This window comes from Grampus griseus (genome assembly GCF_964374135.1).
Source record: "Grampus griseus genome assembly, chromosome: 19".
In the NCBI taxonomy this organism is placed as follows: domain Eukaryota; kingdom Metazoa; phylum Chordata; class Mammalia; order Artiodactyla; family Delphinidae; genus Grampus; species Grampus griseus.
In genome coordinates, this window is record NC_139013.1 from 5,243,393 (window position 1) to 5,315,481 (window position 72,089).

General features: G+C 42.2%; 1 protein-coding gene and 1 pseudogene across 7 annotated transcripts in view; both read right to left on the reverse strand.

Moving 5' to 3' along the window:
- Nucleotides 1–421: 421 nt before the first annotated feature.
- On the reverse strand, nucleotides 422–21,422 carry LOC309836521 (uncharacterized protein). Of its 6 annotated transcripts, none has more exons than XM_082676605.1 (5): nucleotides 21,381–21,402; nucleotides 20,708–20,769; nucleotides 13,458–13,482; nucleotides 9,495–9,585; nucleotides 422–2,484 (listed from the first exon to the last, which is right to left on the reverse strand). In XM_082676605.1, exons 3-5 carry the CDS (start codon nucleotides 13,467–13,469, stop codon nucleotides 1,055–1,057), a joined length of 1,533 nt encoding a protein of 510 aa, XP_082532731.1. In that variant the 5' UTR covers nucleotides 13,470–13,482; nucleotides 20,708–20,769; nucleotides 21,381–21,402; the 3' UTR covers nucleotides 422–1,054. The 6 variants fall into 6 exon arrangements, with proteins under 6 accessions (XP_082532731.1, XP_082532730.1, XP_082532726.1 ...); XM_082676604.1 differs by having other exon boundaries at nucleotides 20,708–20,773; nucleotides 21,381–21,397; XM_082676600.1 differs by lacking the exons at nucleotides 13,458–13,482; nucleotides 20,708–20,769 and adding an exon at nucleotides 6,250–6,376 and having other exon boundaries at nucleotides 21,381–21,422.
- A 45,218-nt stretch (nucleotides 21,423–66,640) lies between these two features.
- LOC309836658 (vomeronasal type-1 receptor 4-like) overlaps nucleotides 66,641–72,089 on the reverse strand; it is a 14,516-nt pseudogene continuing 9,067 nt past the window's right edge. Inside the window, exon 2 of the transcript in view lies at nucleotides 66,641–66,894. The product of the transcript in view is annotated as a vomeronasal type-1 receptor 4-like (transcript). The remainder of the gene's footprint in view (nucleotides 66,895–72,089) is intronic.

The following is a 72,089-nucleotide window of genomic DNA, read 5'->3' on the forward strand; positions in this document are numbered from 1 at the left end:
CAATTACTTGCAACTGAGTTTTGACAAAGGTACCAAGAAACCTGAATGAAGCAAGAATCTGAAAAAAATTACACCATATCAACTGATCTTCCACACTAGGAAAAAAAATGAAAGAATCTCCACCAAAACCTCACACCTGTACAAATATTAGCTCAAAATCGGTCATAGCTTTAAACGTGAAATGTAAAACCATACTACTTTAAACTGTAAGAGATTCAGAAAAGAAACCATAGGATAACATCCGCAGGATCTAGCTATATATCTACCTAAGTTTTAACATATTTTGACTTTTAATTTTATTCTGCAGTATGCAATATTTCAGACTAAACTTGAGACTTAGTTATTCCTCATGTGAATGCTCTGATGTGGATTCTGTTGCAAAAAGTCTTGAAGAAATTTTAAATATTCATTACTTTTGTAAGGCTTCTTTCCATTATGAATTCTTTGGTGAATCCTGAGGGGACACTGTTGCTTAAAGGCCTTTCCACATTCAGTAAATTTCCCTGGGCCTCCCTGGTGGCGCAGTGGTTGAGAGTCCGCCTGCCGACGCAGGGGACATGGGTTCATGCCCCGGTCCGGGAAGATCCCACATGCTGCGGAGTGGCTGGGCCCGTGAGCCATGGCCGCTGGGCCTGCGCGTCCGGAGCCTGTGCTCCGCAACGGGAGAGGCCACAGCAGTGAGAGGCCCGCGTACCTAAAAAAAAAAAAAAAAAATTTCCCTGGTTTCTCTCAGGTATAAATCCTCTCATGACATCAAAGCCATGAATGTTTAATAAAAAGCCTTCCCACGTTCATTACATTTGTAAAGCTGCTCTCCAGTAGGAATCTTGCGATGTTCTGTAGTTTTGATCTACAGATAAGAGCCTTTATACACACATTACATTCTTGTGGCTTCATCAAAGATGTATATTCTGATGTCTAGTGAGTTGCGAAGTCTGTATAAGTCCTCTGTCCTATATGTTACACTGATGTAATTTCTCTTTAGTGTGGACTCTCTGGTGTCAATCCATGCTTGAACTTGTGTTATTCTGCCACACTCGTTACATCGGTCAGGTTACTCTCTAGCATGAATTCTCCGATGACTTATGAGGCTTGAGTTTTGAGTGAAGACCTTGCCACACTCACTGCATTGGTAAGGTTTCTCTCCAGTGTGGATTTTCTTATGTCTGTTGAAGTTTGAGCAATGAATAAAGGATTTGCCGCACTGATTACATTTGTAAGGTTTCTCTCCGGTATGAATCCGGCGATGACTAGGAAGGCTTGAACTCTGACTGAAGACCTTGCCACACTCATTACATTTGTAAGGTTTCTCTCTAGTATGGGTGACCTGATGATAAGTAAGACTTGAATACACACCAAATGCTTTGCCACACTCGTTGCATTTGTATGGCTTCTCCCCAGTATGAATTCTCCGATGACTTACGAGGCTTGAATTCTGAGTGAAGACCTTCCCACACTCACTACATTTGTAGGGCTTCTCTCCAGTGTGCATGACCCGATGTCGAGTGAGGTGGGAGCTCTGATTAAAGGCCTTGCCACATTTATTACATTTGTAAGGTTTCTCTCCAGTATGAATCCTGCGATGGTTAGTAAGGCTTGAACTCTGACTGAAGACCTTGCCACACTCATTACATTTGTACGGTTTCTCTCTAGTATGGACGACCTGATGATAAATAAGACTTGAATACACACTAAAGGCTTTGTCACACTCGCTACACTGGTAGGGTTTCTCTCCGGTATGAATTCTGCGATGACGTAGAAGGTGTGAACTGTAACTGAAGCCCTTACCACATTCCTCACACTTGTGATGTTTCCCTCTTGTGTGGATTCTTTGATGTCTAGTGAGATGTGAGCTCTGGTTAAAGGCTTTGCCACATACATTACATTTGTAAGGTTTCACACCTGTGTGGATTACCTGATGGTTAGTGAGTTGTGAGCCATGATTAACTGCTTTGTCATACTCATCACATTTGTAAGGTTTTTCCCTAATGTATGCTTTCTGGTCTTCTGTGAGTAATGAAGAATGCCAGAAATCATTCCCGTATTCATTAAAAATGTTGGTTTGGACACTCGGAAGAATTCTCTGAAGTACCGACAGTGAGGAACCACTGTTGTTAGACTTCTCAACTTGATGATACTCATACAATGGCCCTTCAGTTGGAAATATCTGCAGTTCGGCCAGATGTGACTGAAAGCTTAGTCCGAGCCTGTTTTCAATAGGCTTCTCTCCTTCATCTCTTCTACCATGTTGATCTCTTCTACCAGTGAGATTTCTTTTATGGGTGACAGGCACTCCTCTGTGATTTCTTTTGTCACTTCTCCACTGGTACTCAAAGTCACGCTCATTTTTCTGGATTTCCCTATAGCCATAGTCCTCAGTCTCACAGCTTTCATGTCTTTCCAACAACACTGTTTGCAACACTTCCCCTGTATGACTGTTCTCTTTTGGTGCGGATTCCTTGATCACACATTTAAGAGAGGCATCTACAAGACATAAAGAATCGTATGTCTCCTATTAATTACAGTTTGAAAGAAATATTTCATATTGAAGAACATAATATTGTATCAGAGGTACTACATATCTTGAACAGTTAAGAAATGTTGCAACCATGATCTTCAGTTTTTAGGAACACAAAGGGAATGAGATTCTTTCATAAAGAAAGGGTGGGATTTCCCTGGTGGCGCAGTGGTTACGAAGCCGCCTGCCAATGCAGGGGACACGGTTCGATCCCTGGTCCAGGAAGATCCCACATGCCACAGAGCAACTGAGCCCATGCACCACAACTACTGAGCCTGCATTCTAGAGCCCGCGAGCCACAACTACTGAGCCCACGTGCCACAACTACTGAAGCCCACGTGCCTAGAGCCCATGCTCCACAACAAGAGAAGCCACCACAATGAGAAGCCTGCGCACCGCAACGAATAGCCCCTGCTCACCGCAACTAGAGAAAGCCCACGTGCAGCAATGAAGACCCAATGCAGCCAAAAATGAATAAATTAGGAAAAAAAAAAGAGAGAGAAAGGGTGATTACATGTATTTCAAATTAATTTTAGGGAAGCCTACTTTAAACAATCAATGGCTGAAACACCCATAGTGTACCCATGTTAGCCCTGAAAGAAGGGGTATTTTTGTACCATGACCCCAAAGCACACACCACTTCACAAAAAACATATGGCGGTTTCAGATTTGAAGAGATAAAGATATTACACATATTTACTGCATATCGATTGTGCACCAATAAATGCTAAAGCACAGTACTCTAATGGTAAATAAGCCATAATTTTAACTAATGAGTAATATAAATAAATCGCAATTTAGAAGTGGAAATGAAGTTTAATAAAACAATGTTATAAAAATACAGTAATTCTCTGAATACCAGTTATAAAAGTCGTAGAACTATATTCACTCAGAATGGCCATTCTGCAACACTAACCAGTGATGTGAGTCAGTTATACTGCATAATACCCACTGAAAAGCCATCATCTATAAATCATAATGAAAATTAGCAAACAGTGATAAAACACGATGGAAAAGAATATGGAGAAGAATGTATGTATGTGTAGGTATAACTCAGTCACTCTGCTGGACAGCAGTAATTAAGACAACATTGTAAATCAACTACACTTCAATTAAAAAAAAGAAAATTAGTAAATAAAATATTCTAGTAAGCTATGATAAAACCAGGGTATAAGTAATAAGCAACCGCAATTATATGAAACTATTGTTTGTGACATTCTCAACAAATCCTTCTGAAGACAAAAAAAAGCAAGGCTTCTGTTCCAGAACCAACACAAAACGGGAACTGAAATTTACGTTAAGACTACTGACTTTTTGAAAGAGAGAGACAAATACCATGTGATATCACTCATATGTGGAATCTAAAATTCGGCACATGGGACTTCCCTGGCGGTCCAGTGGTTAGGACTCTGTGCTTTCACTGCTGAGGGTGAGGGTTCAATCGCTGGTGGGGGAACTAAGATCCTGCAAGCCACATGGCAAAAAAAAAAAAAAAAGGCACAAATGAAACAAAAACAGACTCACAGACATAGAGAACAGACATGTGGTTGCCAAGAGGAAGGGTGAGCAGGGGAGATATGGATTGGGAGTTTGGGATTAGCAGATGCAAACTACTATATACAGAATGAACAGACAACAAAGTCCTACTGTACAGCACAGGGAACTATATTCAATATTGTGTGATAAATCATAATGGAAAAGAATATAAAAAAGGATGTATATATAGGTATAACTGAATCACTTTGCTGTACAGCAGAAATTAACACAACACTGTAAATCAACTATACTTCAATTTTTTTTTTTTTTTTGGCCAAGCGGCTTGCGAGATCTTAGTTCCCAGACCAGGGATTGAACCTGGGCCCTCAGCATTGAGAGTGCAGAGTCCTAACCACTGGGCCTTCAGGGAATTCCCAACTATACTTCAATTTTTTAAAAGTTCTTTAAAAAAGACACTGTTAAGAAAATGAAAACACCAGCTACAGACTAGGGGAAAATATGTGCACAACAGATATCTCACCATGGACTTGTGTCCAGGTTATACAAAGAACACTCAAAACTAAGAAAACAAACAATGTGTTTTGAAAAATAAGCAAGAGAACTATATTCAATAACCTGGGGTAAACCATAATGGAAAATGTAGTGGAATAACTGAGGACATGGAAAGGAGATGTGACCCATGAGCCCCACCTCGGCAAACCGAGGGCGGGCGAATAAGCCAGGACTGCAGGCAGTCCTGGATACTCTGGGCACTGATCCATGAAATGACCTCGGTATAATCAGAACACAAGGAAACGTCCTTGTGCTACTTCAGTATAATCAGAATGATGGGAACACGAGGAGATGTCCTTGTGCTGCTTGTGAGCTCAAGGACGAAGCACGGCATGTCTTCAAGAAAGCCCATTGTTGCTTGTATAATAAATAAAAGCATATGTTGCTGCTTTGGCATTTCTGGAATGTTAAGAAAACAAGTCTTAAGATGTAAACATAGACAATGCTTAAATAAAAGTCACCACAGCAGGACAGACGGCGCTGTATTGCCTGAGCGAGCAGCAGCCCTCTACTGCTGTGCTTCTGCACAATTCATCTCGTGTGATGAGCTTACTTTCGGCCCTGTCATAAGAAAACTACAACAGAAAACAATGTGAAAAAGAATGTACTGAACTCCGCTGAACAGCAGACATTAACACATTGTAAATCAAGTACACTTCAATTAAAAAAAAGAGAATAAAAAAATGTTAATAAGCGTAGAGACTAGGAAGTAATGGGCATGTGGGCAGTGTGTGTACTTGCCAATCTGTGGGAAGATAAATGCATTCGGACACTTAAAATGTTGACTTAGGAAAAAAGAGAAACTGACTTAGCAAGTAGCATAATATTGTCCCATTCTTAACTATAGGACATGAGGCAAAAAGGAAGAGATCTAAAAGGGAGGGAGTGCAGGGACTTCCCTGGCGGTCCAGCGGGTAAGAGTCTGCGCTCCCAATGCAGGGGGCCTGGGTTTGATCCCTGGTCAGGGAACTAGATCCCGCATGCATGCCACAACTAAGGAGCCCACATGCCGCAACTGAGACCCGGCGCAGCCATCAGTCAGTCAATCAGTGGGAGAGAGTACAATGATGAGGGAAGAAACCAGGTCTAGAAACACAGAGTAGAATAACTGATGCCCGGGTGGGGGTTATGGAAATGGAGAAAGGTTGATAAAAGGGCACACAATTTCCGTCATAAGATGAATAAGGTCTGAACATTTCATGTAAAACGTGATGACTATAATGGATAATACTATAAAACTGAAATGTGCTACGAGAGTAGAACTTAAGTGTTCTCCCCAAGAAAAAAAAAAGTATGTGAGGTAACGTATGTTAATTAACTTGATGGGAATCCTTTCACAATGTATATGTATATCAAATCATCGCGCTGTACACTTTAAATATATTACAATTTTATTTGACAACTACACCTCAATAAAGCTAAACAAACAATTTCAAAAATTCACCCACTGATTGTCTCCTTCTGAATGCACAGAGCGTAGTAAAATATGCAGACATCTCGCTCTCTTCCAAGAAGAAAGGACAAATTCAAAGTCCTCATGCTACATTATGAAGCTTTTCATTTCTGAGTCAACAGGGCTTTGATCTCAGGCAGGCAATGTAGGGGTTCCCAAGAGGCACACAAGGGAAAATGCAAAGATACCCAAGGACAGGTCCCGAATTCTGGAGGGAAGTTATCCTCACCCAGGGAGAGCAGGTTCCCGTAGGTCTCCAACATCACGTCCCTGTACAAGGCCCTCTGAGCAGGGTCCAGGCATTCCCACTCCTCCTGAGAGAATTCTATGGCCACATCCTTGAATGTCAACTGTGTCTGAAATGAAAACACATTTCACCAACGGGCCATGAGGAGAGTCCTTATTTTCACACAAAATGAGAAGAGGAGAGAGAGGGGAAAGGATCGATTGAACTGAAGTGAGTATTGTTGCAGATCCACTTACGGTATTTTTGAGCAAGTTATGTGTCCCTAATTTTGGTTTATTACACTTTTCCATAAGAGGTTATGATAGCCTCTAAATCGGTGTGGACTTCCCATTTTTGTGGACAATACAAGAAACACACACACACAATCAACACAGGATTATCTGTATAGAAATGTGAGATATGCTCCACACACCAAGTTATATTCAATGTCTAGAGGAACAAGAGCAGGAATGACATCTTCAAAGATGACAACGTCTATAGGGGCTTTAAAGAAACGGTGATGACAGCAACGGTAATCTCAAAAAGTGTTTGAACACTCCTCATGTGTTACGCATTCCTCTAAATACTTTGCATGTACCAACTCGTATAATAACGTAATACCAAATTTAAAAATATCTGACCCAGCGATCCCACTACTGGGCATATATCCTGAGAAAACCGTAATTCAAAAGGACACATGCACCCCAGTGTTCACAGCAGCACTATTTACAATGGCCAGGACATGGAAGCAACCTAGATGTCCATCAACAGAGGAATGGATAAAGAAGACGTGGTACATATATACAATGGGATATTACTCAGCCATAAAAAGAAACGAAATTGGGTCACTTGTAGAGACATGGATGGACCTAGAGACTGTCATACAGCGTGAAGTAAGTCAGAAAGAGAAAAATAAGTATCATATATTACTGTATATATCTGGAATCTAGAAAAATGGTATAGATGATCTTATTTGCAAAGCAGAAATACGGACACAGATGTAGAAAATAAAATGTATGGATACCAAGGGGGAAAATGGGGGGAGTGGGAAGAATTGGGAGATTGGGATTAACACATATACACTATTGATACTACTTATAAAATAGATAACTAATGAGAACATACTGTATAGCACAGGAAACTCTACTTAATGCTCTGTGGTGACCTAAATGGGAAGGAAATCCAAGAAAGAGGGGATATATGTATACGTATAGCTGATTCATTTGCTGTACAGTAGAAACTAACACAACATTGTAAACCAACTCTACTCCAAAAAAAATTAATTTAAAAAATTTAAAAAAAATTTGAAAAGAATCTAAAAAAGAGTGGATACATGTATAACCGATTCACTTTTCTGCACACCTGAAAGTAACACAACATTGTAAATCAACTATATTCCAATAAAATTAAAATATTAAAATCAATAAACAAAACAGAAACAGACTCACAGACATAGAAAACAAACTTATGGTTACCAAAGGGGAAAGGGGGTGTGGGGGTGTGGATAAATTAGGAGTTTGGGATTAACATACACACACTACTGCATATAAAATAGATAGCCAACAAGGACCTACTGTATAGCACAGGGAACTTTACTCAACAGTCTGTAATAACCTATATGGGAAAAGAATCTGAAAAAGAATGGATATATGTATATGTATAACTGATTCACTTTGCTGCACACCTGAAACTAACACAACATTGTAAATCAACTATACGCCAATAAAAATTACTTTTAAAATATATAAATAAGTAAAATTAAAAAAAACATAATAAAAAGATCTGGTCAGGCGTGGGGAGGGATAAATTGGGAGCTTGGGATTGACAATACACACAGTGCTATGTTTAAAATAGATAACCAGGGACTGCCCTAGTGGCGCAGTGGTTGAGAATCCGCCTGCCAATGCAGGGGACATGGGTTCAAGCCCTGGTCCAGGAAGATCCCACATGTCGCGGAGCAACTAAGCCTGTGCGCCACAACTGCTGAGCCTGTGCTCTAGAGCCCACGAGCCACAACTACTGAGCCCGCACGCCTAGAGCCCGTGCTCTGCAACAAGAGAGGCCACCACAATGAGAAGCCCGTGCACCGCAACAAAGAGTAGCCCCCACTCGCCGCAACTAGAGAAAAGCCCATGCGCAGCAACAAAGACCCAATGCAGCCAAAAATAAATAAATAAACACATAAATTTTTAAAAATAAAATAAAATAGATAACCAACAAGAACCTACTGTATAGCACAAGCGACCCTGCCCAATACTCTGTAATCACCTAAATGGGAAAAGAATTTGAAAAAGAACAGATACCTGTGTATGTATAACTGAATCACTTTGTTGTACAACTGAAACTAACACAACATTGTTAATCAACTATACTCCAATATCAAATTTAAAACAATTAAAAAAAAAAGGTCTGGTCCCTTCCATCTTAAGGCAGAGACAGCTGTGTCACGGACATTCTAAGAAATTTGCCTCAGGTCAAATTGCTAAAGATGGTAGAACAAACATATAAACCCAGGTGTTTAGATTCTGAATTTAAACGTTAAAGAATTTAAGTCATATAAAAGCATCAAAGGTACATTGACAGAGGGTTCCCTGAGGAAACTTGAAACAAGTTCAAGGCTAACAACCTAGAACTACATAAAATGTCATCATGAAGACATGCACACACATGCACATACATGTTACTCTTTTCATAACTATTTAACTCATTAATGTCATAGTGTAGAAAAAAGTTAATGCAATGAAAAATACTTATAATTTCAACAACTAAATAATATATAACTTATTTATTTATTTATAATTTTTTTGGCCGCGCCACGCAGCTTGTGGGATCTTAGTTCCCCGACCAGGGACTGAACCTGTGCCCCCTGCAGTGGAAGCGTGGCGTCTTCACCACTGGACCGCCAGGGAATTCCCATACCTAACCTACTTAGAGATAATGATATGTATTTTATAAAAACCATGGGCTTGAGCATCCATGCACTCATGCACACACATATACACACTTAAATTTACTGAAATAAGAGTTGTCTCTTGATGACCACAATGGAGCTTCTTCAAGTTCCACGTCACTGGGTCATTATGAGACAGAATCTAAGTGGAGATGACAGGCCCTGAGGGAAGGCCCCGGGTGGCTATGACTGTACAGGTGTCAGGCAGGAAACTTCAGAGTCAGACAAGATCAGTGAGTCCAAAGAAGGGCATTTCAGGAAGGACAGACAGAAGAAACAACTGAGAATATGACTTTACCTGAGAAAGAGCCATTCCAGACTCCTCTTTCTTTCCTCTTCCTCCTCTTCAGGGCTTCTTCCTCAGGCAATATGAGTCTTTCAAGTCGACCCTGAAAGTGGAAAAGATGCTGTTTAATGCTCAGAATCAACACACCCCCTTCCTGAGTCACCACCACACACACAGGGAAGCCCTCAGCATGTGGAATAGACGGTCCTCTGCTACCCACTGTCCCAGGAGGGGCTCAGGACAGTAAACTCGTAAAAGACCAACAGGTGAGTTTTCCCACACTTTCTTCAGATCTCGCTCCCCTCCTGGTGAGGCCCTCACGTACCCAGCAGCAGCGGGCACCTCAGCTGGACCCGATGATCCCCTGCAGGTCACAGACCAGCCCTGATCCATCCCCACGTGGAGCAGAATCCCCTTGCCTCTCCCAGGGGCTAATCTCAGCCTCAGAAAGGGAAGATACAGAGCCCTGGTGCTCAGTGCAGCACACAGATCAGAATCATTGGAGGCACTTTAAAACATTTCTGGGGCTATGCCCCACCCAACTAAATTTGACGAAGACTCTTTGATGGGGGAGGGGTACAAAACATGTATCTGCAAAATGCCTCATCCGTCTAACGTGAAGCCGGGAGGCAAGCCGGGCCCGTCTCCCACCTTCTTTCTGTCTCTTTTCGACCCGTGGTGAATTGCTGTCACCAGGACCCAGCAGTGGAAGGGGAAGGGGCAGAAGAAAACACGTCAAGCAAGTGTCATGGACCAGAGGTGGGGGTGAGGGTGTGGCTGGCATGTTAAATGGGAGGGGGTTGGTCAGAGAAGGCTCCACTCAGACGCTGACATCAGACCACAGACCTGGCGGAGGAAGCGTGGTTGCCACCTGCGTCTCCTGAGTCCGATAGTTCTAGGCAGAGAGACACCCCTGTGAGGGCCCTGAGAGTACAAACTTCATCCCTGGAGAGGGAAAGAGGGCTGGGTGGCTGCAGCAGGGTGAGGAGGTGCGCGGGAGGGGAGGTCAGAGAGGCACCGGAGGAAGCTGATGACGAAGGGCCTTGGTCTCCAAGCGTTTTTCGCCCATCTCTCAAAAGAATTTTAGAAACTATGTATTGTTTCTCTCACTTTAAGTAAACATCTAATATTTCTTTTATCTTATACATTAAAACACTTACAAATAATGTAATGCATTTACAATGCCGAGATATTCACAGGGTTGCCCTTAACTGAGATGTGGAGGACGGCAGGCGGAACAGGGTTGGGGGAGGTCAAGACCAGTTTTGGACAAATTAAGGTGGAGATTCCTGTTAGATGTCCCCAGCAGAGATGTCGAGGAGACAGCTGGACACAGGATTGAGAGTTTAAGGCAGAAGTCTGGATGGAGAGGATAAACTGTGAGACACGTAGGTGGTGTTGAAAGCCATATGATGAGATGATGAGGAAAGGCAGCGGGTATAGACAGAGAAGAGGTTCCAGGACTCAGCCTTGGGATGCACCCACATTCAGAGACCAGGGAGATCAGGAATTCAGCAGAGGGAGCTAAGAAGTGAACAGGGAGGGGAGAAGAAAATAAAACAAATAGGTAGATAGGTTTATAAAGGTTACTGGGACGTCCTCAAAACCATGGAAATAAAGTGTTTCAAGGAAGAGGGAGTGAGGACCTGTGCCACCTGCTGCTGACAGGAAAAGCAAATGTGCACAGGAAGTTAAATACTGGATTTAGAAACGAGGTCATACACTGTTGGTGGGAATGTAAATTGGTGCAGCTACTACAGAAAACAGTACCGAGGTTTCTCAAAAACTAAAAATAGAGTTGTCATATGATCCAGCAATCCCACTTCTGGGCATATATCCAGACAAAACTACAAGTCAAAAAGATACATGCACCCCTATGTTTATAGCAGTATTATTCACAGTAACCAAGACATGAAAACAACCTAAGTGTTCATTGACAGATGAATGGATAAAGAAGATGTGGTGTGTACGTACACACACACACACACACACACACACACACACACAAAATGGAATACTACTCAGCCATAAAAAAGAATGAAATAATGCCATTTGCAGTAACAGGAATGGACCTAGAGATTGTCATGCTGAGTGAAGTAAGTCAGAGAAAGACAACATATGATATCACTTATATGTGGAATCTAAAATATGACACAAGGGGCTTCCCTGGTGGGGCAGTGATTAAGAATCCAACTGCCAATGCAGGGGACATGGGTTCGATCCCTGGTCTGAGAAGCTCCCACATGCCGTGGAGCAAATAAGCCCGTGCACCACAGCTCCCGAGCCTGTGCTCTAGAGCCCGCAAGCCACAACAACTGAGCCCGCGCGCCTAAAGCCCGTGCCCTGCAACAAGAGAAGCCACTGCAATGAGAAGCCCATGCACTGCGACAAAGAGTAGCCCCCGCTCACCGCAACCAGAGAAAGCCCGCGCGCAGCAACAAACACCCAATGCAGCCAAAAATAAATAAAATAAATAAATAAATTATAAATAAATAAATAAATAAAATATGACACAAACTTATCTACAAAACAGAAACAGAATCATGGACATGGAGAACAGACTGGTGATTGCCAAGGGGAACTATACTCAATATCCTGTATTAAACCATAACAGAAAAGAACATGAAAAACTATATATATATATATATATACACACACACACACACACATATATATATATAAATGAATCACTTTGCTCTACAGCAGAAATTAACACAACATTGTAAATCAATTACACTTCAATAAAATAAATTTTAAAAAAAAAGAAATGAGGAGGTCATCAGTGACTCTGAAAAAGAAAGTGTCAGTGACATGGAGGATGTGAAAGCTTAATTGGATAAGGTTCAAGTGAAGAACTGAAGAATATAAACAAGTTTTTAGGGCCTTGTGCTCTGAAATGGGGCACAGAAAAGGGGTACTTACTAGAGAGGGAAATGTAGTTAATAGAGAATGTCTTGTTTTAAAGATGGAAGAAAGGAGTGAATAAAAAATTTGGGAAGCGTGTTTAAGATGGACAATACCACCATTACAAATGACCAAAACATTGGGGTTAACATATACACTAACATATACACTATACTATGTCTAAAATAGATAACCAACAAGAACGTACTGTATAGTACAGGGAACTCTATTCACTATCTTGTACAAGATAGTGAATGGAGTTATTCTTTTCTATAACAGAAAAGAATCTGAAAGAGAATATATATATATATATATGAATAACTGAATCACTTTGCTGTACACCTGAAACTAACACAACATTGTAAATCAACTATACATCAATTAAAAACCACAAACAAAAACAATACAAAAACGACAACAACAAACGACCAAAGCAACTGCTGAGACAGGCAAATTGAATATGCAGTGGAGGAAGGATGCCATACTGTCTGGAGACTGCGTGGGGCTGGCAACTGGGGCACGACTGCCAGGTCAGACACACACCAAGCGCTACTTGTATGCCCTCTGGCGTGGCCTTCATTCTGGGGGACTGATTAGCCTTCATCACAAGTGAGGGGGGAGCTAAGCAGGAGCAGAGGAGGAGGGTGGTCAAGCTGAGAGTCCTTCACTCAAATCACTCTCCGCCCTCTCAAAAGGTGGCAAGGGCAAGTGCAAGTTCCACCAGGATCGCAGTGAGCTGATCCACAGGTGGCTGCCACAGGAGGAGAGGAGAGATGCATGTTAGCAAAGAAAGAGGCTGTCCTCGGCAGAAAGGGAAGAGGCCTCCTGGCTGCCCAGACTCCTCAATGGAGGAAGGGTCCTGGTGTGTAAATTCTCACTTTGCTATGACATTGGCTTAAATGGTCACAGCCCCCAATCCAAGCGTCTTGGGATTGTGCAAACTGAGGGTTGAACAGCAGGAAGTGGGTGTGTCTGAACAGAACATTAGAGAGGAAGGTGGAAGGCCTGAAGGGAGGGGACACAGGAGAGGCACAAACAGACAAACCATGTTTCCAATCTCAGGTCATTCACCTGCGGAAGCATCACCTTCGCTGTTCTAGAGAAGAGAGCAGAGAGAGAGGGAGAAGGGTGTGCTGGGGGCAAGTGTGTTGGTCGGAAAGAAGACACCCTTTCTCTGAATATGAACCCACCAGCTCACCCTGTTCTATACTAGTCACTGCTGAAGAGAGGGTCCCCCAGTGAGGATGAACAGAGCTTCCCCTTCTCCAATTCCCGAGTCTCCCTGCCACTATCAGGGCTGTCGCCCCCGAAAGCCAACATTCCCCATCCTCTCCCCAGCTGCCTACCCAGGACCTCATGCTCCTCCTTGCTGAAGATATATCCCTGTTGCAAAGTGAGTTTGGAACATCTGGCCTCTCTGCTCCCCCAGGTGCACTGTGACTCTGCGTGGGTGGGTGGGTGGCGCTATGTGTGACCAGTAGAGAGTAATCCCCACTGGCCTAGCAGCAAGGAAGCTAGGCTGTATCTTTTCAAGGAGAGTGTGACCTAGACCTAGAGATTCTCATACTAAGTGAAGTAAAGCCAGACAGAGAAAGACAAATATATCGGTTATATGTGGAATCTAAAAAAAAAAGAAAAATATACAAATGAACTGATTTATCAAACAAATAGACCCACAAAGAAAACAAACTTATGGTTACTGAAAGGGAGAGGAGGGGGAGGGATAAATTAGGAGTTCGGGATTAAAATATTCACTACTGCATATAAAACAGATGACCAATAAGGACCCACTATATAGTACAGGGAACTATATATTTTGTAGTAACCTATAAGGGAAAAGAATCTGAAAAAGTATATATATATATATTTTTTTTTCTATGTATATATGTATAAAACTGAATCACTGTGCTGTATACCTGAAACTAACACAACTATAAATCAACTATAGTTCAAAAAAAAAACAAAACAAAAAGAGTCCCAAGGATGAGCCTTTCTGCTGCAGGTGTTTCGCTGGGGTGTCGTTGCCCTCTGATTTTTCACAGATCTTTCCCTACATCATGGCCCCCTTGTAAGCTCTCTTACAGTGTTTTGCCTACGGACTCTCAGTAAGTTCTCCCTAATGAAAACCGTCTGCCAGCTGAGCTGTTCCCCTTCTGGAATCAGACGCTCTTACAAACTCCCATGGGGTCTCACAGCCTCCCCAGATACTCCGTGACGAACCCCGCTCCTGCTATGAAATCCCACAAGCCCCAATAACTCATGAATTCACAACGGAATAACACATAGAGAGACACCCAAGGACCTACTGAAACAAGACATCATGTTTTCATTCATGATGACTCCACCCCAAACACTGGCACGACCAAAATCTACCAAAGAAAAAGAGATGTCTACAGGGATGCACATGCCCCACTGAGACGCCAGCATCTTTCAGAAACACTCCGAATTCTCACGAGTCTTCCAAAATGCGTGGGAAACCTTTTAGCCTGCGACTCAAAATAACCCCAGATACCAAAGGTACCCCCCAAATATGCTCTGAGACGTTCCCTATAAATCCTCTGGGTTGGGCAGTGATTCCTGCAAACCCCACGGAAGTCACCGTGTGGAGTGGGTGCTGGGGGGCGCCCGCTAGATCCAGCCCCTCAGGACCAAGGCACCCATCCTCCTGCACCCACAGCTCCCTATGGGCTCAGCTCAGGCCTTGGTTCTAACGTTGCAGGATATCGTTTCTCTCGGCCGAATTCCACTTCCATCATTCCTCAAGTGCGCCCATGAGTTTCCCCGTTAAACCCACATATGCAAATCTCAGTCTTGGCATCTGTGTCCCGGGGAACCTGACTTAAGACAGCGGCACCCCAAAACGCAGCCCCGTAACTACCCATTAACCCATTTCCACGTGCTCTTCACAGATCTTAGACTCCCTTGCCAACGCTTCCACACACCCCTTTAATCCCGCAAACACACTTGGGACAGGTGCACACACTATTCATTGGGCTTATCTAGAGGCCCGCTCTAGCTTCCACGGCCCTTCTGGAGATGCCTATGGGCTCCCCTCTGCTTCCTCCCTTTTCTACTCCACCTCCACACGAGCAAACTGGACTGAAAGTCACAGGGACCTCTGGGCACAGACAGTGCAGTACTGCATGCAAACTGCAAACAGAAGGACACTGGGCCTTCAGTATGGAGGCCAAGAAGTGAGCCCTGTTGGGAACACCTGCCCGCAACCAGGGACAACACGCATTCTGGTTTAAAAACAGTTGAGGGAATTCCCTGGTGGTCCAGTGGTTAGGGGTCTGAGCTCTCACTGCCGAGGGCCCAGGTTCGATGCCTGGTTGGTCGAGAACTAAGATCCCACAAGCCGAGGGGTGTGACCAAAAACAAAAACAAAAAACAAACCCACAGCTGAAAATTGGCTGTAGTGAGTTCAGTGAGGACATCACAGGGAGAGAGAGAAGCCCCAGATCTCTTCGAAGAGGCTACCATTGTCTCGTCTTCTCCCACTCACAGCAACTTACAAGAGTCCCTACCTCTTAAGCAGGTGCCTCTTTCATGCCCCCTTAGGTTCCTGACCTTCTCCCCACCCTTGGTGAAGGGAAATTAGGGTCCCTGACTCTAAGAAGGTGACCTGGTGGAAGGCAAAGCTCCTGCCCAAGACGGTAACTCGTCCCTGGTGACACGCACAGTCTGGAAGACCTGGGGGTTAAAGTAAGACAATGACACAGCAGGCCGAACGTGGGGACACCTCAGCACACTGGGTGAGGACACCAGGTACTCAGGGATTTGCTCCTTTCTGAGTAAAATAAGGAACCACAGGAGGTTTAGATTAACTGGTGTTGAAATTTCCAGAAGCAAAATGCCACCCATCCCCATCCCTGCCTCTTGATCTATGCTGAGGAGTACTCAGCCCAACCCACAGCCCTAGCGCCGAAGCCCAACCCCAATGTAAGAGGCGGCAGCTGTCCTGTAAGCAAGATAGTCTCTGTGCCCTCCAATGGAGAGGCAATGGGAATGACTGAAAATAATCAACAGAGAAGAGCATTTCTGATATGAGTGACTGGTCTGGAGACAATAAAACCAGCGCTAACGTGACAGATACTGACTGGTGAAGGGAACCTGACATGAATGGCCTGGAGGGGTGGCAACACATCTCTAAGCCTAGACCTAAAGGAGGAGAAAGGGCCAGAGCCAGGACGATTCAGGGTGAGAGCAGGGACTTAAGACAGAAAAGGTTTTGGTGTCTGGGACCAGAGAAACAGAAAATGTGACTGGGGCAGAGTGAACCATGAGAACAGGGTCAGCTCCCAGGATGAGGCTGGGGACACTGGCAGGGCCCTGAGGATGACACAGGGCTGAGCAGCCACAGGGAGGAGTCAGGATTTTGTGCTGAGGATGAGGAGAGCTAACGGAGGATTCAACGCCAGGTAGTGGCACGATTTACCCACAGACTTACCCCTGACCATCCTAAGGCAGGGATAAGCCCGCTACAGATGGGCTCGCTGTCTGCGCCCACGCCCCTGCTTCCAGCCTTCCCCCCTCCGCCCTCGTTCTGGAGGATTAGGACCCATTAAAAGAATTCTCATGGCAACTGGGCACTCCATCCAAGAACTGCCACATGCAGACACACACTGAAACTTACTAACGTTTCAGGGGTTGGTATCACTCAGATTCAGAGTTGCTGCTTTAGCCCATCATCTCCTCGTTGAGGTGGGCTCACTGGGCCCCGGAGAGGGGGTCATTTCATCAGGTTACCCTGAGAAGGTCTGAGCTGAGTGAGCAGAACCAGACGGAACTGAATTCTGAAAAGGTGGCCTGGAGGGGCCAGTGGGCAGAGTTGAGCCTTATCGATCTCCCTTAAAAATTCCGGGACTGGGCTTCCCTGGTGGCACAGTGGTCGAGAATCCGCCTGCCGATGCAGAGGTCACTGGTTCGAGTCCTGGTCTGGGAGGATTCCACATGCCGTGGAGCAACTGGGCCCGTGAGCCACAACTGCTGAGCCTGCGCGTCTGGAGCCTGTGCTCTGCAACGGGAGAGGCTGCAACAGTGAGAGGCCCACGCACCGCGATGAAGAGTGGCCCCCGCTCGCCGCAACTAGAGAAAGCCCTCGCTCGGAAACGAAGACCCAACACAGCCAAAAAATAAATAAATAAATAAATAAATAAATAAATAAATAAATAAATAAATAAAACAAAAAAACCTTTCTTTCCCCCACCACCCGCCATAGCACTTTGACCTTTAAAAAAAAAAAAAAAAATTCCGGGACTTCCCTGGCGGTCCAGTGGTTAAGACTTCACCTTCCAACGCAGGGGGTGCAGGTTCGATCCCTAGTCGGGGAGCTGGGATCTCACATGCCTCGTGGCCAAAAAACCAAATCATAAAACAGAAGCAATATTGTAACAAATTCAATAAAGACTTTAAAAATGGTCCACATCCAAAAATCTTTAAAAAAAAAAATTCCAGTACCATCTTTCACATGCCTGAGCAAAGGAAACTTCTATTTCAAGGTTTGATCACATTGATCTCAAGCAATGAACTCCTCTTTTCCAGAAAAATTACAGTAAAACATTTACAAAATACATAATTCTGAACATAGCAATTGCTGCTGACAGCACTGCTAGAGGGTCACCTACAGAAATAAGCTCTGAGCAAATTTCTCCATCATGAACTGCTGGGCTCTTTTGGAAGAAGGTTCCAGGTCAATCCCGACCATCCTTCAACATTTGCAGAGAGTGGACAAGAGAGACTTGAGGGAAACATCTACTTGGTAGCTCACAGCTCACTATTTTAATAGGTCACATAAAAATTTTAAAAATGGAATTTTAAACTAGGTTAAACTAGGTTTAGACTGTTAAGACAAAAGATCATTGACATCCTTACCAAAGTATACATTGGAAGAAACTAAATTTATTTACTAGAGTCCAAAGAATGTTTCTAACAAAGAGCAGAGAGCCTGCAGGCCTCAGTCTGTACTGGACACAATTTAAAAGGGAAATAGTGTAAAAATTGAAGAAAAAGAAAATCTAATGAATTACGTAGTCAAATTTTTTTTAAATGAAAATATGTCATACTTTGAAAAGAATGCCATGAGCTGCTATGGAAGGCCGCCAGAGCTTATGTCAGAAGTTAAAAATTATTTATAGAAAAGTGTAAACTGAATAAACGAAGATTTCTTTCAAGCTTCAAAAAAAGCAATGTATTAACTGTAAAGGAATTAGGAAGAAAAAAGTAAATCCATTATGAAAAACAGCACTTTTAGTGTTCCTTTAAAAAGGCACCATGGGGACTTCCCTGGTGTTCTAGTGGTTAAGACTCCACACTTCCAATGCGGGGGGCACGGGTTCGATCCCCAGTTGGGGAAATAATATCCCACATGCTGTGTCGTGCGGCCAAAAATAAATTAATTAAATAAAAGCTTTAAAAAACAAAAAATAAAATAAAAAGGCACCATGTAGGGAATTCCTTGGCAGTCCAGTGGTTAGGACTCTGCGCTTTCACTGCAGGGGACATGGGTTTGATCCCTGGTCGGGGAACTAAGATCCCGAAAGCTGCGAGGTGCAGCCAAAAACAAAGGGCACCACAGAGTGACAGTCATTTCTTGCCCTCCTTCTCATCTCCGTGACCCTCTACCCCATGCTGGGAAAAGGGAATAGGGTGACCCACAACCGAGTCAAATCACTGCTCCGTCAATTGCAAACGGAAGTTATCTTCTGATACAAATAATAACAAAATGCACAAGCCTTTTAGAAAGGAGTTTTGCAAATGTCATTTTCATGCATATTTTAACCACGTTTTCAATGCATTATATTAGAAGTCACAAATAAATATATCTCGCCACTTCATCACCCACATCCGGTCAACTCACCACTCATCTGGCTCCCTCTCTTCACAGCTCCCTGTTTCCCTCTCTCATTATTTCTGTTGGCTGTTCTGTGTTTCCCTCTTAGGTTTCTGCTCATTTTGGTCTCCTCCCCTGTCCTGCCGTTTCTCCCCTTCTCTGTCTTATTCCTCCTCTCACACCGGTTCCACTCCATTCTGGCAACTTGTTTCCCCTCTTGTTGCTCTTTCTGCCCAGTCTCCCTGGATAGACTCAAATCTTCATGTATTTCTGCCTCTTTCTTTTCCCCCATCTTTGCTCTCTGTTACGTTTGCTCTTTTCCTGTTACACCTGACACGTCCCCACCCTCTGGCACCCGCGGCTTGCTCTGCTCCTCTTGTCTCCCGTTGCCCCTTCTTTCTGTACCAGCTCAAAGCTGCTGTTTGCCCAACTCTTTTATCCTTTTTCCCCACTCTGGGTAAAATGCCCCGCATCCCCCTTTATTATCCACGCTCTTCTTGCTGATCAAGGGCCTCCTCTCCCTATTTGCTCCCCTTCATCTCCCTGGAGGACCCTCCACACACACTCTAAATAATCTGTATCTTCTTTTCTCCCCCTGCTACTTTCTCAGCTTATTCTTTCACTCTGTGAAACAGAATAAGGGAAACCTCATCAATCTGGAGGCTTTAAGGGAAAGCCCTCGGGCACTACAAGTCAATTACAAACGCCAACAGGAAGACATCAATTACAGATCTCAAACAAGAATTATTCTCAAAAAAAAAAAGAAAAGAAAAAAATGAATTATTCTCCTCGCTGCCGCGCAACAAACCCAGCCAATGGGAATCGCCTTGCCAACTCCAAACTCTCCGCTTCCCTTCAAGGGACTTTTGTTCAAAACAACCACTCCCAACTTCCTCCTTTTCCTCTATAAAGCAACATTCCTCTCCTTGACTTGTTGGACCTGCCTATGGTGTTTTGCTACCGTCTGCCTGTCATGTGTTGCAATTCCTTAATAAACCCATTCTGCTGGTAAAATAATTGGCTGTTCTATTTTTGAGGGCAGTAACTCTGTCTCTTGGCGAGCTCATCCATCTGTCCTTCACTTTGCCATCTATTTACGGCTCTTCCCCATTCTTCTCATTTTCCTCATTCTCTCGGTGGGTCTGTGCCTCATTCACCCAGGAATGGGCCGTATGGATGAAGAATGTCTCCTGCCACACCACTAAACAAAGGACGCTGCGGCCATCAAGCCAAGAGCCACTGCAGCCACCCCGACTGTACTCCCTAAGGGGATTCAGGGTGGACAAAAGCAGGATGCCAGCCCTAGATAGCTAACGTGCGTACCAAAGGAATTATTTCAGTGAGCCCAGACTCGCATCTTCCCATACGCAGAAAAGCACTAAATTCATTAACTGGAGATGTCTGGTTTTCTTAAATTAACTCATCTCTTGATGTTCTAACTACCTGGTTTTTGTTGCAAAACTCCTATATACCCTGGCTCCTCCCTTACCTCTTGGGAGCGGTCCCTCAGAGCCATCTGAGAGGCTGTCTTCTGGGCTTAAGTCCTCAGATCTGTCTGCCAAATAAAACATAATTCTCAACTTCTAGGTGGTGGTTTTTTTTTTTTTTTTTTAGTCAACAGATGGGATTAGATGCCCGCCTATTAATTCCACATTAATAGAGCACATTATCCAGTGGGGTAGAACTCGGGACAGAAAAACTCTGGGTGACTCAAGAAAGGCCCTTTCTTAGCCTCTTCCCCCAACTTAAGGTGAGAAGAGGCGGTGACCAACAAGAGGAGGCCTGGGGAGCGTTAAAGACCCGGCTGAGGAGTGTGCGAACTGAAGGGAACTGGGTGTGTTTAGGAAACGGGGCGGACTCTCCAGAATCCCAGGATCATAAAGAGGACGCGGCCTCTTCTGAAGCGGGGCAGTCGGCGCTGCCCTCCAGGGGCCGAGTGGGCGAGTCTGAGGGGCGTGCAGCTCGCGCATTTCAAAAACAAGGAGAAGCGGCACCTCCCCACTCCCACCCCCTCCCCCTCCCACCTCTCACTGGCGACGTCTGCATTTACTTTGGGTGGAAGAGGAGTGCCAGGATTTTAAGATCCCAATATACCCTCAGACCCAGGTATGGAGGACGGGGTAACGCAAAGCGCAGGTTTAAACAAGAAAGATGAAACTCACGATCCCGTAGGGCGACCTTCGCTCCGCGGTAACCGCTTCCGGGGTCTGCAGGAAACTGCGCAAGAGCACCAAGGGAAGAGGCGGGGCAACTTGGAAGCGGGGCCTGGGCTGGGCGGGAACGTAGAGACGTAAAAGAGGCCGGGCTTGGGCGGGCCCAAAGCAGGGGTGGGGCCAAAGCAGGGGCGGGGCCAGGGTTTCGCTTTCAGTGCCTCTGGGTTGTCAGGATTTGGAAGTGCTTGTCTGTTTCTTCTGTACAGCTCTGTTGCTTCCTGCTTACTTTAAGTTACTGTTGAAACAGAGCAGGACACTTTCGGGCCCTACCGGGTACAGATCCTTTCTATTGTCCCCCTTCTTGCTTATAGTAAATAGGCTTCAGCCTCCTAGACCTTCCTTCAGTACCAAAAGGCAGATTCACATAGTTGCTAATCAGAGAAGTAAGGGAATGCAGAAGAAAAGCAGGAGCAATCAAGAAATAATAGTGCAGAGATTAAAGCAGGATCCTGGTTCCTTCTGAAGGAATATATATAACAATATTTTTGAGTTCTTCTGCAGGAACTCAGGCCCCCACTCAGGTGAAGGATGGTAACTTCAGGCTAAGTGCAAGATTCCTGGACCCCACCCTGTTACCTCACCACCAACCAATCAGAAGAAAGTCACACACCCTGCAGCCCTCACCCCAAATTTTGCCTATTAAAAACTTCTCCCTGAAAACCATTGGGGAGTTTTTTTTTTTTTGCACATGAGCCACCCTTTCTCCTTGCTTGACACTGCGGTAAAACTTTATCTCCTCCAAAACGCTGACGTTTCACTTTGGCCTCCCTGTGCATCGGGCACACGAACTTGAGTTTGGTAACACTATCTCTCACAGTTTTAAGGTAAAAGCTGCAGTTGTGCGGGCCACATATGTTGGAAGAGGAAGATGTCTTCCTCTTCGCAGTTGAAAACGGCTTAAATCAAAAGCTATTTTTGTGAGCATGTTGGAGTCCTGCCAGTGAGGCTGGACTGGTCTGGGGAACTGATGTGGAGTTAAAGTGGAGCAGGACCCTATGGGCCCCTCCTGGGTACAAGTCCTTTCTGTGTCCCTGGTTCTTGTTTGTAGAAAATAGTCATCATTCAGCCTCCTTGACCTTCCCTGAGTTCCAAAGGGCAGATTCAAACAGTTGCTAATTAGGGAAGGGAAGGAATGCAGAAACAAGGAGGGGCAGTCAAGAAGCAGTAGTGCAGCCTTGGGGCAGGGTCCTGGTTCCTCCTCAAGGAACATATATAATAATATCTTTGAGTTCTTCTGCAGGAACTAAGGCCCCCACCCAGGTGAAGGATGGTAACTTCAGGCTGAGCACTGGATTCCTGGAGCACCACCCTGTTATCTCACCACCAACCAATCAGAAGAAATTCACACACCCCGCAGCCCTCACCCCAAATTCTGCCTATGAAAACTTCTCCCCCAAAACTATCAGGGAGTTCGACGATTCTGAGCATGAGGATTCCGTCCTCTTTGTATTGGTGCCTTTACAATAAATGCCGCATTTTCCTTCACCACAACCTGGTGTCAGTAGATTGGTCAGTAGATTGGCAGCTGTGCTCAGGTGAGCAGACCCAAGTTTGGTTAGGTAACGACAGGAGAAAAAGAAATAAATTTTAACTCGAGCACATGGAGGTTTCACAGGGACCTAAGAAGGGGACAAGGCAGGTAGCTTTTATACTTTTTAGACAAAGAAAAAAGATTTGCGAGGAATTGGCAGGACAAAGAAACTTAGGCTTCGGGTGCTCAATTAGTGAAGAATCTAAACAGAATTTGAGCTTGGGGTAGTAAATTAAAGAAGTAGTAAGGTTTATACAGGCATCTCGCCCGAATTTGCCATCTCTGGCCATAAGGGTTGTCCTTCTACCTCCAGATGCGTGGAATGAACCTTTCACATGAAAGATTTATTTCCTGGTTTCAGGAGATAGAAAAGGAGGGTCGAAGTGTCCCCCTGCATTGGCCGTTTCTTAAGTAGCTTTAATTCAAAATAATCAATACACCATTGAGGCACATTTTGGGGTGGCCCACCCTGGGCCCCAACATCTTGCCCTATCAAAAAACAGATGCCAGTTATTAAAGATTTAAAAATATGAAGGGAGTTCCCTGGTGGCCTAGTGGTTAGGATTCCAGGCTTTCACTGAGTGGCCCATGTTCAATCCCCGGTTGGGGAGCTAAGATCCTGCAAGCTGCACAGCACAGCCAAAAAAGAAAGAAAGAAAGAAAGAAAAACATAAGGAACTAATTTGTTGTTGTTGTTGTTTGTTTGTTTTTATTTTTGGCCACGCCGAGCAGCTTGTGGGATCCCCGACCAGGGAACGAACTTATGCAGTGAAAGCATGGAGTCCTAACCACTGGACCACCAGGGAATTCCCACAAGGAACTATTTTGACCTAATGATTATATATTGATTATTATATCATTATAATATTAAACCTTGTTTAATTATTATGTTATTATTATATTGAAACAGGAGGGAAGGAGGCAGGGAACAACCTTTGAAAGAATGACATAGCCCGAGAACATGACATAAACTGATTAGAACCAAATGGGTCCAAAACGGTGGACAAGCCTACTTCCACTAGACCTTGAGCCTCAGTATACATTCACATCAGCAAGCTAAATGACACACCCACAGGCGCCTTGACAGTTCCAACACCGACCATAAGGATCACAAAGTGGGCAGTGGCCCAATTCCTGGAAATCCCCCCCTCTTCCTAAAATAGCTGGAATACTCCTCCCACTCATTAGCCTATGAAATTACCCACCCCTATAAAAACTGACCACCCCATACCCTGGCGCCTTTTCTTACCTTCTGAGATGGCCCACACTCTGTCTGTGGAGTGTGATTCTCTCTAAATAAATCCACTTCTTAACTGTCACTTTGTCTCTCGCTGAATTCTTCCTCACTGAATTCTTGTCTTTCACTGAATTCTGTGTGATCTCAGTTGGAAGACTGTGGGTTTTAGCTGGGTTCGAGTCCCGGCACGTGGATTCAAGTCCCAATCTGAGGTGCCTGGTTTCAATATGACTATAATATTAGACCCTGTGACATAAAAATAGAGAATATATATTTTCTAGCACAGATGAAACAACTAAAATAGTTACCACTGCCAAAAAGAAAACAAATTTGAACTTAGATAAGGAGAGGTTTTGTTTGAAAGGATGCACTAGAGAGGATGCTCCAAACTTAGGATCCACAAAAGTCTCAAAAGCCAGACAGACAAGAGATTTTCTTTATAAGGAAGGATAAACAAGGCTAGAAAAACAAAAAAACAAAAAACAGGTGAGAGCGGCACTTCCCTGGCCGTCCAGTGGTTAAGACTCCACGCTTCCACTGCAGGGGGCGCCCGCTCGATCCCTAGTCAGGGAACTAAGATCTGCAAGCCATGCGGCAAGACCAAAACAAAACAAAACAAAACAAAAAACAGGTGAGAGTGCATGAGGTTGCTGCATTACCTATAATTGATCAGGGAATGTTTCACCATGAAGTTGCCTACTCTTGGGCTGTTATCATGGCAGGGTTGTTCTGAATTACAGTGCTCATAAGTGATCCAAAATTCAGGGCACTTGGGAGAGGAGAGAATCTTAAGTAAAGTTTGACTAAATCCTATTAACAAGCATTGTTCTGCAGGGGAGGAAAAATTCTCCTTTACCATCTTTGGATCTCTGGCCTAAGAATTAAACTGCTATAAGACAGATTAACAGGAGAAACACATAAAAATTTTATTAAATTCTCACTATAAGTGGGAACTTCACAAGAGAGTGAAGACCCAAAGAAGTGACCACAGCAGGAAGCTTTTATACCTTTTACACAAAAAACAATCAATTTGTGAAGAATTGACAAAACAAAGGGTTTGGGCTAGGGGCAGTAAGTGGTAAAGAAGAAAATAGAAAGATAAGGATTTGTTTAACAAGGTTTGTTTGTACAGATTTCTTGGCCCCAAATTTCCTGTCTCTGGTGATAAGAATGTCTTTCTTCCTCCTGGTACGAGGAGGGCACATTTTACAGGGGAGATCCTGCTTTCAGGAAGACAATGGATGGTCAGAATGTCTTTCTTTCACTGGCTGTTCTTAAGTGCATTTAGTTCAAAATAATCGACTTGCTGAAGTGGCATTTTTTGGACTTACATAGTTTGGTTTTCTTTAGTTCCTATTGATCAGTGGGGACAAACAATTCAGTAAATATTGATGAGACAAAGAATGGCGACTTGAAGGGTCTGTATCTGCCTTGTTCCTAGGTAAACAAGGGGATTCTCATGAGTCTTACTGAAGTCAAATGGGGAACGGTAGCACTTTGCAGTAAGCTGTTTCCTACATGTGGGTGGGGGTGAGGGGTTCTTTAACCTTAGCCATTTCCCAAAATTATAGAGTTGGAGAAAAGTTCAACAGTGTCACCACATATTAATTCAACAAATTCAACACTGACACCAAGTAAAATTCCAGAAATAATAAGTACACATGCTATATCTGAACAACAGAACATTAGAAACTTTAAACTATTGATAATAATAACAAATTTGCCCAAGAAATTTGGTCTATATGCCCTTTGAATAACACCAAAGGGTCCTGTGTCTTCATTGTGTTCTTGTTGTGTTCCTGTCTGAGTTGGAAAAACACATTCCTGTGTTTCTCTTTTATTCACACACAATACTTCTGACACTCCTTTAGAAATTTATTTATTTATTTTTGGCTGTGTTGGGTCTTCGTTGCTGTGCGTGGGCTTTCTCTAGTTGTGGCGAGCCGGCGGAGGGGGGCTACTCTTCGTTTTGGTGCGCAGGCTTCTCATTGCCGTGGCTTCTCTTGTTGCGGAGCACAAGCTCTAGGCATGCGGGCTTCAGTAGTTGTGGCTCGTGGGCTCAGTAGTTGTGGCTCGCGGGCTTAGTTCCTCCGAGGCATGTGGGATCTTCCCAGACCAGGGCTCAAACCTGTGTCCCCTGCATTGGCAAGTAGATTCTTAACGACTGCGCCACCAGGGAAGTCCCTGACACTTCTAACATAGTGTTTTCCCCGCCAAACAATCCTCTGACACCAGCTGGGTGTCCTACATTTCAACTCAATTTTGATGCTATCTACCTGGAGATAGCATTGGATCCCACAGGTTAAGAGCTCAGTCCTACAAGACTGCCCCTCCTCCACCGCAGAGGCCAACTACAAGTCCAGTTTGTCACCTGTGTTTCTGGCTGACCAGGTATAAGTCGAAGGCTCCTATGACCCCCTCCTCTAGTTCAATTAATTTGCTAGAGTGGTTCACAGAACTCAGGAAAATAGTTTACTTGCTAGATTGCTGGTTTATTATAAAAGGATATAACTCGGGTACAGCTAAAAGGAAGAATGCATAGAGCAAGGTATGTGGAAAGGGGCTTGGCGCTTCCATACACTCTCTGGGTGTGCCACTCTCCCAGCACCTCCACGTGTTCACCAGCCAAGAAGCTCTCAGAACCCCATACTTTTGGGATTTTTATGGTGGCTTCATCACATAGGCAGGATGGATCATTAACTCCATTTTCAGCCCTCCTCTCTGTGGAGAATGGGGGCAGTAGGTAAGGGAGGTATGGAAAGTTCCCACCTTCTAATCATAGATTGGTCTTTCTGGTGACCAGCTTCCATCTAGGAACCCACCAAGATTTGTCTCATTAGAACAAAAGAGATTCCTATCACCCAGGAAATTCTAAAGGATTTTGGAGCTCTGTGGCAGGGATCAAAGACCAAATATTAGAACAAAAGAAGCTTCTAGTGCTCTTTTATCACTTAGGAAATTTCAAGAGTTTCAAGGGCTCTGTGCCAGGAACCAAGGGCAGAGACCAGTGGATATATTTTCTATGATTTCACACTATCACACATAAGACATCATTGTCTGTTATAACACAACATTGTAAATCAACTATACTTCAATAAAATAAATAAAAAGGAAATACATCATTATCTGTTGGAAGACATGGCTCTAAATCACCAAAGTCAGAGGTCTCTGTGACTGTTAAGTTGAATAAGAACCTAGGGGCTGGGTGGGGGAGGGAAGGATTGGGAGTTTGGGGTTAGCAGATGCAAACTATTATATATAGGATGGATAAACAATAAGGTCCTACTGTATAGCACAGGGAACTATGTTCAATGTCCTGTGATAAACCATAATGGAAAAGAATATGAAAATGAATATATATATATATATATATATATATATATACACACACACATATCTGAGTCACTTTGCTGTACAGAAGAAATTAACACAACATTGTAAATCAACTATACTTCAATAAAATAAAATAAAATAAACCTAGGAGCTATATTAAGAAAGATATTTTTTCCCTTTGTCATTTTTCTGCTGATCATGGGGAAAAAAATTCTGAAGACAGCATCATGAATTTTATGGTCACGATTAGATTACAAGCAATATAAAAAAACAGAGTCACTGGGAGAAGGCAGGATCTCACCTGGGCACAGGTCTTTGGGCCGTACCTTCTCCAAGGATCTTAGGAAGGGGTTTCCTTGGGCCACCAAGACCCCAAAGGGCATCTGGCACATACACCCGCGCATGCGTCCAGGAACTTTATGTAGCCCCGCCCCTCGTGGGCCAGACTCCGCCCCCTGGAGTCATTCCCCAAGGCGCCTGCGCTGCTGTAGGTTCTGCCCAGACTGTATACTTCTGCTCAGAAGTCTTGACTTAGTACCCCTTACCCAGGATCCAAACTTGCAGCAACAACTTGGTCCCTCTGTCGACTCAGGGCTCTGATCACCCAACCAGAATGCAATCTGACCCAAGCCCACGGGAAGAAGCTGCAGGGTTCAGCCCGGTCCGGACGTAAATCTGTAACACAAACCAGTCCTACCACCATCCCGCGCTGTACTTGATCTCCTCTCCCCAACCCTCACCCTTTCTGCCTCTTCTTTCCTGCCCAAACCCTCTGGCATGGACACACAGGAGAGCCGGCTGCCCCTCAGGGCCTGAACCCAGCGCGTCCTACAATCCGTGTGTCTCCGGAACAAGCACCAGGGCTGGCCACACAGATTTACCCTGCACTGTATACGCGTAGAAGGCGCCCACAGGCCCTAGCTAGAGCTGCTCCCCACGAAACTTGCTAGGTTTCTACTTCACACTGCTGGCCTAACACAGTTGTGCACACAAAGGTCAGCTGCCGGGCTTCCCTGGTGGCGCAATGGTTGAGAATCCGCCTGCCGATGCAGGGGACATGGGTTCGTGCCCCGGTCCGGTAAGATCTCACATGCCGCGGAGCGGCTGGGCCCGTGAGCCATGGCCGCTGAGCCTGCGCGTCCGGAGCCTGTGCTCCGCAACGGGAGAGGCCACAACAGTGAGAGGCCCGCGTACCGCAAAATAAAAAACAAACAAAAAAAGAAAGCTCAGCTGCCTGCACACAGGAGGCGATCTCCTCTGCCTAGCTGAGGTCTCTGGGCCTCACAGGAATCCTCAGGTACCCTCTAAAATAACTTCTTAGATACGGAATTTGCCTCTGGAACCTCTCTGGTCCTCTCCCCATCCTCAGGTCCTCCCTTCTCAGAACTGCTTGGAGGAGAACTTAATTTAGGGTGGCTTCTGCTGCTGCTTACCCGGAACTGGCACTCAGAATTTCCAGTTTCCGGAAACCTGGATACATGTAGAAGGGAGCAAAGGACTTAAAGTTTGGTAAGTGAATTTGCTTTTTTGGTTATACCTTGTGTTTAGAGAATTCTTCAAAGCACCATGTCTCCAACTCCTAGGGGCCCAATGGTTGCTTCACATGGTAAAACAAACAAAATATATGAACACAAATGGACAAACCATCAGAAAATCCCTCAGAGTCACTAATCCCACCATTCTTTTCTGCCTTCCTCTCTTCCACATATTGAGTAAGCTACCATCACATGGAAGATCATTTTGATGATCAGTGATAGGGAAACAGAAGAGACATAGAGAATCTTTACCCCCAGAAAGGCACAGCCCAGCACCTAAATCCTCCTAGGGAAGATGGACATATAATACCCAGCTCCCGGGGTATTACAAAGATTAACTCACATAATTTATGTGAGGTTCCCAGCACAGTGCCCAAGACAGAGGGCATGCTACCATTCTTGTGAACATATAGTAGATGTTCAAAAAATATTGCTTTAACGAATGAATGCATGTGGTTTCTCTAAGGACAAATGAAAACTAAAAACAAGGGGAAAAAAAGCCCAGCTTAATTCTCTTTGTTGAAAAGAAGGGAAGAGCCTTCTCTCCCTCCCTTTTCTTAGAGCATTTCCTTTAGAAAACTTGTAAGTTCTTTCTCTGCCTCCTTGAAATGTATGTACAGCTTTTTAAAAAGCTAAATAAGAGCAGAAACTAACACAGCATCGTAAAGCATTTATACTCCAATAAAGTTAAATAAAATAAAATAAAATCCTTGCATTTCAAAAATTAAAAAAGCTACATAAGGCTCCTGCCCATTTTGCAACCCAGGAATGTTTCCTCAAAGACCTGGAAGCCATCTCTTTGAAATGTGAACATCCAGGGAGATAGCACACTTATCTCCCAGTTTCTGTGGAAGGGTAAGAGCCTAACTTAGCAGGTGCCTTGCTCCAAGCTACAGAACTCCCTCCAGTCATAAAGAAATGAGAAGTTTGCTCTTCCTCTGGATAAAGCCAATTAGCTACCACAGTTGGTCAGTCCAATTAGCTGGTGATGTTGGGATGAACTGTGTGTGACAAATGATGCTATCACGTCTTCTTACCTGAGAAGTAGTTATTGTTTATACTGAGAACAAGTAAGTACCATTTGTATCTGCTTATCTAATATTACAGGGTAAGATTTTCTTTCATTGTCTTCGGTCTCTCAGAAGATTGCCTGTGATGCACATCACTTTCTTGTTTAATGCTTATTTAATAATAAAACTGTTTTCTTCCTTTATTACCTTTGGGGAGAGGATTTCTGGGTTGTGAGCTGATTTCATTTTATTCTATTTTATTTTTTAAACTAAATTTATTGAATTTTTTTACTTTTGGCTGCGTTGGGTCTTTGTTGCTGCGCGTGGGCTTCTCCCTAGTTGCGGCGAGCGGGGGCTACCGTTTGTTTTGGTGCGGGCTTCTCATTGCGGTGGCTTCTCTTGTTGTAGAGCATGGGATCCAGGCGTGTAGGTTTCAGTAGTTGTGGCACACGGGCTCAGTAGCTGTGGCTCGCGGGCTCTAGAGCACAGGCTCAGTAGTTGTGGTGCACGGGCTTAGTTGCTCCGTGGCATGTGGGATCTTTCTGGACCAGGGATCAAACCCGTGTCCCCTGCATTGTCAGGCGGATTCTTAACCACTGCACCACCAGGGAAGCCCTTCATTTTAAATTATGTTACCCAACACCACCCGCTGGCAAAAAGAGCTTTGACTCAAACCATTTTCAACTTAAGAAGAAAACATCTCAGCTTGTAATTTAAGTCGTCCTCACAACTCTAATCTTTTACCTTCAACTGTTTGAAACATTAACTTAAAATAGCGAGGAAGGGACTTCCCTGGTGGCGCAGTGGTTAAGAATCCGCCTGCCAACGCAGGGGACATGGGTTTGAGCCCTGCTCTGGGAATATTCCACATGCTGCGGAGCAACTAAGCCCGTGCGCCACAACTACTGAGCCTGCGTCTACAGCCCGCAAGCCACAACTACTGAGCCCCCATGCCACAACTACTGAGCCCCCATGCCACAACTACTGAAGCCCGCACGCTCTAGAGCCCGTGCTCTGCAACAAGCCACCGCAATGAGAAGCCCGCGCACCGCAATGAAGAGTAGCCCCCCGCTCTCAGCAGCTAGAGAAAGCCTGCACGCAGCAACAAAGACCCAACCCACCCAAAAATAAATAAATAAAATATTAGATTACTTAAAAAAAAAAAAAGTAATACATGCCCATGGTTTAAAAAAAAAAATAGCGAGGAAACGGCCGGGTCCACAGGACACCAAACAGATTCAAAGACTTCGAAAGCAGAAGTTCAGGTAATGCTGGGCAGAATAACAGTTCTCCAAAGGTCCGGGGGCGGGGCGGAAGTCCAGACCCTGCTCCCTCCAGGCCCCGCCCCACGTCGGCCCCGCCCCTGGCTTTCTGTTCAGTCCTGGCTACTGCTCACGCCCCGCCCCTCACCACGCCCCGCCCCTCCTCGGCCCCGCCTGCTGCACGGTCGCGCACGCGCAGTTGCCTGCAAAACCCGGAAGCAGAGCGAGGGGCACAGTCCTTGGTTTTTCTGGTTCAACCCGGGTCTTTGGGACGCCCCCAGGCCCTTGATCCGCCACACCTGAGGTTCAGGGGTTGTTACGTACGTTAAAACCCCTTCATCCGCTTGTTCCGCGCCTGGTAAGTCCCGGCAGCACCGTGAGACTATAGGTCTCCGCCCTGGCCTTTCCGCCCTAGGTCCAGGTAGACACCGCTTGCCGCGTTGCTTTCCTGCTCAGAACCCTTTAGTGACTTCCACAGGCTCTGATCCCCTCTCTCTCTCAGATGCGCTGTTTCAAGTCCTCACTCCGGAGGTGGATTCTCGTCCTCCCATTCGACCCTTCCCGGGCAGTGATGGCTGTGCAGACCCAGAGGCCACATCTTCTCCTTGGCCTTGGGGTCGTACAGACATCACCCCTCTCCTGACACCCTCCCCATCTTCGCGACCTCTGGAGTCGGCCGGCCCCTCCCCTCCCTAGCCATCCACTTTGCACTCACCGCTTTGGAGATCTCTGACCCACGCACTGGGACAGGTGACATGCACCCGTTCGGTGACACTCTTTGTGTTTGTTCTGGACAAAACGCATCCCACTGCCTGTGCTTGTCGTGGTGTGTTTACATTCCCGCAGCCCCACTGGAAAATGCACTTCGTGGGCAAGGGACATATTTCTCTCTCTTCCATACCTGTGAATGTACAGGGCAGGGGATGGAGCAGAGTCCGAGAGAGAATGAGAAAGACTGAGAGGGAAAATAGTGAAAAAGAGAGGGTGAAATGGAGGATGGGGCAGGTGGATGTGGAGATACAGTAAGAGCAAAAGAGTGAACCAGAGGAAGAAACCTAGATAAAAAGGCACCTCCAGAAAGACAAAGGGAAGCAAATTGGACGACAGGGACCTTGATGGGATAGAAGTGGGAGCAGCAAGGGACCGGTACATCGAACTGAGAGAGTGGGGAGGGAATCAAAGAGTTCAGGCCATGGACAACAGAGACACATGGTGCTGGGACAAAAAGAGGGGCAAGAGGTGACAGGGAGAGCAGAGAGACAGAGCAGGGAGGAAATTCCCTGGCATTAATCCCTTCAATGCCTTCTCATTGCCCTCAGGACGAAAATCCAGACTCCACTGTATGACTTTATAGCTAGGAGCTCTGGAGGTGGGGTGACCCTCCGGAGTTGGTCCAATTCGAGGGAAGGAATAGGCTTTTCTATCCTGCACTGATCAGACATTGGACACCGGCTGTCCAAGGAGGTGCCGTGATTTTGGGGCGGCAGCTCCCTGTGTCTGAGTCCAGTTTTCAAGGGGAGGCGGGGTGCGGAGCTGTGAGCCATCAGTAGCCAAACTCCTGGCTGTGAGGAAGTTCGTGTCTGGATCCTGAGGGGATGGATTCAGGAGGTTTACTCTACGTAGTAACTTCTGTGGGGTCTCTTAGGAGTGTGAAGTTCATCGACGATACTGGAGTCTCGTCGGAATATGTGGATCGTTGGAGACATTACTCTTGCATTATGACATTATGGCAGTGCCTGACTTGAGGGCAAGGTCTCCAAGAAGGCATATATGGGATCCTGGGTTGGTGGGTGCCTTCCTGCCAGAACAGAAGCTACTGGCGTTTGGAACGTGGTGTGGGATGCCACGGCAGAGTGTGCAGATCAGTAGGGGATTCTGTCCTGTAACACTGTGGGATGCCCACTGGGAGCTTGTAGGAGTGTGGGGTGGGACTGGGGTCAGGTGATGGGGGTTTTCATTGGGGGGGGGTTGCTGGGGGCGGATCTCTGGGCATAAACCTGGAGGAGCTGTAAGTCAGGACAGGACGGCATCCTTTGGCCACTGCCACTGTGTCATCAGTTTGTATCTCTGGGCAGTTATTTTGTTCAGCATATACAGATGGTGATATTGTCCCATCTTAAAAAGAAACAGCAAAAAAGAGCCCTTTACTACATTTGCCCATCTTTAAAACAAAAAATCTTCAATTAGCTATATTTCCCACTCTAGTAAGTGCCCTTTCTTACTCTCCATTTCAGAACAAAATAAACAACTAGGGCTTCCCTGGTGGCGCAGTGGTTGAGAGTCCGCCTGCCAATGCAGGGAACACGGGTTCGTGCCCTGGTCCGGGAAGATCCCACATGCCGCGGAGCGGCTGGGCCCGTGAGCCATGGCCGCTGAGCCTGCGCGTCTGGAGCCTGTGCTCCGCAACGGGAGAGGCCACAACAGTGAGAGGCCCACGTACCGCAAATAAATAAATAATAAACAACTAGAAAGTTGTTTGTTTCACTGCTTCAATTCTTGCTTCCAGTTCTCATTTGAAACCCATCCAGTCCAGCTTTCACACCCACTGTTCCACTGATACCTTGCTTATCTAAACGTATTTCTAAATCTAGTGGTATATTCTCAGTCATCATCTTGTCCTTTCAAAAACTTGTTGCACTCCGTCTTCTGGAAGCACTTTTTTCTTGGCTTTCACATCACACTGTTTTTAGAAAATAAATATAGCTAGCTACCAGCCGTCCGTTTTAATTTTCTTCTCCGTGTTCACTTCTCAGTTTCCTGTGCCTCTTTCTCTGACCTCCCTGGTCTCTGACTGTGGGAGTATCTCTGGCCTTAGTCCTTGAATTTCTTTTCTCTGTCTGCACCCACTGTTTCTGTTTCTATCTCATGTCATAACTTTAAACACTGATGTCTCCTTTCACGTCTCCACCCAGACCTCTCCCCTGAAACCGCAGTCCTGTACCCAGCTTATCCAGCTGTCACCTCAGCATCTCTGCTGGGACAGGCAACTGGCATCTTCACCTTAATATGTCCAAAAATGACCCCCCGAACCCTCCCAGATATATTCTCTTGCCATCCTCCACGTCTCAGTATAGGGCAACCCTGTACTTAGGTCCTGGGGCTTAGGTGAGCATCTCAGCATGTTTTAAAAATATACATTGCTTTACTCGCTAGTGTTTTAACTAATGACAAAAAAAAATTAAAAATAGATGTTTAGTTAAAATGGATAAGGGAATAATACATGGTTCTAAAATCTCCTGGGGTATGGGGGAAAAGGTTTGAAGACCACAGCCCTTTCTTATCTGCTTTCTTTAATACCCTTTAAAATATATATATATATATATATATATAATTGAAGTATAGTTGATTTACAATGTCGTGTTAGTTTCAGGTGTACAGCACAGTGATTCAGTTGTATATTATATACATATTACATATATTCTTTTTCAGATTGTTTTCCCTTATAGATTATTACAGGATATTGAGTATAGTTCCCTGTGCTATACAGTAGGTCCTTGTTGGTTATCTGTTTGACATATAGTAGTGTGTATATGTTAATCCCAACCTCCTAATTTATCCCTCACCCCTCTCCCCTTTGGTAATCATACATTTGTTTTCTGTGTCTGTGGGTCTATTTCTGTTTTGTAAATAAGTTCATTTGTACCTCTGATACCCTTCTGATCTTTTCTCCTACTTGTCCCCTCCTCACTCACCCTACTGAAGCCACACAGGCCTGTTTGCCCTTTCTGGGACACTACCACTTCAGGGCCTTCCCATGGTGTCCCTCTGCCTAGAGGCCTCTGACCCTTCACTTGCAGGTGGCAAAATCCCTTCTTTCCTCGGGTCTTTGTTCTGCTATCACCTCTCACTGGCACCTTCTCTGGCTTCTCCCTCCTCCCCCACCCCCTAATAACATTCCACAAGGTGGGAGGTGGGCTGGTCCTGCCTCCTCTGAGTGGTGCTCAACTCTGGCATCACAGTACACTGCTGAGGCGTTTTGCAGATACATCTTTTGTGCCTCCTGACCAGAGATTCCCCTTCAAATAGTCACGTGGAATGGAACCTCCATAATGTTCAAAGTGCCTCCGGTGATTCTGATCTGTACCCAGCTTTGAGCACCAAGGCTCTGGCTCCTCCATTTATGAAGCTGAGATCAGCCCATGATCCAGAGAGGTGAGGGGGCTCTGTTCTGAGTGGAGTTTGATCAGGGCTGGTCTGTGACCAAGGAGAGGGTCCGTCCAGCCCCGAGTCCCCCTGCTACAGCGTACGTGGGGGCTTCAGGAGGGGAGTGAGATCTGAAGGAAAGGGTGGGAAAACTCACCTCTTGGTCTCTGTAGGAGTTTACTGTCCTGAGTCCCTCCTGGGACAGTGGGCAGCAGAGGACTGTCTGTTCCACATGCTGAGGTCCTCCCTGTGTGTGTGGCCATGACTCAGGAAGGGCGTGTGTCGATTCTAAGCATTAAACAGCCTATTCTTGACACTCAGGATTGACTTCTCAAGACTGATCTTTGCCTGAGGAAGAAATCTGGAAGAGGAGGGAGAGGAAAGAACAGGAGTCAGGAATGGCTCTTTCTCAGGTAAAGTCATATTCTCAGTCGATTGTTTTGTCTGTCCTTCCTGAAATGCCCTTTTTTGGACTCACTAATGTTATCTGACTCTGAAGTGTCCTGCCTGACACCTGTACAGTCACAGCCACCCAGGTCCTTCCCTCAGGGCCTGTCATCTCCACTTAGATCCCGTCTCCCCATGACCCAGTGACCTGGAACTTGTGAAGAGGCTCCACTGGGTGTAGTCCTGGGCAGGGCTTCACACCCATGGACTGGAGACAGGGTGTCAGTGGTATTCAGTGGCAGGAATTGCTTAGATCTAGATGCACTGTCTGCTCTCTGTCAACCAGGATAAAGAAGCTGCACCTATAAGTCATGTACTAATGTGTAGGAATAGCTGGAAAATTCTGGAAAAGAAGAGTGATAAGAGGAAACCAGATCTGCCTGACTTTATAATGCTTTCAGAGCTAAACAAGTGAATCATGGTGTTTCTGGTTCCAAAACATTAATCATTAATGTTCTCCATTACCGTCATGAATGGAGAAGAAAGTTCAGAAACAGACATCAGTGATAGAGGATGTTTTATTCGATAATTGGTTTTAAAATATGGAGTCAATCGAAATATCTGTCATTAAGAGGTTTAAAAAATTATTCTCAGCACATCCATCCCATAGGGACCACGGTGTTCCCGCAAGGACTATCTTGCAGCAGGTGTTTTAGGTAAAAATGATTATAATTCAGCCAAGACATGGAGCCACAACTTTATTCCTGTCATCAGAGAGGCTGTAGCCAAATTCTGGTTCCACTGTTATTAATAAATATTATATTCTTTTATTTTAAGCATCATGTGAGATAGATATATATATATGGTGCTCAAACTTCCAACAAAGCAGTAGCTTAGGTACTAGGATGTAAAGCATCCCCTTCCCTATCTCCATGCCTCATGTCTCAGTGGGGAACCACTGTTGTAGGTTTTGTGGCAAGACTCAGCTCAGATCTTGTAAGATTGCATTTCACATCATTATGCAATTTTAGGAAAAATTCTTCATTGAATGTTTGTTGTAATATTTTATTCTGTAAATTTAAAAAACATACACAGCATGTGTCTAGAAGTGGTTTTCACATTAGTAAACACAGATACAGCTTGATCTTCATTGGAACTCTCTCTTAATGAAGACTCATGGGACCTTTACAATTTTTTGCTGACATAAAGAACGTGTCAGTGGCTGCCTTGGAGCAGGCTGACTTCTCTGCAGATGTCTGAGGATTTCTCTGGGTCAAGAATGGTGCATTTCATATTTTGATAGATTTTGTCAGATGTCCTCCCCTAAAACTGCAAAGGTTCCCTCCCCGCCACCAACATGTGAGATTTTCCTCAATGTAAGCAAAACTTGATACTGTATTCTTTTTGTATTTTGAAAATTTGGGGGAAGATGACAATCCTTTGTATTTCCATTTCCAACTACTTGTGAGTCAAGTTCATTCTTTTATGGAAATAAAACATGGATTTTCATACTTTGCTCAGTTTTCTTTTGATATATATTTAAAAGCTATTTTATATTTTGTAGTTTAATTCTTTACACATGCCCTGGTATCCTTCTTAGTTTAGCATTTCTTTGCAGTGAAACATAAATCCTTCCTTCTTGCCCTCTGCTTTCTGATCTTGCTTGAGAAGGCCTCACCTCGCATAATTTTTTTGTGTGTGTGTGGTACGCGGGCCTCTCACTGTTGTGTCCTCTCCCGCCGCGGAGCACAGGCTCCAGACGCGCAGGCTCAGCGGCCATGGCTCACGGGCCCAGCCGCTCCGCGGCATGTGGGATCCTCCCGGACCAGGGCACGAACCGGTGTCCCCTGCATCGGCAGGCGGACTCTCAACCACTGCGCCACCAAGGAAGCCCTTCGCATAATTTTAAAATACTGTGTTCCGCATAGTCCTAATCGTTCCTGTTTATAATTACGTCTTTAATTTGGATTTAACTAAATCTCTAGTTTGGCTTTTTTGTGTATATCTTGCAGCTATTTTATTTCATTCATTTTAGTTTCAGATATTACCCACACTGTGCATACCCCCCACACACACATTCACGTATGTCAATAGTTTCACATGTAATTTGGCAAGGCCCACCATTTTGTTTTTCTCTTCAAAATTTTCTCTCTCCTGGGCTTCCCCGGTGGCGCAGTGGTTGAGAATCCGCCTGCGAATGCAGGGGACACGGGTTCGATCCCTGGCCCAGGAAGATCCCACATGCCGCGGAGCAACTAAGCTCGTGTGCCACAACTACTGAGCCCGCGTGCCGCAACTACTGAAGCCTGTGCGCCTAGAGCCCGTGCTCCACAATGAGGGAAGCCACTGCAATGAGAAGCCTGCGCACCGCAACGAAGAGCAGCCCCCGCTCGCCGCAACTAGAGAAAGCCCGCGTGCAGCAAAGAACACAGCCAAAAATAAATAAATAAATAAATATTTTTAAAAAAAGAAAAAATTTCTGTCTCCTAAATATAATGCAGACTTTTTATTTGAAATCCCACATTTCTTTCACCTTCGAATTGCTCTGAATTTCTAAATCCCTGAGGTCTTTACGCCACCACATCTTCCAGCGAAAAGTAGGTTTGCCGGTCTTGGATCGCGTCTTTGTTACATCCTTCAGTAAAGTTTTTAAAATTTCATCACATGTGTCTTATGAATAGGTGTCACAGTAAAATCGCTAATGGGAATTTGCTTCTCACTCTTCTGGCTCCAGCTTAGGCGTCCTGTGCAGTGGTGAATGGCAGGAGCCTGCTGGCCCACTTGCCTCAGCCTTACCTTTAGTGGAAATGCCTCTAGTGCTTCCAGTGATTATGATACTTGGTGAAATAGTTTTACTTATTAACAGTTCCTTTAATTTCCTATTTGGCATAATTTGGGGGGGGGGGTTAGTTTACCATATCCACTTTTTAAAAAATTTATTGAAGTATAGTTGATTTACAATGTTGTGTTAATTTCTGCTGTACAGCAAAGTGACTCAATTATACATATATATATTCTTTTCCATTCTGGTTTATCACAGGATATTGAATATAGTTCCCTGTGCTATCCAGTAGGACCTTGTTGCTTATCCCTACTTGGCATCATTTTATTTATTTGTTTATTTTTTTGGCTGCATTGGGTCTTCTTTGCGGCACGCGGGCTCTCTGTAGTTGCTGTGAGTGGGGTCTATTCTTCTATGCGGTGCACAGGCTTTTCATTGTGGTGGCTTCTCTTGTTGCGGCACACAGGCTTCAGTAGTTGCAGCACGTGGGCTCAGTAGTTGTGGCACATGGGCTTAGTTGCTCCGCAGCATGTGGGATCTTCCCGGACCAGGGTTCAAACCCATGTCCCCTGCATTAGCAGGCGGATTCTTAACCACTGCGCCACCAGGGAAGCCCGGCATAATTTTAATCATCCAGTATTTCTTCAAAGGTCTACTGCCATGATAAACATTTTTTCTATTTAATCTGCTAAATTAACCTACAACGTTTGTAAATTTCCTCATCTTGAATCACCTTTTTTTTTATTAGTGGAATAAACTCCACTTGACTTTTGTTGGTGGCTGAATATCTGAGTTAAATGGATAGACCTGTATTTATGTTTTTGCATGTATGTGGACTCTGTCATGCTTGAAGATACCACTCATACTCTAGCTCATCCAGGTACTGAATATCACTTAGTGTGTAGAACATAATAGGTATCTCTTCCACATAAACAATCCTGTGTTGAATAATTTCATTTGTATATTTCTTCCATTGTCCTCAAAATGAGAAATCTACAGTGATTCAGTGGATCTGATATCCTCTGCTGGAAAAATATAATAAAATTAGGGACATATAAATTACTCAAAATGATCTGTCACTTCAACTGAATCAATCCCTACACCTCTTTCCTACTCACATTTTGTGTGAAAACAACAACTCTCCCCATGGTCTCTTAGTGAAACATGTTTTTTATTTCAGGGACTATTGACATTCAGGGATGTGGCCATAGAATTCTCTCAGGAGGAGTGGGAATGCCTGGACCCTGCTCAGAGGGCCTTGTACAGGGACGTGATGCTGGAGACCTACAGGAACCTGCTCTCCCTGGGTGAGGATAACACCCCTCCAGAAGTTGGGATCTGCCCTAGTGAGTCTCTTGAGAACCCCTGCCTTGCTTGACTGAGATTGAAGCTGTGTTGACTATGAAATGAAACATAGGATAATGTAGCATCTGGAGTTTAACCTTCCCCTCTCTTTAGATGGTCACACACATCAGATTAGTAGTGGCTTCAGAAGATGAGTAAAAACAAAATCTTATGGCAAACTTTAAAAATTTTCCAATTCTGGATCCACTCTTATCCCTGTAGTTTTCATTCAGTAGTTCTTGGAAGACAACTAGATTATCTTTTTAAAAGATGCTCCTTAAGCACTCAGAATGAGACAGTGAGTGAAGAGATTTGTGAAATATTTTTTTAGACACATCTGTAACGTCCTCTCAAAAGAACAAAGGGCTAGAATTGTATTCTGGAAAAGCCACAGCACATTATGTTCCTCTCTTATAAACAGAAAACTCTTTTTCTGACCTGAATATTATTTAAATTTTGGAGCAAGGGAGAAAGCCCCAGAATGTGGAGAACAAAATGAAAGAAGTGAAAAAAGTTGGTGGGAATGTATCAAAGGTGTGAACATTGGTAAGAGCTCAGAAGGGCAAAGAGGAAGCCGCACCAGTAATAGTTTGGGAAAGTCCCTGTAAGTGGGAAAGTTCTATGGGAAAACAAATGTTTATTTCTTGTGAGCTCTCAAAGGAAATTTTTCTCCCCTTCCACTTTTTTTATTTTTTTGCGGTACGCGGGCCTCTCACTGTTGCGGCCTCTCCCGTTGTGGAGCACAGGCTCCGGACGCGCAGGCTCAGCGGCCATGGCTCACGGGCCCAGCCGCTCCGCGGCACGTGGGATCTTCCCGGACCGGGGCACGAACCCGCGTCCCCTGCATCGGCAGGCGGACTCTCAACCACTGCGCCACCAGGGAAGCCCCCTTCCCTTCCACTTTCTGCTTTCTTCTTCAGACATGTAAAAGTTCATCCTTCCAGCCTCCAGGGGTGCTCCAGCTCATGCAAAGACCAAGGCAAAATTTTGATCATTACCTATGACACTCTTTGTGGGGCACTGGGAGGGCTGGTTATAAGAGGTCCTCTTTCTTCTTTGGTCTCATTCTATACCCAGTTTTCAGTCCACACAGATCAGAGATGAAGCCTCCCCAGTCCTGGCCCCAGTTCTTCTCCAGATTCCATTCCCATTTCAATACTTGGGAGACCTTCTAATGGGATGGGAAAACATTGCCATCTGGGGCCCCAGGAGAGTGCATGGGGCTATGTCAAGTCCTCTCTGCCTCTTTAGGACCCCCAGCCATTTCTTCAGTTCTGCTTTTGCCACACATCAAGGAGTATGTGTAACAGAAGTGGTGTGGGTCTTTCGATCTAGCAGTAAAATTGCTTTTACTCAGCGGGAGAATATGCAGTACCATACCATACCTTAAGTTCTGGTGTGTTGTGCTTTTGTTTCTTTCTTAGAGTGTTTTCTAATTTCCCTGGTGAGATCACCTCTGACTCATTGGTTGTTTTAAGAGTGTTTTAAAATTTCCATATATTTGTGAGTTTTCCAGTTTTCCTTAAGTTAATCATTTCTATTTTCCTTCTACTGTGGTCGGAGAAAATTCTTTGTATGATTTCGGTCTTTTTCAACTTATTGAGACTTGCTTTATGGTTTAATATATGGTCTACCCTAGAGAATGTTCCATGTGCACCTAGAGAAGAATGTGTATTTTGCTTTTATTGGGTGGAGTGTTCTCTATATGTCTGTGAGAGCTAGCTGGTTTATAGTCTTGCTGAAATCCTCTGTGTCCTTACTGAACTTCTGCCTGGCTGTAGTCTCTATTAAAAGGGGGCAATGGAAGTCTCCAAATGTTATTCTAGAACTGTTTTTATTTCTTCCTTAAATTCTGTCAGTGTTTGCTTCATATATTTGGGGGCCCTCTTGTTTAGGTGTGTATATGTTCATATTTGTCGTAATTCCTTGCTGAGTTATCCTTTTTTCAATAAATAATGTCCTTCTATGTCTCATAAAAAATTTTGACTTAAAGTTTATTTTGCCTGATAATAGTATAGCACTCCAGGTCTCTTTTGGTTACTATTTGCGTGGAATTTGTATTAGTTTGCTAGGGCTGCCATAACAAAGTACCACAGCCTGTGTGGCTTAAACATCAGAAATGTATTTTCTCACGGTTTTGGAAGCTAGAAATCTGAGATCAGGTTGTCAGCGGAGTTGTGTTATCCCAGGTTATTCTCTTTAGCTTGTGGCTGGCTGTCTTTTCCTACCTGTGTCTTCACATGGTCTTCCCTCTGTGTGTCTGTGTCGTAATCTCCTCTTCTTATAAGGACACCAGTCATTAGATTAGAGCCCACTCCATTGACCTCATTTAACCTTAATTACTCCTTTAAAAGCCCTAAGTACAGTCATATTTTGAGGTATTTGATGTTAGGACCACAATTTTTGGGGGGACACAATTCACCCCATAATTTTGGGGGGACACAAATTCATCCCATAACAGATTCATTTGCTGTTCTTTCATTTCTAACCTATTTGCATCTTTGTATCTAAAGTGAATCTCCTACATATAGAACATAGGCATACCTTGGAGATACTGTGGATTTGGTTCTAGACCACTGCCATAAAGCAAATATCACAATAAAGTGAGTCACGAATTTTTTGGTTTCCTGGTGCATATGAAAGTTACGTTTGCATTATACGGTAGTCTATTAAGTGTACGATAGCAATATGTCTAAAAAAATGTACATACCTTAATTACAAAATACTTTAGGGAATTCCCTGGCGTTCCAGTGATGAGGACTCTGCACTTCGACTGCCGGGGCGCACACGTTCAATTCCTGGTCAGGGGACTAAGATCCTTCATGCTGTGTGGCACAGCCAAAAAAAAAAAAACCTTTATTGCTAAAACTCGCTAATGATCATCTGAGCCTTCAGTGAGTCATAATTCTTGTGCTGGTGGAGGGTCTTGCCTGGATGTTTGATGGCTGCTGACTGATCAGAGTGGTGGTTGCTAAAGGTTGGGTGGCTGTAGCAATTTCTTTTTTAAAAATTTTATTTATTTATTTATTTATTTTTGTCTGCGTTGGGTCTTTGTTGCTGCATGCGGGCTTTCTCTAGTTGCGGCGAGCAGGGGCTACTCTTCGTTGAGGTGCGTGGGCTTCTCATTGCGGTGGCTTCTCTTGTTGCGGAGCACGGGCTCTAGGCTGCGGGCTTCAGTAGTTGTGGCATGCAGGCTCAGTAGTTGTGGCGCACGGGCTTAGCTGCTCTGGCATGTGGGATCTTCCCCGACCAGGTCTCGAACCCGTGTCCCCTGCATTGGCAGGCAGATTCTTAACTACTGCATCCCCAGGGAAGCCCTTCTTTTCTTTTTTAAAACATTTTTATTGGAGTATAGTTGATGCAGTTTCTTAGAATAAGACAGCTAAGAAGTTTGCCTCATCGGGTGACTCTTCCTCTCATGTAGCAAGCAATGTTGTTTGGTAACATTTTACCCACAGTTGAACTTCTTTCAGAATTGGAGTCAGTCCTCTCAAACCCTGTGGCTGCTTTATCAATTAAGTTTATGTAATATTCTAAATCCTTTATTTAACATTTCAGTGGTCTCCACAGCATCTTCACCAGGAATAGATTCCATCTCAAGAAACCACTTTCTTTGCTCATCCATAAGAAGCAACTCCTCATCTGTTATAAAGTTTTATCATGAGATTGCAGCAGTTCAGTCACATCTTCAGGCTCCTTGCTATTTTTGCCACATCTGTAGTTACTTCCACTGAAGTCTTGAACCCCTCAAATTCATCCATGAGGATTGGAATCAACTTCTCCCAAACTCTTGTAAATGTTGATATTTTGGCCTCTTCCTGTGAATCATGAATGTTCTTAATGGCATTTAATATGGTGGCTCCTTTCCAGAAGGTTTTCAATTTAATTTGCCCAGCTCCATCAGAGGAATCACTGTCTATGGCAGCTATAGCCTTAAAAAATGTATTTCCTGAATAATAAGACTTGAAAGTTGAAATTACTCCTTAATCCATGGGCTGCAAAATGGATGTTGTGTTAGCAGTCATGAAAACAACATTAATTTTGTACATCTCCATCAGAGCTCTTGGGTAACCAGGTGCATTGTCTGTGAGCAGTAATATTTTGAAAAGAATCTTTTTTTCTGAGCAGTAGGTCTTAGTACTGGGCTTAAAATATTCAGTAAACCATGTTGTAAACAGATGTGCTGTCATCCAGGCTTTGTTGGTCCATTTATAGAGCACAGGCAGAGAAGATTTAATGTAATTCTTTAGGGCCCTATGATTTGGGGAATGGTAAGTGAGCATTGGCTTCAACTTAAAATCACCAGCTGTATTAGATCCTAACAAGAGAGTCAGCCTCTCCTTTGAAGCTTTGAAGCCAGGCATTGACTTCTCCTCTCTAGCTATGAAAGTCCTAAATGGCATCTTCTTCCGATATAAGGTTGTTTTATCTACGTTGAAAATTTGTTTAGTGTAGCCACCTTCATTAATTATCTTAGCTAGATCTTCTGGATAACTTGCTGCAGCTTCTACATCAGCACTTAATGCTTCACCTTGCACTTTTATGTTATGGAGATGGCTTCTTTCCTAAAACTTCATGAACCAACCTCTATTAGCTTCAGACTTTTCTTCTGCAGCTTCCCCACTTCTTTCACCCTTCTTAGAAGAGAGTTAGGGACTTGCTCTGGATTAGACTTTGGCTTAAGGGAATGTTGTGGCTGGCTTGGTCTTCTATCCAGACCATTAAAACTTTCTGCACATCAGCAATGTAGCTATTTTGCTTTCCTATCATTCATGTGTTCACTGGAGTAGCACTTTTAATTTCCTTCAAGAACTTTTCCTTTGTGTTTACAGCTTGGCTGTTTGGTGCAAGAAGCTTAGCTTTTGGCCTGTTTCAGCTTTCAACATGCCTTCTTCACTAAACTTAGTTGTTTCTAGCTTTTGATTTAAATGTAGAGATGTGTGGCTTTTCCTTTCACTTGAACACTTGACCTGATTTCAATATTGCTATGTGTCAGAGAATAGGGAGGCCAAGAGAGAAAGAGAGAGAGAGAGATGGGGGAATAGCCAGTCAGTGGAGCAATCAGAGCACAACTCATTTACTGATTTAAGTTAGCTGTCTATATGGGGTGCAGTTCGTGGTACCTCAAAATAATTACAGTAATAACATCAAAGATCACAGATCACAGATCACCAAAATGAATATAATAATAATGAAAAAGTCTGAGATACTGCAAGAATCACCAAAATGTGACACAGAGACACAAAGTGAGCAAATGCTGTTGGAAAAACGGTGCCAGCATATTTGCTCAACACAGGGTTGCCAGAAACCTTCAATTTGTAAAAACATGCAATATCTGTGAAGTGCAATAAAGCGAAGTGCAATAAAAGGAAGTAGGCCTGTATAGTTGGATCCTATTTTTTTAATCCTTGCTGCAAACGTCTACCCTTTCATTGGAGTTTAGTCCATTTACATTTACTGTAATTAGTGATAAAGGAGGACCTCTGTCACTAGCTGTTTGTTTTCCATGTGTCTTATATCTTTTCCCCTCAAGTCTTCCATTACTGCCTTCTTTGTGTTAGATAGGTATTTCCTAACGTACAATTTTGATTCCTTCCTGTTTCCTTTACTATACAGTTGGCCCTTGGATGATGTGGGGGTTTGCGGCACTGACCCTCCCCACAGTTGAAAACTGTTTATAGTTTATAGTCAGTCCTCCGTATATGCAATTCTTCTGTATATGTGATTTCTTCTTATCTGTGGTTCTACATCTTATGTTTATTTTGTTTGTGTTTTTTTTTGTTTTTTCATTGTTTTGGCCATGCTGCACAGCTTGTGGGATCTCAGTCCCTGACCAGGGATTGAACCTGGGGGCCATAGCAGTGAAAGCTCCGAATCCTAACCACTATAACCTGGCTTTTCAATGTGTCTGCTCTTTGCCCCAACTTTAATCTCTTGCCCCAAGTGTCAGCAGCTAATACATTTCCCTTTATATATGGTTGTTTTTTCTTTTTCCTTTTTTTTTGGCCATGCCATGCAGCATGCGGGATCTTAGTCCAACCAGGGATCAAACCCATGCCCCCTGCATTGGGAGCATGGAGTCTTAACCACTGGACCACCAGGGAAGTCCCTAAATATGTTTGATAAGTGCCTCCTGCATAGCATCTCTGCCCTGGGAGAGTTTTGAGTTATGCAGCATTTTCCAATTCTCACATTATGTGTTCCTTTGAATATAAGTCCTTTTTCTTGTTCGTAAGGGAGAAATCATTAGATTTCCACAGTCTGTAATTTTGTATAATTGTGGTTACTATTTACCTGTTGGTTTTATCTTGGTTTATTAAAATTTTTTATTTATTGTCACTTACAGATTATGGATTTCAGTAGCTAGCATAGAGTATGACTGCAGTTCACCAACTGTTAATGTTGTATAATGCCTATTCTGCTTGAATATAGATAGTTTTAGATAGTAGATATTCAGAATATTTAGTCACACCAACGATATATTATTAAATTCCTCCTGATTTTGCTATTACCTTTTTAGTTTTTCAATTTGTAATTTTCATGTATTTATCTTAATCATTATGTTTTTTTGGATTATTTATCATTACTTCATATGGTGCTATCTGTTAGCACTTATTTGCATGCAATAATTTATGTAGTAAATCTGCATTTTTATAATACCTGTTTCTCTTCAATATGAGACAACCATTTGTCTACTGCCAATTGGTGTGTTCTTTGATGTGGTAGTCAAAGAATACACTTTCATAGATTAGGTAAGTTTACATAGTGTGAGTGATTTGGTTTTAGAGTGTTTGAAAGTAGGCTTCAGTTAAAATAATTTAAAATGCATGTATATTTTATTAAAGGATTCTATTCACTTTCTATTCTTAAACATTTATAGAGTTTGGTTAAGAAGTTTTTCATCTCTTCAATGTAAGTATTACTTTTAGTGTAATATTCATCTTCCAACTCTACTTAATATGAAGACTATGGTTATCTTTCAGATACCTCCATTAGTTTTCTGACCAAGGAATTATTAAAGAAGAAAAACATTAATAACAGAGAATTATACCAACCAGTGGTCTTGGGAAGACATGGAAGCCATGGTATTGAGGATTTTGACTTCAGCAAAGTCAGGGGAACTGTGTATGAATTTGAGAATAAGTGTGGATGTGAAGAAAGAAATTCCAAAGGAGAGCTTATGACAGATAACATAAATCACACTGGTAGAAAAGAGAAACAATACAGCAAATCCTGGATTAACTTACCTTTAAAACAAAGTGTTTCTTTAAGAAAAAGTGCATGCCAATATTTAAAAAATAGGAAGTCATTTATAAAGAATTTGTTAAAAATAAAAAATAACATAGTTTATGCAGGAAACAAGTATCCAGAACATTTTGACAATAGAACTGGATTAAGCTTTCAATCACATCTGGCTGAATTGCAGAGATTTCAAACTGAAGAGAAAATTTATGAATGTAATCAAGTTGAGAAGTCTGTCAAAACTTGTTCCTCAATTTCATCACTTCAAAGATTTCCTCCTAGTGTCAAAACCAACATTTGTAACACATATGGAAAGGTTTCTTCCTTCATTCCTATGTATCCTTCATTGCTTACACAGCAACAGAAAACAAATATTAGAGAAAAATTATACGAATGTAGTGAATGTGGAAAGACTTTTATCCATCATTCAGTCCTTACTAGTCATCAGAGAATTCATTCTGAGCAGAGACCTTACAAATGTAATGAGTGTAGTAAAGCCTTTAAACAGTTCTCAAACCTCACAAGACATCAGAGAATCCACACTGGAGAGAAACCATATAAATGTAATGTATGTGACAAGGTCTTTAATCAGAATTCCCACCTTACAAATCATTGGAGAATTCATACTGGAGAGAAACCACACAAGTGTAACGAATGTGGTAAGGCTTTTATCAAATGTTCAGACCTTTGGCGTCACGAGAGAATTCATACTGGAGAGAAACCTTACAAATGTAACGAATGTGGTAAGGGTTTTACCAAACGTTCATATCTTTGGGATCATCAGAGGATTCATACTGGAGAGAAACCGTACAAATGTATTGAATGTGGCAAGGTTTTCAGGCAGTGGTCTACCCTCAGGATTCACCGAAGAATTCATACGGGTGAGAAGCCTTATAAATGTAATGAATGTGGCAAAGCTTTTAAGCAGTGCTCACACCTGACTAAACATCAGAATGTACATCCTGGAGAAAAGCCACACAAATGTACTGTGTGTGGCAAGGCTTTTATCCACATTTCAAGTCTGGTAAAACATCAGAAAATTCATACTGGAGAAAAACCATACAAATGTAATGAGTGTGGTAAGGCTTTCATCCAAAGTTCAAGTCTTATAGAACATCAGAGAATCCATACCGGTGAGAAACCTTATAAATGTAGTGATTGTGGCAAGGCCTTCACTGTGTGTTCAAGCCTAACTAAACATAAAAGAAACCACACTGGAGAGAAACCTTACAAATGTAATGAGTGTGATAAAGCCTATACACAATTCGTACACCTTACTAGACATCAGAAAATACATACCAAAAAGAAAAATCATGAACCTAATGTACCTGATAATGCTTTTATTCAGAGCTCAAGCTTGGAGGATTATCAGAGAATTCATGGTAGAGAGAAACCGTACAAATGTAATGAATGTGGCAAAGCCTTTAACTGGTGTTCACGCCTCACCCGACATCAGAGGATCCATACTGGAGAGAAACCATATAAATGTAATGTGTGTAGCAAGGCCTTCAGTCAAAACTCAAACCTAACGATTCATCAGAGAATTCATACTGGAGAGAAACCTTACAAATGTAATGAGTGTGGCAAAGCCTTTAAGCAGTACTCAAGCCTCACCAGACATCAGAATATACATCCTGGAGAGAAGCCACACAAATGTAATATGTGTGGTAAGGCTTTTATCAAACGTTCACACCTTTGGGGTCATGAGAAAATGCATACTGGAGAGAAGTCATACAAATGTACTGAGTGTGGCAAGGCCTTTAGACAATGGTCTGACCTTAGGATTCACCAAAGAATTCATACTGGAGAGAAACCCTTAGAAACGTAATGAATGGTGTAAATCATTTAACCATTTTAAACAATGGACTATAATCAGATAACTTATACTAGGGAGACTAAGTCTCTAGTCCTAGATTAATCAATTTCAGATGTTAAGTTCTTCACAGTTATTAAAAGTCAAAATCATTTCAAATTTATGAAATGATGGGTATTGGTAAAGCAAGGAGATCTTTGGAAATGTACCACTTCCCTCTTTTTAAAAATACTTTTATTATATGAAGTTTCTTGAAAAGGCTGTATTACTATTGATGTTTTTCAACCTGAAGTTAAAAATTTATTGATGTTATGCCTTCATCACATGCTTTTATGTGTAACCATGATGGGCTCTGCTAAGGGATCATTAAGATAAAAGGGCCTACTTGTATTAGGTGGGGATCATTCATATTCATGTTTTCTGAAGGAACAGGACACTGAATTTTAACGAACAACACTGTGTTTTTGAATGAGTAAAACAATGATGTAAATCATAATAATTTCAGATCCTCTTCTACAGATTTGTTGGTACAACAGAGGACCCACTGGATTATCAGAAACCAACGCTCTGCCAGTTGAGGCTGAAACAGAGCAGTCCTTAAGATTAAGAGACTGAGATTTTGGGCTTCCCTGGTGGCGCAGTGGTTGAGAGTCCGCCTGCCGATGCAGGGGACGTGGGTTCGTGCGCCGGTCCGGGAAGATCCCACATGCCACGGAGCGGCTGGGCCCGTGAGCCATGGCCGCTGAGCCTGCGCGTCCGGAGCCTGTGCTCCGCAGCGGGAGAGGCCACAACAGTGAGAGGCCCGCGTAACGCAAAAAAAAAAAAAATGAGACTGAGATTTTCATGAGAATAGGATGATAGGTTAGTAGGGACTGCTTATGTGGTAGAAATAATGGAGAAGAAATGATGGTCCTCCTCTCTTTTCAAAGAAAATAGCTGATGTCAAAGATGAGAGAAAATATAGTCTTATTCTTAGTAACTAAAGAGAACAATTATCAGAAAGGAGAACTTAATCAAAACACCCAGAATGCAGTGTACATGTGTAGGATTCACATTTAACCACTATCACTTTGATACCATTTTACTCAAAATGTGTCAGAGTTGTCATGTTTTATTAACATAATTTAATCATTTTAAAACTCTAAATGAATTTTTTTCTATCTTATCAAGCCTATGCCACCTCACTGTGGTACTTCGTAACAAATACTAACAATACATCTTTAGGACGTTAAGGTTGAAAGGCACCTGCAACAATTTCTTTGCATGATGGAATCAAACAACGTACAATTTTATGAATATATATTCACAACATCCTTGAGTTATTCTTTCTACACTCTGCCCCTTGGGTATTCATGTGGATATGATTAAAATACCATAGCAGTACAACTTTAGACTCTGCCCTCTTTAACATTTGAAGTACTATTTGTAAATGTGATATGATTATATTTCAGCGTGCCCCGTTTTTTGCCTGCATAAGACCCATGGCTTGCAATGCCTTGATTTATCAGTATACGAGGTAAAAAATAACATGTTAAGCATATGAAGTGTTAGGAAGTAGAAAATTTAAGGAATAAAGATAGGAATAGTATTTTATTCTTGGAGCTCTTACTGGAGTAATTTGAAAAGATCACTGATCATAAGTTTCCCCTTAAGAATGAACAGACTCGGGACTTCCCTGGTGGTGCAGTGGTTAAGAATCCACCTGCCAATGCAGGGGACGAGGGTTTGAGCCCTGATCCGGGAAGATTCCACATGCCATGAAGCAACTGAGCCCATGTGCCACAACTACTGAGCCTGCACTCTAGAGCCCGCGGGCCACAGCTACTAAAGCCCGCACGCCTAGAGCCTGTGCTCTGCAACAAAGAGAAGCCACCACAATGAGAAGCCAGCACGCTGCAACGAAGAGTAGCCCCCCACTCGTCGCAACTAGAGAAAGCCCCCATGAAGCAACAAAGACCCAACGCAGCCAAAAATAAATAAATAAGATAAATAATTTTTTAAAAAAAGAACAAACAGACTAACTTAAGGAGGAAAGGATGGTTTATTTTGTTTTATTTATAGGCCAACTAGGAACTGAACATATGGACCCCCCTCAAAAATAGTTAATTGCACTTTTGGATATCCCACAGATATAAGATAGACCCTCCAAAAGTTAATACAGAAATCTCTTGTAAAATGGAGTCGGGAGGCCGGAAGGGGGAACTCTCATGTCCTCCCACTTGACATCAACTGCAAAGCCAATAGGAAGAGAAGTTTCTTCCATCCACCTGGAGAAACATTACTACTTTACTACCCAGCAGGAGGAAGAAATCATTTATCCTTGCCCAGCAACAGCCCAGCCAATGAGAGACTCACAACTCAGCCAATGGGAAGCGTTTATACTTTGAACTCCCAGTTTCCTTTAATGGACCTTTTTTTTTTTTTTTTTTTTTTTTAATGACAGCCCTTCACAAGTTCCCCTTCTCTTCTATGAAAAAGTTTCTCTCCTGTGGTCTGCCATAGATTGCATGTCCTGAATTGCACTTCTTTGCTGTTTCTGAATAAACCCACCTTGCTTGTAAAATAACTGGCTGTTTTATTGTTTTAGGTCAACAACTAGAACCCAAAATCTGCTTTAGATGTCAAGACTGGTAATGCTAGACACCAAATAAGGATGAAAATGTTTTAAACATAATTAGACTTTTTGGATACAGCAGTGCAGGCTTCCCAAGTTGGCACAAAATGGCTTGAGAGAGCAAGGAGAGGAGACCTGTTTTAGGTTTATGTAGAGGTTATGAGTCCTGCAAGAGGTCTGATTTTCCTGGGGGCACCAAACAAAGGAGCATCTTGGCTTATAAGATTCCCCACTGTAGAGTACAGGGAGGACACAATAAATATGTGCTTTTTTTTTTGGTTTTGGTATGTCAGTTGTACCTCAGTAAGCTGTACTAAAAATGGGGAGAGGGTTGAGGCTTAAAAGCTGTCTATGGTCAGTCTCATTCTACCATGGGGATTTGTGAAGTAGTCGGCAATCTGCATCCTGGAAGAGGCTTCTCACCAGAATCAGACCATGCCGACACAATAATCTCAAACTTTCATCCTCCAGAACTGAGATCAGTCAAGATGGTGGAGCAGAAAAACCTTGAGCTCACCTCATCTCATGGGCACACCAAAGTCACAACTATTTACAGAACAACCATTGATGAAAAAGACCAGAACCAGCCAGAAACGACCACTAAAGACATAAAGAAGGAACTATAACAAGATGGTTAGGAGGGTCAGAGTCATGATATAGTCAAGTCTCAGAGCATTTGGCTTAGAAAGCCAGTGGGGCTTTCAGGAGTCCCAGAGGGCTGGGGGAGATAGAGACTTCACTCTTAAATGGCACACACAAAATATCACGTACTCCGGGACCCAGGGCAAAAGCAGTAACTTGACAGGAGCTTGCGTCAGACCTACATGCTGATCTTGGAGAGTCTCCTGGAGAGACAGGAGGCAACTGCAGCTCACCCTGTGGACAAAGACACTGGCAGCAGCCATCCTTGGAAGCTCCTTCTACTGTGTGGACAGTGGTGCTAGCAAGCACCATTGTAGAATCCTCCCTCTAGCTTATTAGCCCCAAGACCCTGCCCTGCCCTAGTGCAACAGCCTGTAGGTATCAGTGCTGGGACACCTCAGGCCAAGAAACTAACTGGGCAGAGACACTGCCCCACCTCTCAGCAGATAAGCTGCCTCAAGACACCCTGAGCTCACATCCACCTCTGGACATGGCCCTGCCCACCAGAGGACCCAGGATCTAGCTCCACCCACCAGTGGGCAGGCATCAGCTCCAGAATCCTCTGGGCCCTGACCCTGTCCTCTAGGAATTCTGCTGTAGTCTCCAGACCAGCCTCATTCACCAGGGAGCACACACCAGATATAGGAAAACCATAGTCCTGCAACCTAAGGACCCAGCCTTCTCAACAGGAGGCCAACTGTAAATATATATGCACCCAACTTAGGAGCACCTAAATACATAAAGCAAATATTAACAGATGTAAAGGAAGAAATAGACAGTAACAATAACAGTAGGGGACGTTAACACCCCAATTAGATCAATGGACAGAAAATCAATAAGGAAACACTGGCCTTAAATGACACATTACACTAGATGGACTCCATATATATATATATATATGATGTATACACATAACATTCTATCCAAAAGGAGCAGAATACACATTCTTTTCAAATGCACATGGAACATTCTCCAGAATAGATCACATGCTAGGCCATAGAACAAGGCTTGGTAAATTTAAGAAAATTGAGATCACATCAAGCATCTTTTCTGACCACAACCCTGTGAGACTAGAAGTCAAATACAAGAAAAAAACTGCAAAAAACACAAACACGTGGAGGCTAAACAATATGCTACTAAACAACCAATGGATCATTGAAGCAATCAAAGAGGAAACCAAAACAATACCTGGAGACAAATGAAAATGAAAACATGATGATCCAAAACCTATGGGACACAGCAAAAGCAGTTCTAAGAGGGAAGTTTATAGCAGTACAAGCTTACCTCAGGAAATAAAAATCTCAAATAACCTAACCTTACACCTAAGGGAGCTAGCAAAAGAAGAATAAACAAAACCCAAAGTTAGTAGAAGGAAAGAAATCATAAAGATCAGAGCAGAAATAAATGAAATAGAGACTAAATAAACAATAGAAAAGATCAATGAAACTAAGAGCTGATTCTTTGAAAAGGTAAACAAAATTGATAAACCTTTAGCCAGACTCATCAAGAATATAAGGGAGGGGGCCAAATCAATAATATCAGAAATGAAAAAAGAAAAGTAATAACCAACACCACAGAAATACAAAAGATCATGAGACTGCTACTAACAACAGTATGCCAATAAAATGGACAACTGAGAAGAAATGGACAAAGTCTTAGAAATGTACAATCTCCCAAGATTGAACCAGGAAGAAATAGAATATATGAGCAGACCAATTAACAGTAATGAACTTGAATCAGTAATATAAAAACTCCCAATAAACAAAAGTCCAGGACCAGATGGCTTCATGGTGAATTTTATCAAACATTTAGAGAAGAGTTAACACCTATCCTTCAACTATTCCAAAAAACTGCAAAGAAATGAACACTCCCAAACTCATTCTAAGAGGCCAGCATCACCCTGATACCAAAACCAGACAAAGATATCACAAACACACACAAAGAAAACCCCAAGAAAATTAGAGGCCAATATCACTAATGAACAAAGATGCAAAAATTCTTAATAAAATATTATCAAACTGAATCCAACAATACATTAAAAGGACGATACACCTTGATCAAGTGGGATTTATCCCACGGATGCAAGGTTTTTTTTTTAACATCTGCAAACCAATCAATGTGACACACCACATTAACAGACTGAAGAATAAAAATCATATGATTATCTCAATAGATGCAGAAAAAGCTTTTAAGATCCAACATCTATTTATGATAAAAACTCTTCAGAAAGTGGGCATAGAGGGAACAAACCTCAACATAATAAAGGCCATATATGACAAACCCACAGCTAACATCATACTCAACAGTGAAAAGCTGAAAGCATTTCCTCTAAGATCAGGAACAAGACAAGGACGTCCACTCTCACCATTTTTATTCAACATAGTTCTGGAAGTCCTAGCCACAGGAATCAAAGAAGAAAAGAAAGAAAAGGAATATAAATTAGAAAGGAGGAAATAAAACTGCCACTGTTTGCAGATAACATGATACTAAGAAAATTCTAAAGATGCCACCAGAAAACTACTAGAGGTCATCAGCGAATTTGGTAAAGTTGCAGGATACAAAATTAATATACAGAAATCTGTTGCATTTTTATACACTAACAATGAACTATCAGAAATAGAAATTAAGGAAACAATCCCACTTACCATCTCATTAAAAAGAATAAATACTACTATACATATATATATATTTGGCTGTGCTGCATGGCTTACGGGATCTTAGTTCTCTGACCAGAGATCGAACCCAGGCCCATGGCAGTGAAAGCACGGAGTCCTAACCACTGGACTGCCAGGGGATTCCCCAAAATACTACTATATTTAAAATAGATAATGAACAAGGACCTAGTGTATAGCAAAGGAACTCTACTCAATATTCTGTAATACCTAAATAGGAAAATAATTTGAAAAAGGAATAGTTATATGTATATGTATAACTGAATCACTTTGCTGTATATCTGAAACTAACACAACACTGCAAATCAACTACACTCCAATATAAAAAAATTTTTTAAAAAAAGAATAAAATATCTAGGAATAAACCTACCTAAGGAGGTAAAAGACCTGTACTCTTAAAACAATAGGTCACTAGGACTTCCCTCGTGGTCTACTGGGTTAGACTCCACGCTCCCAATGCAGGGGGCCCAGGTTTGATCCCTGGTTGGGGAACTAGATCCGGCGTGCATGCAGCAACTAAGTGATTGCATGGCGCAACTAAGAGTCTGCATGCCACAACTAAGTGTCCGCATGCCGCAACTATGAGCCCACATGCCACAACTAAAAGATCCTGCATGCCACAACTAAAAGATCCAATGCAGCCGGAGTAAATAAATATTTTTTTAAAGATCTTAAAAAAAAAACTATAAGTCATTGATGGAAGAACTTGAAGACAACACAAACAGATGGAAAGATATACCACGATTATGGATTGGAAGAATTAATATTGTTAAAATGAACATACTGCTCAAGGCAATCTGCAGATTCAATGCAATCTCCATCAAAATACCAAGGACGTTTTTCAGAGAACTAGAACAAATTAAAAAATTTGTATGGAAACACAAAAGACCCCAAATAGCCAAGACAATCTTGAGAAAGAAGAACAGCGCAGGAGGAATCACACTCCCTTACTTCAGACTCTTGTAAAAAGCTACAGTAATCAAAACAGTGTGGTACTGGCACAAAAACAGACAAATAGATCAATTGAAAAGAATAGAGAACCCAGGAATAAACCCACACATTTGTGGTCAGTTAATCTACAACATAGGAAGTAAGATTATACAATGGAGAAAAGATAGTCTCTTCAATAAATGGTGCTGGGAAATCTGGACAGCTACATGTAAAAGAACAAAAATTAGGACTTCCCTGGTGGTCCAGTGGTTAAGACTCTGTGCTTCCAATGCAGGTGGTGTGGGTTCGATCCCTGGTCGGGGAACTAAGATCCCACATGCCATGTGGTGCGGCCAAAAACAAAAAACAAAACAAAACAAAAACGAAAATTAGAACATTTTCTAACACGATGTACAAAAATAAACTCAAAATGGATTAAAGACCTTAATGTAAGATCTGAAACCATAAAACTCCTAGAAGATAATGTAGGCAGAACACACTTTGACATAAATTGTAGCAATAATTTTTTTTTGTATCTGTCTCCTAAAGCAAAGGAAATAAAAAGAAAAATAAACAAATGAATTAAAACTTAAAATTTTTGCACAGCAAAGGAAACCATCAACAAAATGAAACAACAACCTACTGAATGGGAGAAAACATTTGTAAATGATATGTTCAATAAGGGGTTAATATCCAAAATACATAAACAGTTCATAAAACTCAACATCAAAAAAACCAAACAACCCAATTAAAAAATGGGGAGAATGCCTGCCCAGACATTTTTCTAAAGAGGACACACTGATGGTCAACAGGCAAGTGAAAAGGTGCTTAACAGTGTTAATCATAAGAGAAATGCAAATGAAAACCACAATGAGATATCACCTCATTCTTGTCAGAATGTCTATCTTCAAAAAGAACACAAATAACAAATGTTGTCAAGGATGTGGAAAAAGGAAACCCTCGTACACTGCTGTTGAAATGTAAATTGCTGCAGTCACTTCAGAAGACAGTATGGGGGTTCCTCATAAAAAACTAAAAATAGAACTACCGTATGATTCAGCAATTCCATCCTGGCTGTATATCTGAGAAAAATGAAAACAATAATTCAAAGAGATACGTGCATCCCAATGTTCATCACAGCATTATTTACATTTGCCAAGATATGGAAGCAACCTAACAGTCCATTAACAGATGAATGGATAAAGATGGCATGGTATATGTATATAATGGAATACTAGTCAGGCATAAAAAAAGAATGTAATTTTGCCATTTGCAACAACATGGATGGACTTGGAGGATATTATGCTATGTGAAATGAGTCAGACAGTGGAAGACAAATACCATATGGTAGCACTTATATGTGGAATGTAAAAAATAAAATAAGCTAGTTAATATAACAAAAATGAAACTGACTCACAGATATAGAAAACAAACTAGTGGTTTCAGTGAGGAGAGGGAAGGGGGAGGGGCAAGATTGGGATAGGGGATTAAGAGCTTAAAACTACTGTGTATAAAATAAGCTACAAGGACGTATTGTACAATATAGGGAATACAGCCAGTATTTTATAACAACTATAAATGTAGTACACTTTAAAAAATGTGAATCACCAGGTTGTGTACCTGTAACATATAATATTGTACCTCAACTGTACTTCAATAAAAAACTTTAAGAAAAGCTGTCCAGTGCTTGCTTCGACAGCACATATACTTCCAAGCATAAGGGAAAGCAAATGTTTAAATAAGCAGTTCACCTCCTAGTTACAGAGTGACTTCACTTACATGGAGGAGTTTGCTAAAATCGGGTACCGAGTCACTTACAGAAACAAGTTTATCAACATGTGTGATATTTTCCAAGGTAAGAATATAGGAAAAAAACGTGTGTACGTCCCCTCTGTGTGTGTTTGTAGAGAATAAGAAACACAGGGAACTTATCTTTCATGGGAGGAATAATCGCAGACCTGTTCTTGTCACTGAACTTCCAGTGGTGTACTCCCCAGCTTGGATTCATTCCAGTTTGTAAAGTCAGTAAAAGTCTTGAGTGAAAGCTTCCATGGAAAGGCATTTATGATTCAAAAGTCCTCATACATTCAAAACCCAGACCTCACTTTTGCTCCTTGGATGGCACTGCCTTGGGGCCTCCTCCCTTTGTTCTGCTCTGCACACAGAGAGTGGAGGCAGAGCCAAGGAAGATGAAAGTTTCTGACACTAATGCCTGGCAGGACAAGTCTGGCAACTTCCAGAACAATGCAAATTAAATGGCCAAATTACTCACTTTTCCCAAACTGAAATGACTTCTTCACCAGAGGTGGTTATACTTGGTGTAAACTTGCCAAACACCACTGTAACCCATTGAGGGGCAGCTGTAGTTGAGCTCTATTAAGTTTCCAGGTGCTGCTGGAACAGTATTAGAATTAGCCCACCAGGTTCAGTCATGGATGGTGTGAGGTGAGGGATATTCTTGTAGGCTTCCTGCTCAAGGGAAGTCTGAGGTTTATTTTTAAATACTTAGAAACAACACTTCTTGTTTTTTGTCTTCAGAAATGGACAGATTTTCTTGATGGTGGTAGGGATTATGGCGGGATGGTTGTCCTTGTTTTGTTTGGATGAATCACCAAGAAACAGAGAATGTCATGGTGGGGAGGTACCCTGAAGGTGAAGAGAAGCCTTGGGGAGCAGCAGCAGCTCTGGAAGTAGCAAGACCTTAGATGGAAGCCATGAGTGAGGTACATGTTAGTATTATGTCTAACATGACTAATTTTTCTGTGTCATATTCTCTTTTATGATAGACTTTTTTTTTTTTTTTTTTTGTGGTACGTGGGCCTCTCACTGTTGTGGCCTCTCCCGTTGCGGAGCACAGGCTCCGGACGCGCAGGCTCAGCGGCCATGGCCCACGGGCCCAGCCGCTCCGCGGCACGCGGGATCCTCCCGGACCGGGGCACGAACCCGCGCCCCCCGCACCGGCAGGCGGACTCCCAACCACCGCACCACCAGGGAAGCCCTAGACTTTTTTTTAAAATAAGCAAAATCTTAGCTTACATTTAAACAACAGCCAGGAAAAATCAACTTTTCAGTTGACCTCAGTTACTGCTAAAGTTTAGTTTCTGAATTTTAGTCCCATGTATGAACAATTACATGTGATCATCAAATGATGAAGCATTGTTGAGTTCTAGTTAGTTGAATTTACTTGTCTTCCAGTTGGTCTGAAAATCACTCATTCCTAAGTTATAACAGCTGTTGCTGTGAGGCAATCATATGTGGATTTTATATTTTTCACTGGTTCTGAGTTTTAATTTATTCTAAATTATTATTTGGAGTCTATAATTGAAATGCTCCCAAATACACTGTATTCCTTAAAATGTAGCTGAAAATATATGACATTTATACAATGATTTATAAACCTTATTTACATGAATTACAAGGGAATAATGTATGATGCTTACGTACATTTGTGTCAGGGAAGGTGAATGTTCATCTTCCTTTAGCCTATATTCTTCAAACTAAGGGTCAAAGCATTAACTAATTTGTTTAGTGTGTTTTTTTGTTTGTTGTTTTTGAAGGAATAAATATTTAAGATACTTTTTATACAAAAACAAATATGATTTTGAAGATGGACTATTTTAAACTGTATCATACATTAAAAACTACCAAACATATTAATAGCAAAAACTTTAAGCACTTTTTTAAAACTACTGCAATTACATGGTTATACACACATATACCTTTTTTTCTATTTACAATAAACAACTGTCTAACAGACAAGTCAGATTCCATAAGATTTTCTTATAAAACCAGCCTTATAGCAAGAGCAAATAATTTGTCTGGAGCGTGTGTAGTTTAAGAAGACAGAGTAAGAGGAAGCATGATTATTGCTGAGTTACTCTTCCTACCACAGTCATCAAGTTTGTTTTCTGGATACCAACATTAATTAATTGAAGCAACAATGTTTGGTGTGTTTTGATCAATAGTTTAAAAAAGAGAAACAGAATGGGATGGAATGGCATGAAACATAATAAAACAGAAAATACCAGAATGCATGTAGTAGAGGTGAATACTGTTACATGTAGCTCTAATTTTAGTCTCATGTGTAGATATGAAAGTGTTATTCTGGATCACAATGTAAAATCTATGTCTTTCTGAGGGTCACAATAAAAAATTTTTTAATTCTCTTTGTCAAAAAAAAGAAAAAAAAAGAAAAGCTGTCCATGATCAAATGTCAAAAACTGGAGTAAGACTCTTATACAGCACATAATATTTACTGTTAAATATCTTGATTCCTTGGTTAGGAAAAACCAATTTTTCTCACGTTAGTAACTTCTTGCATACACTTTCCTGCTGCACACTTAGGACCCTTTACCCAGTACAACTGTCAAAAGTGCTTCTGAAATACTGTTTAGATAAGTTGCCTAAGATATTTTTACACTAGTTTCATGACAATGCATCAGGCAATAAATATAATTAAATAATTTTACTAGAAGAGCAGTTTTTCAAAGGCTATAAAAATCTCAGTTTGTGAGTATAGCATTATATGATTCTTTTAAACTCTAGCAAACTTTCTTTTTTTAGAAAATTTTCCTTACCCTTATATTTTTCTTCCACATCTTTTAACCCACTTTATAGATTTAATCTACATTTCCCTGTGTAACTACAGTGAAAAATGTTAAAGATATATGAATTAAAGATTGTTTTTGAGTTTGAAACATGAAAACGTACCCAGGACAATAAGAAGTACAAAGCAAATGCTCTATAGGTATGAAGAATGAGAGTCCTTTTATATCTTTAGTTCAATGAAAGAAGTGGGACAATACAAAATGGTGAACTGAAATCTATTAAGTTGGAACTAGGAGGACTTTTGATACCCCACAGATCTAGTACTGGGATTTAGGGAACACAATATTTATTTTACCTTAAAAGCATCTCCAATTCTTCCGTTTATTATCATTGCCGTAATAATCATCTCTGACGTCCATTCTTTTTAACTGAAGTATAGTTCATTTACAGTATTATATTTGTTCCAGGTGTACAGCATAGTGAATAAGTATTTTTGCTGATTATACTCCATTTTAGGTTATTACAAGATAATGGCTATAATTCCCAGTGCTATATAGTATATCCTCATTACTTATCTATTCTATACGTAGTAGTTTGTGTCCCTTAATCCCATGCCCCTATTTTGTCCCTCCTCCCTTCCTTCTCCCTTTTGGTAATCACAAGTTTGTTTTCTACATGTGTGAGCCTGTTGGTGTTGTGCATATACAGTCATTTATACTATTTTTTAGATTCCACATATAAGTGATAATGATAATACAGTATTTGTATTTCTCTGACTTATTTCACTAAGCATAATATTCTCTAGATCCATCCATGTTGCTGCAAATGGCAGAATTTCATTCTTTTTTTATGGCTAATATTCCATTGCTTACATATATTCCACATCTTCTGAATCCAGTCTTCTGTTGATGGGTACTTGGGTTGTATCCATGTCTTGGCTGTTGTAAACAGTGTTGCTATGAACATTGGGGTGCATGTATTTTTTCAAGTAGTGGGTTTTTTTTTTTTTTCTTTTGGATATACGCCCAGGAGTGGAATTGCTGGATCACATGATAGTTTTATTTTTAGTTGTTTGAAGAGCCTCCATACTGTTTTCCATATGGCTGCATTATGGTTTTAGGTCTTACATTTAGGTCTTTAATACATTTTGAGTTTATTTTTGTATATGGTGTGAGGGAATGTTCTAATCTCATCGTTTTCCATGTAACTATCCAGTTTTCCCAGCACCACTTGTTGAAGTGGCTATCTTTTCTCCATTATGTATTCTTGATTCCTCTGTAATAGATTAAGTGACCATAAGTGCATGGGTGTATTTCTGGGCTCTCTATTCTGTTCTATCAATCTATGTGTCTGTTTTTGTGCCAGTACCATACTATTTAGATGACTATAGACTTGTAGTATAGTCTGAAGCCTGGGAGGGTGATACCTCCAGCCTTGTTCTTTTTTCTTAAGATTGTTTTTGCAATTTGGGGTCTTGTGTGGCTCCATATGAGTTTTAGGATTCTTCATTCTAGTTCTGTGAAAAATATCATAGGTATTTTGATAGGGATTGCATTACATCTGTAGATTGCTTTAGGTAGTATGTGCATTTTAACAATATTAATTTTTTCAATTCAAGAACATGAGATATCTTTCCCTTTCTTCATATCATCTTTAATTTCCTTCATAAACATTTTAGAGTTTTCAGAATATTGGTCTTTCACCTTTTTTTCCTAGGTATTTTATTCTTTTTGATTTGATTTTAAATGGCATTTTTTTTACTTTATATTTGTGATATTTCATTAGTACTGTATAAAAATGCCACAGATTTCTGCATATTAGCCTTGTAACTTGCAACATTTTTGAATTCATTTATCAGTTCTAATAGTTTTTGGGTGGAGACCTTAGGGTTTTCTATATATATCATGTCATCTGCAAATAGTGCCAGTTTTATCTTTTCCCTTCTGATTTGGATAGCTTTTGTTTTTCTTGTCTGACTGCTATGGCTAGGACTTCCAATACTATGTTAAGTAGAGGTGGCAAGAGTGGGCATCCTTGTCTTGTTCCTGAATTTAGTGTGAAGGCTTTCAGCTTTTCATCTTGAGTATGATGTTGGTTGTGTGTTTGCCATAAATGGGCTTTATTATGTTAAGGTATATTCCCTGTATACCCACTTTGATGAGCGTGTTGATCATGAATGTATGTTGAATTTCGTCAAATACTTTTGCTTCATTTATTGAGACTGTCATGTGACTTCTATTATCTTTTTTTAATGTGGTATATTTCATTGGTTGATTTGTGAATGTTGAACTGTTCTTGTGTCCCTGGAAAAGTCCAGCTTGATCATTGTGTATGATCATTTGTATATATTGTTGGATTCAGTTTGGTAACATTTTGTTGAGGATTTTTGCAGCAAAGATACTGGCCCTTAATTTTCTTTTTTTGTAGTGTCTTTCTTTGGTTTTTGTATCAGACAGGGTAATGGTGACCTTGTATAATGAATTTGAGGGTGTTCCTTTCTGTTCAAGTTTTGGGAAGAGTTTGAGAAAGATAGGCATTTGTTCTTCTTTATATGTTTTCTAGAGTTCCCCTGTGAATCTCTCTGGCCCTGGACTTTTGTTTGCTGGGAAGGAAGATATAAAACTGTCATGGTTCACAGATGACATCTATGTAGAAACTTGAAGAGAATCAACAACAACTTATGGAACTAATAAGTGATTATAGCAAGATTGAAGGATACATGGTTAATATTATCCAATGGACTGAATGTTTGTATATCGTGCCCCATTCACATGTTGAAATTCTAACCCACAATGTGATGGTATGTGGTAGTGGGCCCTTTGGGAGGTAATTAGGTCGTGACGGTGGAGCCCTCATGAATGAGATTAGTGCCCTTATAAAAGAAACTTCAGAGAGCTCTCTTACTCTTTGCCCTATAAGGATACAAGAAGACAGCCATCTGCAACCAGGCAGAGGGCTCCCACCAGACACCAAATCAGCCAGCATCTTGATCTTGGTCTTCTTAGCTTCTAGAACTATGAGAAATGTCTTCTGTTTATAAACCACCCTTTCTGTGGTACTTTGTTATGGCAGCCCAAACTGACTAAGATAGTTAATATACAAAACTCAGTCGCTTTCCTATAAGTCAGTAATAAACAGTAATTTGAAATTGAAAGCTCAATAACATTTACACTAGCACCTAAAAAAAAATATACTTGGGTATAAATCTAACATGATAGGTATAAGATCTATATGAGGAAATCTACATAACTCTGATAAGGGAAATCAAATAACTAAATAAATGGAGAGATATTCCATGTTCATGGAGAGAAAGACTCAGTATTTTCAAGGTGACAGCTTCTCCCAACTTGACTTATAGACTAAATGCATTCCAAATCAGAATGCCAGCAAGTTATTCTGTGGATATCAACAAACTGATTCTAAAGTTTAATTGGAGAGTCGGAAGACCCATAGTAGCCAAAAACACATTGAAGGAGATGAACGAAGTCAGAAGACTGACACTACTCAACTTCAAGGCTTACTACAAATATACAGTAATCAAGACATTGTGGTATTGGCAAAAGTATAGACAAATAGATCAGAGGAACATAATGAGAGTCCAGGAATGGACCTACACAAATAGAGTCAACTGATCTTGACAAAGAAGCAAAGGCAATACGATAGAGAAAAGGCAGTCTTTTCAACAAATGGTGCTGTAACAATTGGACATCCACATTAAAAAAAGAAAAGAATCTAGATATAGACCTTATTCCTTTCACAAAATTCAATACAGAATGGATTATAGATGTAAATGTAAAGTGTATAACTATAAAATTCCTAGACAATAACATAGGAAAAAAATCTAGATGAACTTTGGTTTCACCATGTCTTTTTTTTTTAATATTTATTTGATTTATTTATTTGGCTGCACTGGTCTTATTTTCGGCATGTGGACTCTTTAGTTGTGGCGTGTGGGATCATGTTGCCTGACCAGGGATCAAACCCAGGCCCCCTGCACTGGGAGCATGGAGTCTTACCCACTGGACCCCCAGGGAAATCCCCACAATGTCTTTTTAGATATAACACCAAAGGCACAATCCATGAAGTTAATAATGAATAATTTAGACTTCACTAAAATTAAAAACTTCTGCTCTCGAAAACACGTCAAGAGAATAAGAAGACAAGCCACAGACTGGGAGAAAATATTTGTAAAACAGAATTCTAATAAGGACTGCTACTCAAAATATACAAAGAACTGTTAAAACTCAACAATAAGGAAACAAACAAGCTGATTTGAAAATGCGAAAAAGACAGGAACAAAAACTTCACCAAAATAGATACACAGATATTTTCATAAACATAGGAAAATAAGATTAACATCATGTATCATGAGAGAGTTGCAAAACAAAACAATAATGAGATACCACTACACATCCAACGGAACGACCAAAATCCAGAACAATGACAACACAAAATGCTGGGAAGCACGTTGAGCAACAGATACTCTCATTTACTGCTGTGGGAACACAAAATGGTAGATAGAGCCATTGTGGAAGACAGTGTGGCATTTTCTTATCAAATTAAATGTACTCTTATCATATGATCACATTCCTTGGTATTTACACAAATTAGTTGAAAACTTAGGTCCATGCAAAAACCTGAACACAAATGTTTATAGCAGCTTTATGTGTAGTTACTGAAACTTGAAAGCATCCAAGATGTGCTTCAGTAAGTGAATGGTTAAATAAATTGTGGTACGTCCAGACAATGGAATATTATTCAGTGCTAAAAAGAAGTGAGCTATCAAGCCAAGAAAACACATGTAAAAACCTTAGACGTATATTGTTACGTGAAAGAAGCCAATCTATAAGGCTACATACTGTATGATTCCAACTGTATGACGTTCTGGAATAGGCAACACTGTGGAGACAGTAAAAAGATCAGCGGTTGCTAACAGTTAGGGGGAAGGAAGGATGAATAGGTGGACCACAGAGGGTTTTTAGGGCAGTGAACCTACTCTGTATTATACTGTAATGATGGGTATATGTCATTACACATTGAAACTGATAAGAGTATACACGAAGAGTGAACAATAATGTAAACTATGGACTTTGAGTGATAATTTTGTGTCAGTGTAGGTTCTGCAGTTTTAATAAATGCACCACTCTGGTGTGGGACTGGATAGTTGTGGAGGCTGTGTGTATGTGGGGGCAGGAATGACAGGGGAAATCTCAGTACCTTCTACTCAATTTTGCTCTTAACCTACGTCTGCATTAAAAAACAAAGTCTATTAAAAAACAACAACAGAAAAAACCCCAGAGACTTTATTATTAATGGCACAGCAGTCTCAAGAACATCCTGACTTTATCAGTTCCACTCGCCTCCCTAATTCCAATCAGGATGAGGTGGCGAGGCCCTGGTGGATATAGCACATGTAATGGGATTGAATCGCAGCTGAGGAACTCCGTGTAGAAAAACCCAATCTTTTAAAGGGAAGCTGACCTACCATTTGCCCCAAAGGGAAACATCCTTATTTAACTGTACAGCAAACAAACCCGTCCACTGTCCCAGAGGGTGACACTGTCTCTTTTTTCCCCAAAGCTCTTTTTCATGCAAACATTCATGAAAAAACAGTCCAATACAAAAGCTGTCCGTAAGACAGACACATACATGAGAAATCCATAATTAACTGTCTTCCACCAATATCTACCACTCATTTCGTCACCATACTCACTACTGGCAAATTTTCCCATAGGTACACCAGTTGGTCAACCATGCTTCTTTTCTGACAGGAGGTAGGACCAGATCTATTCATGTGCCTCAAGCAACATTTGATTGAGTTTACTATCTACAGGATCCTGGGTATCAGGTGGAGGCTTAATTCACCTTAATTGCTTAATACCATAGCCAGGTAGGTGCCACATTCAACCCACTGAAGAGCCCAATACCCACTAGCATGTACTGAAGAAAGACTTTTGATTTCTCCATAAGTTTCCGAATCAACGTTCTCAGGTGATAAGTGAATAGACAGCTGATTATTGTTCCAAAGCTAACAATTTACATATTTCGGATTAAGAGTAGCAGGTTTTGTATTCGTTATCCGTCCAAAGCAGAGCGTGGGTATAGTGGAGTCACGGGTCATGAGCAGAAAGGGGCTGACAGTTGGAAAACGCACAGAAATTAGGGCAGCAGTTTTCATGAACCATCAACTGGGATTAGGAGAAAGAACGTAAGAAATGTGAAAGATGGAGGAAAGGGTGTGAAAAGATACAAAGGCGCTCACAAGAACAAGGATGCTTTGGGTGGCTCTGGACTCAGCAGAGGATCTGGGAGACACGGTATTCCTGTGAATGTGTTGGACTCGTTGTTTGTGCCAGTACAGGGTGACAATTATGGAGCCGCGGGTCCAGATTGTGAGCACAGAAAATAAAACTTCAGGGAACACTATCACTATCACTACTACAGTGATAGTAGTGGTTACCAAATGGGAAAGCGGGGAGGAAGGATATATAAGGAGGTTGGGATTGATATATACACACGACTATATCTAAAATACATAAACAACAAGGTCCTACTGTATATCACAGGGAACTATACTCAATATTTTGTAATAACCTATAAGGGAAAAGAATCTGAAAAAGAAGAAAAATATATATGTATAACTGATTCACTTTGCTGTACACCTGCAATTAACACAACATTGTAAATCAACTACACTTCAATTTAAAAAAATCTTAATTCAAAAAAACAAAAACAAAAAATGCCCTCATTTAAACTGGACTTAGAACTTGCTCATGGATTGTTTCTTTTTTAAAATTAATTTTTATTGGAGTATAGTTGATTTACAATGCTGTGTTAGTTTCTGCTGTACAGCAAAGTGAATCAGTTATACATATACATATATCCACTCTTTTTTAGATTCTTTTCCCATATAGGCCATTACAGAGTATTGAGTAGAGTTCCCTGTGCTATATAGTAGGTTCTCATGGATTGTTTCTACATTGAGCCCATGATGCAAATATCTTAGTCATATAAAATATGCCCGGAAAACCTTTACACTTTATACACTGTAGGACCACAGACAGAATTTTAGTGAACAGCACTCTACCACTATTTCTCTCTTCTCTTGTAGTTTGAAGTAGAAGATGTGCCCACAGGGTCCTGGCATTCAGTGTTGGCAAGAGGCCTGACCCCTACCAACCACTTACGTCTTGAAGAACTTTGATGACCCAACAGTGATGAGAAAGTCCCTTTCTTACTGTAGTATTCTTAATATATAATCCACACTTTATATAAGAAATAAAACATAACAAAACAGAACTATCAATTTGCAAGTGCTGTTTTTTTTTCCTTCTATGAAACCATCCCAAGAAGTAATCCTTGGTAATAGTTTCATGATTGTAACAATTTATAAAATAAATTTTCATTGCAAGAAATCCACTGGTCTCATATTGAGGTAGGCAGATCTCCACTCCCTGGGGTTAATACCTTCGTTACATTACACTACGTGGCAAAGAGTCTTTGTTTTTATTTTTTGGCCTTGCTGCACGGCATGTGGGATCTTAGCTCCCCAACCAGGGATCGAACCCGCACCCCTTGCAGTGGAAGCACAGAGAAAAGAGTCTTTGAAGATGTAAATAAGTTTACTAATCAGTGGGCTATGTTTTAGACTGAATGTTGTTTCCCCCACAAAAATTCATCCCTTGAAATCCCAGCCGTGTAAATATACTGCTCGAAGGTGGCTGTCCAAAAACCAGTAGGAGGATGCTCCAGAGACACAGAATCTGTAAGCAACTTGATCTTGGATCACCTAACATCAAGGTTATTCTCCTAACACAATAAATCTATCACACACAAAAAATTAACATTAGACAGTCCATTTAATAGACGGTCCATATACCGATTGCCCCTTGTCCCCCAGGGATACAATAATGTCTTTTCTGTTTTTATAAATCTAAGATCCAGTCATGGTATAAATATTGCATTTAGTTGTCTTGACTCTTTAGTTTTTAAAAACTAGATTGTTTGCATTCTGGTTTATCACAGGGTATTGACTGTAGTTCCCTGTGCTATACAGTAGGACCTTGTTGTTTATCCATCCTAAATGTAATAGTTTGCATCTACTAACCTCAACCACAATGGAAAAGAATATAAAAAAGCATGTCTATCACACAGTAGGCACTCAGGAAATGTGTTGTGCTCACGTTTAAATTAGACTTGTGATTGTAATTGAAAATGTATTAAAATATATAGAAATGATGGATATGTAGACTTGAACATTGAATTTATAGGACGTATCTTTTGGGTAGCTTCCCAGCTCATGGGTAATGATTAACGCTGACACGGTATTTACTGTGAACCTGGATCCTGATATATAATCACTCATTTAATCCTTAACCACAACTCTGAGAAGTAGCTACGGATATCATTTTCACTTTGTGGATGAGAAAAACTGAGAGTTAAGTAGGATGCTACCACAATCATCAAATGGTAGAACTAGGTAACATTTAAACTTAGACAATCTGCTTTCATGGTCTGTGCTCTTAATCACCAGTGTAAGTGAGAGAATGTCTTCCAATAAAAGTGTATTTAAAAGAAAAAAAAAAAAAAAAAAAGCATGTCTATATGTGTATAACTGAGTCACTTTGCTGTACAGCAGAGATTGACACAACACTGTAAATCAACTATACTTCAATTTTAAAAAATAACTTCTGTAGATTAAAAAATAAAGTTAAAAAAAATAAACTAGATGGTTTGCCACTCCTTTGTCTTCAGTGATACTGACAGGTTTTCTTTTTTATAATTTTTTTTTGGCCGTGCCCCGAGGCATGTAGGATCTTAGTTCCCCAACCAGGGATCGAATCCACGCCCCCTGCAATGGAAGCACAGAGTTTTAACCACTGGACTGTCAGGGAAGTTCCCAATACTGACAGTTCTGAAGAGGGCACACCAATTGTTTTCAGAATGCCCTTTAGCCTAGGCCTCTGTGATTGTGTCCCTCATCCTTAGAGTCAGGTACAATATTTGATTAAAACTTCTGCATGCACATGATGATGGGACATTCTTAGTGCACAGCCTCGAAGTTTATGAGCATTTTCTACTACTGGTAGAGGCTAAGAAATGCACCAGGTGAGTGGGATGCATCGGGGGGCAGGACGGCACTTTCTGGCATATGGGCACAGGCTTTGGCCATGACTCCTATGAGTGGCCGGACCTGAGCCCAGGGGGTTGCTACCTGGAAGTTGAGTTCTAAAAGCCATGTGCTTTGCTCGTAGCCACATGCCCCTCCCACAGGCACCTGCTCCGGACTGCTGTTGGCATAACCAAACAGTCTGCAGAGGGGGCAATGAGACATTAAAAACCAAGTTTTCTGTGGCAAGGACACTGTAGTGGCCAACTGTGAAAATGGGCTCTACCTCCAGTTTTAGACTCCACTCACCAGTAAGATGGATTTTAAGGAATGACTTCCCTAGTACAATGGCACCAGCCCTTAGTTGACCCTGATCCTCATTAATTAATTAATTTTATTTTTGTCTGTGTGCATGCTTTGTCTAGTTGCGGCGAGCAGGGGCTACTCTTCATTGCGGTGCGCGCTCATTGCTGTGGCTTCTCTTGTTGCAGAGCACGGGCTCTAGGCACGTGGGCTTCAGTAGTTGTGGCTCGTGGGCTCTAGAGCACCGGCTCAGTAGTTGTGGTGCATGGGCTTAGTTGCTCTGCAGCATGTGGGATCTTCCCAGACCAGGGCTCGAACCCGTGTCCCCTGCATTGGAAGGTGGATTCTTAACCACTGCGCCACCAGGGAAGCCCTAATTTTTCCCATTTTAATTACACTGTATCTTGTTGCATTCCTCTTCAGGTTGATCCTGTTTGGGACTCTGTGCTTCCTGGACCAGCATGTCTGTTTACCTTCCCAGGTTAGCATAGTTTTCAGATATTATATCTTCAATATGCTCTCTGCCCCTTTCTCTCTCTTCTCCTTCTGCAACCTCTATAATGGAAATGTTAGTATGATTGATCATGTCCCAAAAGTCTCTTAAACAGTCCTCATTTATTTTTATTCTTTTTCCTGTTCGGTATCAGTGATTTCAATACTCTGACTTCCTGCTCGCAGGTTCCTTCCTCTGTATCACTTAATCTACTGTTGATTCCTTCTAGTATATTTCTCATTTCAGCTATTATATCCTTCCTCTCTGTTTGGTTCTTCTTTATATCTTCTAAATCCTTGTTAAACTTCTCACTGTGGGGCTTTCCTTGTGGCGCAGTGGTTAAGAATCCGCCTGCCAATGCAGGGGACACAGGTTCGAGCCCTGGTCCGGGAAGATCCCACATGCTGCGAAGCAACTAAGCCCGTGCGCCACAACTACTGAGCCTGCGCTCTAGACCCTGTGAGCCACAACTACTGAACCCATGTGTCACAACTACTGAAGCCCACGCACCTAGAGCCTGTGCTCTACAACAAGAGAAGCAACCGCAATGAGAAGTCCACGTGCCGCAACAAAGAGCAACCCCCTCTTGCCACAACTAGAGAAAGCCCACGTACAGCAACGAAGACCCAACACAGCCAAAAATGAATAAATAGATTTATATAAAAAAAAAACTTCTCCCTGTGTCCATCCATTCTTCTCCTGAGTTCTTTGATCATTTTTATGATCATTACACTGAACTCTTTCTTGGGTAGATGGCCTATCTTCACTTCATGTAGTTCTTCTGGGTTTTTATCTTGTTCCTTAGATGGGAACATGTTACTCTGTGACCTCATTTTGCCTAATTTGCTGTTTTTATTTGTGTACCTAGTAGGTTGGTGATGTTTCCTGACTTTGGAGACGTGGCCTTTTCTAGATGTCCTGTGGGTCCCAGCACCACATTCCCCTCTGGTCATTAGTGCTATACGCTCTAGGGTTGCCCCCCATGGCGGATGCCTTTGTCCTTCTGTGGTAGCACCCTGACTACTGTGGGCAATCTTGTAGGCGTGGCTAGGCTGCAGTACTGTTGTTGCCAAGTACTGCCTTGTGGAGAGGCTGACGGCCACTTGTTGGCAGGGCTGGGTTACGAGGCTGTTGCCTGCAGAAGCCTGGGGGGTCCCGGGGCTAGTGCAAGCTTACTGGTAGGCAGAGCCAGGTTCTGGGGTGGGTGGTTGTGGGGCTGGGGTTCCTGAGTTCAGTGTTGACCTGCTGGTGGGTGGAACCAGTTCCTGTTCCTGTGCGTACTGGCTGTGTGCCAAAGCTGGTGCTGGCCTGCTGGTGAGTGGGGCTGGATTCCAGTATGGCTGGCTGAGGAGTGCAAGGTATTTCTGAGCAGATGTCTGCCTGCTGGTTGTTGGGGCTGGGGCCTGGTGGGTCCTGGGGCTGGTACCTGCCCACCGGTGGTCTGAGATGGGTCCCAGGGTCTCTGACTTCACGGTCCTGAAGAGCCTGAGTCTAGTGTCTGCCCACTGGTATGTGAGGCTGGTCCTGGGTCCTCTGGTGGACAAGGCCATGTCTAGGGCAGCTGTGTGCTCAGGGAGCCTTAAGGAAGCCTGCCTGCTGGTGGATGGGTCTGTGTCCCTGCTCAGCTAATTGCTTGGTCTAAAGCGTCTCAATACTGGTGCCGACAGGCTGGTTGGTGGGGGCAGGGCTGGGTCCTGCGGCTAATAATCTAGAGGTAGGATTCCAAAC

What these genes read in the sequence shown, in the direction of transcription:
- LOC309836521 (XM_082676600.1), bottom strand. An exon ending in CGGGAACCTGCTCTCCCTGG is followed by an intron (nt 2,485 to 6,249) that starts GTGAGGATAACT and finishes TATGTCTTGTAG; the next exon opens with ATGCCTCTCTTAAATGTGTG.